The 72,089-nt window shown below is 43.5% G+C and overlaps 2 protein-coding genes across 4 annotated transcripts; both read left to right on the top strand.

Annotated features, from left to right (window-relative positions):
• Window positions 1-29,990: 29,990 nt before the first annotated feature.
• cld5 (Claudin-5) lies at window positions 29,991-31,690 on the top strand. The gene is given in 3 exon segments (NM_001146383.1): window positions 29,991-30,366; window positions 30,675-30,702; window positions 30,754-31,690. Coding segments are annotated over 3 exon segments (318 nt in total). The 5' UTR covers window positions 29,991-30,189; the 3' UTR covers window positions 30,867-31,690.
• A 23,251-nt stretch (window positions 31,691-54,941) lies between these two features.
• Window positions 54,942-59,483, top strand: jelt (Jeltraxin). Of its 3 annotated transcripts, none has more exons than XM_045688812.1 (4): window positions 54,942-55,181; window positions 55,408-55,626; window positions 55,923-56,923; window positions 58,536-59,483. In XM_045688812.1, exons 2-4 carry the CDS (start codon window positions 55,530-55,532, stop codon window positions 58,866-58,868), a joined length of 1,431 nt encoding a protein of 476 aa, XP_045544768.1. In that variant the 5' UTR covers window positions 54,942-55,181; window positions 55,408-55,529; the 3' UTR covers window positions 58,869-59,483.
• The last annotated feature ends 12,606 nt before the right edge of the window (window positions 59,484-72,089 follow it).

Here is a 72,089-nt window from a genome sequence, read left to right as displayed (position 1 = left end):
AATTAGGGTTAGGGTCAGGAGCTAGGATTAGTTTTAGGGTTAGGATTAGGAGCTAGGGTTAGGGTTAAGGTTATGTTTTCTGGTTAGGGTTAAGGTACGGGTTAGGGGTTAAGGGAAAATAGGATTTTGAATGGGACTGGATTGTGTCCCCCCACAAGGTTAGTTGTACACTGTGTGTGTGTGTGTGTGTGTGTGTGTGTGTGTGTGTGTGTGTGTGTGTGTGTGTGTGTGTGTGTGTGTGTGTGTGTGTGTGTGTGTGTGTGTGTGTGTGTTGTGTGTCGTGTGTGTGCTTTTGTGTGTGTGATATGATAAGATAAGACAATTCTGTGGTGCCCAGCGTCCTAATTGGGGTCACGGAGTGGAAATGGTCTTTGCTTTTTTCTTTAGTGCCCCAATTGGCTGCTGCTTCCGCCTGCTGCTGCGATAAGACATCATAACAAAAGATAAGTGGCACCATGCAGGCGTAACGTGATCATTCATAACAGGGCAAGGTAATACTTTCTTCAAAGATGCCATAGAGGATGAGATGTTCCTCTCTTTCCCATATTAAAGAGAACGCTTATTTAATATATTTTCGGATGTGGCAATACCATTTCGATTGTAGCCTAATTAAGACATGACTTATGTGGGTAGACAATTACATTTCAACAGCACTTTCTCATAACACAGACAGGCCGTACTCATATGGGCCGAAAGGTCCGTTTTAAAACGGTTATAACGGTCGCTCGGGTCTCAGTTCTTGATTGATTGGCGATCAGCTGGAGATATGTGGTACCTGATCTGGCTCTGGATACTATTTGACAGGTAGGCTACAGTAGATGGGGCTGTATCTTTACTATGGAAGAGCTGAGAGAGAGAGAGAGAGAGAGAGAGAGAGAGAGAGAGAGAGAGAGAGAGAGAGAGAGAGAGAGAGTGAGAGAGAGAGAGAGAGAGAGAGAGAGAGAGCATTTAACACAGTGTGTTTGGTGCTACACAATGGTGCTTACAATGAAAAGCTCTTTGAGACCTAGTGAATGTAGGTTAGGCCATTACTGTTGTTCTAGTTGTGACACAGAAAGGAAGTGTTTTGACAGTTACTCAGAGTTGGCCTCTCAGAAATGCCCCTACTCTCCCCCTGGGAACGGATAGAAATGTTTTCAACAATAACATCAAAGGGACTTTGCCTTAGAACTGTACCGATAAGCTACATAGAACTCGCTCTCTCTCTCTCACACACACACACACACACACACACACACACACACACACACACACACACACACACGTTTGTTTTACTATCCTTGTGGGGACCAAATAATTGATTCCCATTCAAAATCCAATTTTCCCTAAACCTAACCCTATCTCTTAACCTTAACCCAAAAAAACTGAAACTAACTCTAACTCATAACCCTTAAGTTAACCGCTAACCCTAATTGTAACCCTAAACCCAGGGTTTCCCAAACTCTGTCCTTGGGACCCCAAGGGGTGCACGTTTTTGGTTTTGCCCCATCACTACACAACTAATCGTCAAGCTTTGATCATTTGAATCAGGTGTGTAGTGTTTCGGCTGGCCTTCGTCAGAAAGTACACATGTATGATAATACAATGTCCTCTTTTGAACAGCTTTTTCCAATCAACCCTGATTTGAAGAGGGAGTGGTTACAGAATTCATTAGACAACACCAAGTAAGCAATACTATACACGTTGAACAGTGAAATACTTTAGATATGTTATCAAAAATTCAAATCTAGACTAGAAGCATCAGAACCCCTTGAAAGGTAGTTCTAATCTAGAATATGACTGGGCAAAGTGTTAAGAATAGGAGAGCCATCTATTTTATAGTACACTAGAGCACAGCAAAAATGGACCACAACAGTCTAAAGATAGCTGAGGGCAATAGAGCAATATGTCCACTAGATGACAGCAAAGGGACCTCTCACGACCCTACAGAAAAGGTGAGAAATCCATATCTTCATTTCAACCAGGGTACTTAGTGTTCTGTAGTTTGTAAATCCCAAAACTTTCCCTTTGGTTTAACTGTTTAAGACGGTCCCCTTTTCTAATTGAGGCCGGAACATGATCAATACCCATAGCTTGTAGGGAGGCAGGGTCGCCATGGTGTAAAGACTTGTAGTGCCTTGCCATAGGGTAGTCTTCATTTCCTGTCTGTATGGCGTACTTGTGTTCCGCTAAGCAGTCATGAAGGCGTCTCTTTGTCCGTCCAATGTAGAACGTCTTACACTTGGACATTCCAATCTGTAGATGACATGAATGGTTTTGCAGTTAATGAAATGCTTGACCATTTTAGAAGCTGTGTCAGCAAATTTGTTTTTCTGTGCAATATTTCTGCAGTGGTTGCACTGGTTGCATTTAAACAAGCCCCTGGGTTTGTGGTCTAGCGTCACCAGGAAGATAGCTGTGGACTAATTTGTCATTTAGTGTCGGACATCTCTAATAAGCTTATGACTGGTGGCTCTGGGAAGACTTTGTGTAGTAGCGTATCACTTTGGATGATTCCCAATTCTTTCAGTGTTTCTTTTCATTTTCTCTTCTTCAGATCAAATTTTATTGGTCACATACACATGGTTAGCAGATGTTAACACGAGTGTAGCGAAATGCTTGTGCTTCTAGTTCCGACCGTGCAGTAATATCTAACAAGTAATCTAACAATCCACAACAACTACCTTATACACACAAGTGTAAAGGAATTAATAACAATATGTACATATAAATATATGGGTGAGCGATGGCCGAACGGCATAGGCAAGATGCAGTAGATGGTATAGAGTACAGTATATACATATGAGATGAGTAATGTAGGGTATGTAAACATTATATAAAGTGCCATTGTTTAAAGTGACTAGTGATACATTTATTACATCCAATTTTTAATTATTAAGTGGCTAGAGATTTGAGTCAGTATGTTGGCAGCAGCCACTCAATGTTAGTGATGGCTGTTTAACAGTCTGATGGTCTTGAGATAGAAGCTGTTTTTCAGTCTCTCGGTCCCAGCATTGATGCACCTGTACTGACCTCGCCTTCTGGATGATAGCGGGGAGAACAGGCAGTGGCTCGGGTGGTTGTTGTCCTTGATCATCTTTTTGGCCTTCCTGTGACATCGGGTGGTGTAGGTGTCCTGGAGGGCAGGTAGTTTGCCCCCGGTGAGGCATTGTGCAGACCTCACTACCCTCTGGAGAGCCTTACGGTTGTGGGTGGAGCAGTTGTGGTACCAGGCGGTGATACAGCCCGACAGGATGCTCTCGATTGTGCATCTGTTAAGGTTTGTGAGTGTTTTTGGTGACAAGCCAAATTTCTTCAGCCTCCTGAGGTTGAAGAGGTGCTGTTGTGCCTTCTTCACCACGCTGTCTGTGTGGGTGGACTATTTCAGTTTGTCCGTGATGGTACGCCGAGGAACTTAAAACTTTCCACCTTCTCCACTACTGTCCCGTCGATGTAGATAGGGGGGTGCTCCCTCTGTTGTTTCCTGCAGTCCACGATCATCTCCTTTGTTTTGTTGACATTAGGTGAGAGGTTATTTTCCTGACACCACACTCCGAGGAACCTCACCTCCTCCCTGTAGGCCATCTCGTCGTTGTTGGTAATCAAGCATACCACTGTAGTGTCGTCTGCAAACTTGATTATTGAGTTGGAGGCGTGCATGGCCACGCCGTCGTTGGTGAACAGGGAGTACAGGAGAGGGCTGAGAACGCACCCTTGTGGGGGTGGGTTAGGGCAGTGTGATTGCGATTGCGTCGTCTGTGGACCTATTGAGGCGGTAAGCAAATTGGAGTGGGTCTAGGGTGTCAGGTAGGGTGGAGGTGATATGATCCTTGACTAGTCTCTCAAAGCACTTCAAGATGACAGAAGTGAGTGCTATGGGACCATAGTCATTTAGCTCAGTTACCTTAGCTTTCTTGAGAACAGGAACAACGGTGGCCCTATTGAAGCATGTGGGAACAGCAGACTGGGATAGGGATTGATTGAATATGTCCATAAACACACCAGCCAGCTGGTCTGCGCATGCTCTGAGGACGCGGCTAGGGATGCAGTCTGGGCCGGCAGCCTTGCGAGGGTTAACACGTTTAAATGTTTTACTCACGTTGGCTGCGGTGAAGGAGAGCCCTCAGGTTTTGGTAGCGGGCCATGACGGTGGCACTGTATTGTTCTCAAAGCGAGCAAGGAAGTTGTTTAGTTTGTCTGGGAGCAAGACATCGGGGTCCGCAATGGGGCTGGTTTTCTTTTTGTAGTCCGTGATTGACTGTAGACCCTGCCACATATCTCTCGTGTCTGAGCCGTTGAATTGTTACTCTACTTGCGGAGGAAATAGCTACACTGTTTGTATTCAGTCATGTTTCCGGTCTCCTTGCCCTGATTAAAAGCAGTGGTTTGCGCTTTCAGTTTTCTGCGAATGCTGCCATCAATCCACAGTTTCTGGTTGGGGAAGGTTTTAATAGTTGCTGTGAGTACAACATCACCGATGCACTTGCTAATAAACTCACTCACCAAATCAGCGTATACATCAATGTTGTTGTCTGATGCTATCCGGAACATATCCCAGTTCACGTGATCGAAGCAATCTTGAAGCGTGGAATCAGATTGGTCAGACCAGTGTTGAACAGACCTGAGCACGGGCGTTTCCTGTTTTAGTTTCTGTCTATAGCCTGGGAGCAACAAAATGGAGTCGTGGTCAGATTTGCCAAAAGGAGGGCGAGGGAGGGCTTTGTATGCGTCGCGGAAGTTAGAGTAACAATGATCCCGAATTTTGCCAGCCCGGGTCGCGCATTTGATATGCTGATAAAATTTAGGGAGACTTGTTTTCAGATTAGCCTTGTTAAAATCCCCAGCTACAATAAATGCAACTTCAGGATATGTGGTTTCCAGTTTACATAGAGTCAAATGAAGTTCTTTCAGGGCCATCGAGGTGTCTGCTTGGGGGGATATACACGACTGTGATTATAATCGAAGAGAATTTTCTTGGTAGATAATGCGGTCGGCATTTGATTGTAAGGAATTCTAGGTCAGGTGAACAAAAGGACTTGAGTTCCTGTATGTTGATATGATCACACCACGACTCGTTAATCATAAGGCATACCGCCCTTCTTCTTACCAGAGAGATGTTTGTTTCTGTCGTCGCGATGCGTGAAGAAACCAGGTGACTGTACCAACTCTGATAACGTATCCGAAGTGAGCCATGTTTCCGTGAAACAGAGAATATTACAATCTCTGATGTCTCTCTGGAAGGTAACCCTTGCTCGGATTTCGTCTACCTTGTTGTCAAGAGACTGGACATTGGCGAGTAGTATACTCGGGAGCGGTGGGCGATGTGCCCGTCTACGGAGCCTGACCAGAAGACCGCTCCGTCTGCCCCTTCTTCGACGCCATTGTTTTGGGTCACCTGCTGGGATCCGATCCATTGTCCTGGGTGGTGGACCCAACAAAGGATCCGCTTTGGGAAAGTCATATTCCTGGTCGTAATGTTGGTAAGTTGACATTGCTCTTATATCTAATAGTTCCTCCCTGCTGAATGTAACAAGACTTAAGATTTCCTGGGGTAACAGTGTAAGAAATAATGCATAAAAAAAACAAAATACTGCATAGTTTCCTAAGAACGCGAAGCGAGGCGGCCATCTCTGTTGGCGCCGGATGTAGTGCTGTATTCATTTTTTAAATATATTTTGGGTATTTAACCCCCTTTTCCCCCCCCAATTTCGATCTTGTCTCATTGCTGCAACTCCCCAACGGGCTCGGGAGGCGAAGATCGAGTCATTTCGGGCCAAACCGCACTTCTTAACACCCTCCGGCTTCACCCGGAAGCCAGCCGCACCAATGTGTTGGAGGAAACACTGTTCATCTTGATACAATAGTAGCTAAGATGGGGAGAAGTATGTCCATATAAAGCACTGCTCTGTCTTCTTAACAACACTATCAACAAGGCAGATCCTGCAGGCCCTAGTTTTGTCGCATCTTGACTGCTGTTCAGTCGTGTAGTCAGGTGCCACAAAAAAGGACTTTTGCAATTGGAATTGGCTCAGAACAGGGCACACGCCTGGCCCTTGTATGTACACAGAGAGCTAATATTAATAATATGCATGTCAATTTCTCCTGGCTCAAAGAGGAGGAGAGATTGACTTCATCACTACTTGTATTTATGACAGGTATTGACATGTTGAATACACCGAGCTATCTGTCTAAACTACTGGCACACTGCTCGGACACCCAAGACATGCCACAAGAGGTTTCTTCATGGTCCCTAAGTTCAGAACAGACTATGGGAGGCGCACAGTACTACATAGAGCCATGACTACGTGGAACTATATTCCACATCAAGTTACTGCAATCAGTAAAATTAGATTTAAAAAAACACAGATCAAAACATCTTATGAAACAGCGGGGACTGTGAATCAACACAAACAGGCACAGACACATGCACACACACACACACACACACACACACAATAACATACACACTATACACACATATACACATGGATTTAGTACTGTATAAACTTCCTCAATTTTGCTGGACCTCATGAACAGAAATCTGTGAATGTATTGTAATGTTTTAAAAATGTTATAAACTGCCTTAATTTTGCTGGACACCAGGAAGAGTAGCTGCTGTCTTGGCAGCAGCTAATGGGGATCCATAATAAATACAAATACAATACCTGACGACCGGGGTCAGCCTGCATGCGCCCGGCCCACCACAAGGAGTTGCTAGAGCGCAATATGCCAAGTAAAGCCCCCCCGGCCAAACCTTCCCTAACCCGGACGACGCTGGGCCAATTGTGCGCCACCCTATGTGACTCCCAATCACGCCCGGTTGTGATACAGCCCGGGATCGAACCCGGGTCTGTAGTGACGCCTCTAGCACTGTGATGCAGTGCCTTAGACCGCTGCGCCACTCAGGAGGCCCAGTGTTGTTTTTTGTAACAAAGTACACTCTCTCTGGTGCATCACAAGTGTTCCGGCCCTTATACCTGCATCTTTCAGGACCTGAGCTCTGTAACCCCGATTCAAGAAGTGATTCTCCAATTCAGCAGATTTGACACTGTAGTCTGTTCCCTGATCACAAATTCTGCGGACTCTTTGGAATTGGCCATATGGAATGTTCTCTTTTAGCCTTTTGGGGTGGAAGCTGTCTGCCCTCAGAATGGTATTCCCATCTGTAGGCTTCCTAAAGATTGATGTGTCCAAATGACCTTGCTCATTTTTACTGATTTCAAGGTCCAAAAAATGAATGTTATCCTTGCTGTTCTCCATAGTTAGATTGATGTTAGGGTTAATGCTGTTAAGGTATTGGTGGAAGGAAATAAGTTAATCTTCTGAGCCAGACCAGAACAGGAAAACATCATCAATATAGCATCCCCACCATATAATCCGGTCAAATAACTTGTTTTTAGAAGGATCCAAAATTAAGTCATTTTCCCATTTACCTAAGTACAAACCAGCATATGAAGGGCTATAGCAAGCTCCCATGGCACATTCTTTGACTTGTTTAAAAATGCGGTCCTGAAAGACAAATACAGTGGCAAGAAAAAGTATGTGAACCCTTAGGAATTACCTGGATTTCTGCATAAATTGGTCATAAAATTTGATCTGATCTTCATCTAAGTCACAACAATAGACAAACACAGTCTGCTAAAACTAATAACACACAAACAATTATACATTTTCATGTCTTCATTGAACACACCGTGTAAACATCCACAGTGCAGGGTGGAAAAAAGTATGTGAATCTTTGGATTTAATAACTGGTTGACCCTCCTTTGGCAGCAATAACCTTAACCAAATGTTTTCTTTAGTTGCGTATCAGACCTGCACAATAGTCAGGAGGAATTTTGGACCATTCCTCTTTACAAAACTGTTTCAGTTCAGCAATATTCTTGGGATGTCTGGTGTGAACCGCTCTCGAGGTCATGCCACAGCATCTCAATCGGGTTGAGGTCAGGACTTTGACTGGGCCACTCCAGAATGCGTATTTTCTTCTGTTGAAGCCATTCTGTTGTTGATTTACTTCTGTGTTTTGGGTTGTTGTCCTGTTGCATCACCCAACTTCTGTTGAGCTTCAGCTGGTGGACAGATAGCCTTCTACATTCTCCTGCAAAATGTTTTGATAAACATGGGAATTCATTTTTCTGTCAATGATAGCAAGCTGTCCAGGCCCTGAGGCAGCAAAGCAGCCCCAAACCATGATGGTCCATCCACTATATTTTACAGTTGGGATGAGGTTTTGATTGATGTCTCGCAAGGCTGCCGGCCCAGACGGCATCCCTAGCCGCGTCCTCAGAGCATGCGCAGACCAGCTGGCTGGTGTGTTTACGGACATATTCAATCAATCTCTATCCCAGTCTGTTGGTCCCACATGCTTCATGAGGGCCTACCGTTGTTCCTGTTCCCAAGAAAGCTAAGGTAACTGAGCTAAACGACTATCGCCCCATAGCACTCACTTCCGTCATCATGACGTGTTTTGAGAGACTAGTCAAGGATCATATCACCTCCACCCTACCTGACACCCTAGACCCACTCCAATTTGATTACCGCCCCAATAGGTCCACAGACGACACAATCGCAATCACACTGCACACTGCCCTAACCCATCTGGACAAGAGGAATACCTATGTAAGAATGCTGTTCATCGACTACAGCTCAGCATTTAACACCATAGTACACTCCAAACTCATCATTAAGCTCGAGACCCTGGGTCTCGACCCCGCCCTGTGCAACTGGGTCTTGGACTTTCTGACGGGCCGCCCCAAACAAACTGAAATGGTCCACCCACACAGACAACGTGGTGAAGAAGGCGCAACAGCACCTCTTCAACCTCAGGAGGCTGAAGAAATTTGGCTTGTCACCAAAAACACTCACAAACTTTTACAGATGCACAATCGAGAGCATCCTGTCGGGCTGTATCACCGCCTGGTACCACAACTGCTCCGCCCACAACCATAAGGCTCTCCAGAGGGTAGTGAGGTCTGCTCAATGCCTCACCGGGGGCAAACTACCTGCCCTCCAGGACACCTACACCACCCGATGTCACAGGAAGGCCAAAAAGATTATCAAGGACAACAACCACTTGAGCCACTGCCTGTTCACCCCACTATCATCCAGAAGGCGAGGTCAGTACAGGTGCATCAAAGCTGGGACCGAGAGACTGAAAAACAGCTTCTATCTCAAGGCCATCAGACTGTTAAACAGCCATCACTAACATTGAGTGGCTGCTGCCAACATACTGACTCAAATCTCTAGCCACTTAATAATTAAAAATTGGATGTAATACATGTATCACTAGTCACTTTAAACAATGCCACTTGATATAATGTTTACATACCCTACATTACTCATCTCATATGTATATACTGTACTCTATACCATCTACTGCATCTTGCCTATGCCGTTCGGCCATCGCTCATCCATATATTCATATGTACATATTCTTATTCATTCCTTTACACTTGTGTGTATAAGGTAGTTGTGAAATTGTTAGATTACTTGTTAGATATTACTGCATGGTCGGAAGTAGAAGCACAAGCATTTCGCTACACTCGCATTAAACATCTGCTAACCATGTGTATGTGACCAATAAAATTTGATTTGATTTGATGTTGGTGTGCTGTGCATTTTTTTTCTAGACATAGTGTTGTGTGTTCCTTCCAAACAACACAACTTTAGTTTCATCTGTTCACAGAATATTTTGCCAGTAGCGCTGTGGAACATCCAGGTGCTCTTTTGCGAACTTCAGACGTGCAGCAATGTTTTTTTTGGACAGCAGTGGCTTCTTCCGTGGTGTCCTCCCATGAACACCATTCTTGTTTAGTGTTTTACGTATCATAGACTCGTCAACAGAGATGTTAGCATGTTCCTGAGATTTTTGTAAGTCTTTAGCTGACACTTTAGGATTTTTCTTAACCTCATTGAGCATTCTGCACTGTGCTCTTGCAGTCATCTTTGCAGGATGGCCACTCCTAGGCAAAGTAGCAACAGTGCTGAACTTTCTCCATTTATAGACAGTTTGTCTTACCGTGGACTGATGAACATAAAGGCTTTTAGAGATACTTTTTTAACCCTTTCCAGCTTTATGCAAGTCAACAATTCTTAATCTTAGGTCTTCTGAGATCTCTTTTGTTTGAGGCATGGTTCACAGCAGGCAACTCTTCATGTGCATAGCAATCTCGTCTCATTAATTGGACTCCAGGTTAGCTGACACCTGACTCCAATTAGCTTTTGGAGAAGTCATTAGCCTAGAGGTTCCCATACTTTTTCTTGCAAATGTATGTTATTATTAGGAGTCCATTTAGTCAGTGAAACAATACATTCTGTGGGAGGCATCTCAGTCTCAGACCGGGTACTCAAGAAATGGTGCATAGCTGCCAATCCTTGTTCAAATCAAATCAAATCAAATTGTATTTGTCACATGCTCCGAATACAACAGGTGTAGACATTACTGTGAAATGCTTACTTACAAGCCCTTAACCAACAATGCAGTTTTAAGATAAATACGTGTTAAGAAAAAAAAAAAAAATAATGAAAGAGTATCAGTAAAATAACAATAGCGAGGCTATATACAGGGGTTACCAATACAGAGTCAATGTACGTGGGCACCGGTTAGTTGAGGTAATTGAAGTAATATGTACATGTAGGTAGAGTTAGTGACTATGCATAGATAATAAACAGAGTATAGCAGCAGTGTGAAACGGGGGGGGGCGGGCAATGAAAATAGTCTGGGTAGCCATTTGATTAGCTATTCAAGAGTCGTATGGCTTTGAGGGTAGAAGCTGTCGAGAAGCCTTTCGGACCTAGACTTGGTGCTCCGATACTGCTTGCCATGTGGTAGCAGAGAGAACAGTCTATGACTAGGGTGGCTGGAGTCTTTGACCATTTTTAGGGCCTTCCTCTGACATCACCTGGTATAGAGGTCCTGGATGAAAGGAAGCTTGGCCCCAGTGATGTACTGGGCCATTCGCACTACCCTCTGTACTGCCTTGCGGTCAAAGGCCGAGCAGTTGCCATACCAGTCAGTGATGCAACCAGTCAGGATTCTCCTGCTGCAGAACTTTTTGAGGATCTGAGGACCCATGCCAAATCTTTTCAGTTTCCTGATGGGGAATAGGTATTGTCGTGCCCTCTTCACGACTGTCTTGGTATGCTTGGACCATGATAGTGTGTTGGTGATGTGGACACCAAGGAACTTGAAGCTCTCAACCTGCTCGACTACAGCCACATGGATGAGAATGGGGGCATGCTCTGTCCTCCTTTTCCTGTCATCCAAAATCATCTCCTTTGTCTTAATCACATTGAGAGAGAGGTTGTTGTCCTGGCACCACACGGCCAGGTCTCTGACCTCCTCCCTATTTGCTGTCTCATCGTTGTCGGTGATCAGGCCTACCACTGTTGTGTCATCAGCAAACTTAATGATGGTGTTGGAGTCGTGCCTGACCATGCAGTCATGAGTGAACAGGGAGTACAGGAGGGGCCTGAGCACGCACCCCTGAGGATCCCCACGTTGAGGATCAGCGTGGCGGATGTGTTGTTACCTACCCTTAGCACCTGGGGGCTGCTCGTCAGGAAGTCCAAGATCCAGTTGCAGATGGAGGTGTTTAGTCCCAGGGTCCTTAGCTTAGTGATGAGCTTTGAGGGCACTATGGTATTGAACGCTGAGCTGTAGTCAATGAATAGCATTCTCACATAGGTGTTCCTTTTGTCCAGTTGTGAAAGGGCAGTGTGGAGTGCAACAGAGATTGCATCATCTGTGGATCTGTTGATGCGTATGCAAATTGGAGTGGGTCTAGGGTTTCTGGGATAATGGTGTTGATGTGAGCCATGACCAGCCTTTCAAAGCATTTCATGGCTACAGACGTGAGTGCTATGGGTCAGTAGTCAATTATGCAGGTTACCTTAGTGTTCTTGGGCACAGGGACTATGGTGATCTGCTTGAAACATGTTGGTATTACAGACTCAGACAGGGAGAGGTTGAAAATGTCAGTGAAGACACTTGCCAGTTGGTCAGCACATGCTTGGAGTACATGTCCTGGTTGACCTTTTTAAAGGTCTTACTCTCATCGGTTATGGAGAGCGTGATCACACGGTTGTCCGGAACAGCTGATGCTCTCATGCATGTTTCAGTGTTACTTGCCTCGAAGCGAGCATAGAAGTAATTAAGCTCATCTGGTAGGCTTGTGTCACTGGGCAGCTTGCGGCTGTGCTTCCCTTTGTCATCTGTAATAGTTTGTAACCCTGCCACATCCGACGAGCATCAGAGCCAGTTTAGTACGATTCAATCTTAGTCCTGTATTGATGCTTTGCCTGTTTGATGGTTCATCGGAGAGCATAGTAGGATTTCTTGTAAACTTCCGGGTTAGAGTCCCGCTCCTTGAAAGCGGCAGCTCTAACCTTTAGCTCAGTGCGGTTGTTGCCTGTAATCCATGGCTTCTGGTTGGGGTATGTATGTACAGTCACTGTGGGGATGACGTCATCGATGCACTTATTGATGAAGCCAGTGACTGATATGGTGTACTCCTCGATGCCATCGGAAGTATCCCGGAACATCTTCCAGTCTGTGCTAGAAAAACTGTCCTGTAGCTTAGCATCTGCTTCATCTGAACGCTTATTAATTGACTGAGTCACTGGTGATTCCTGCTTTAGTTTTTGCTTGTAAGCAGGAATCAGGAGGATAGTATTATGGTCAGATTTTCCACATGGAGGGCGAGGGAGATCTTTGTATGCGTCTCTGTGTGTGGAGTAAAGAGTTGTCTAGAGTTGTTTTTCCTTTTGTTCATGTTCATTGGTGGTGTATAGAGGTCACATCCATGGTGACTAAAAAGGAAGCTGTACCTATATAGTGTCACGTCCTGACCAGCAGAGGGTGTAATTGTGTTAGTTTTGGTCAGGATGTGGCAGGGGGTTTTGTGTGTGTGAATGGTTGTGTTGGTGATTGGGACTCCCAATTGAAGGCAGGTGTGTTGAGTTGCCTTTGATTGGGAGTCCTATATAGGAGTGTGTGTTTTTCTTTGGGGTTGTGGGTAGTTGTTTGTGAGCACTGCGTTTGTGAGCCTGCTACACTGTTGCCGTCGTGAGTATTTGTTTATTGTTTTGCCTGTGGATGCTTTACTTAAGTTTATTAAAAGAAACTATGAGTATCCACATTCCCGCTGTGCCTTGGTCCATTCTTGACGACGGTTGTTACAGAACTACCCACCACAAAAGGACCAAGCAGCGGAAGCGGAAGGAGCCACAGGAGTACAACTTGATGGACCAATGGACATGGGAGCAAATCCTGGACGGAGAGGGACCATGGACTCAGGCTGGGGATTATCGCCCTCCGCAGTGGGAGATTGAAGCGGCGAGAGCGGAGAGGCGATTCTATAAGAAGAGAGAGCGCAACGAACAAGTGGAGGCAGCCATGAGAGCGGAGGCAGCAGGTAAAGGGAGTGAACGTTATGCTGGAACACGGCTGGTGAGGAAGCCGGAGAGGCACCCCCAATAATTTTTTTGGGGGGGGCACACGGGTAGTTTGGCTAGGCCAAGGAGGAGCCGTAAGCCAGCTACCCGTGATTACATGGAGGAGCGTATGAGGTGGAGGGCGCCATGTTTCGCTGAGGTGCGCACTATCTTGCCTATACGTACGCACAGCCCAGTCCGCCCTGTACCAGCGCCCCGCAAGTGCCAGGGCGAGGTGAGCATCGAGCCGGAAGGGGTGATGCCAACCCTGCACTCAAGACTGCCAGTGCGCCTCTACAGTCCGGTGTTTCCCGCTATACGCACTAGCATGGAGGTGCGTGTCTCCAGGCTGGCACGTCCAGTACCAGTCCCACGCATCAGGCGTCTAGTGCGTCAGCCCAGCCTCGCCACTCAGGAGTCGCCAGAGCTGTCCGCCAGTCAAGAAGCGCCAGAGCTGCCCGCCAGTCAAGAGTCACCAGAGCTGCCCGCCAGTCAAGAGTCACCAGAGCTGCCCGCCAGTCAAGAGTCACCAGAGCTGCCCGCCAGTCAAGAGTCACCAGAGCTGCCCGCCAGTCAAGAGTCGCCAGAGCCGCCCGCCAGTCAAAAGTCGCCAGAGCCGCCCGCCAGTCAAGAGCCGCCAGAGCGGCCCGACTGCCCGGAGCAGCCAGAGTGGCCCGGCTGCCCGGAGCTGCCAGAGTGGCCCGACTGCCCGGAGCTGCCAGAGTGGCCCGACTGCCCGGAGCTGCCAGAGTGGCGCGACTGCCCGGATCTGCCAGGGTGCCCCGCTTGTCCTCCGGTCCAGCCCGAGTGGCCCGCCTGTCCTCCGGTCCAGCCCGAGTGGCCCGCCTGTCCTCCGGCCCAGCCCGAGTGGCCCGCCTGTCCTCTGGCCCAGCCCAAGTGGCCCGCCTGTCCTCCGGCCCAGCCCGAGTGGCCCGCCTGTCCTCCGGCCCAGCCCAAGTGGCCCGAGTGGCCCGCCTGTCCTCCGGTCCAGCCCGAGTGGCCCGAGTGGCCCGCCTGTCCTCCGGCCCAGCCCGAGTGGCCCGACTGTCCTCCGGCCCAGCCCGAGTGGCACGCCTGTCTTCCGGCCCAACCAGAGTGGTCCGTCTGCCAGGGTCAGCCCGAGTGGCCCGTCTGCCCGGCGCAGCTATCGGCGCCACCAAAGTGGGCGACGCCGAAGGTGGAGCGAGGTCCACGTCCTGCACCTGAGCCACCTCCAGGATAGGTGGGTTGGGGAGGGAGGGTGTAGCACAGTGCCGTCGGTGACGGCAGCCACCCTCCCTTCCCTCCCTTATTGTTTAGGGGGATATTTTTTTGTTTTGGGGGTTTGTTTTTTCTTTTAGGTGCATTCCGGGGTCTGCACCTTGAGGGGGGGGGGGGTACTGTCACGTCCTGACCAGCAGAGGGTGTAATTGTGTTAGTTTTGGTCAGGATGTGGCAGGGGGTTTTGTGTGTGTGAATGGCTGTGTTGGTGATTGGGACTCCCAATTGAAGGCAGGTGTGTTGAGTTGCCTTTGATTGGGAGTCCTATATAGGAGTGTGTGTTTTTCTTTGGGGTTGTGGGTAGTTGTTTGTGAGCACTGCGTTTGTGAGCCTGCTACACTGTTGCCGTCGTGAGTATTTGTTTATTGTTTTGCCTGTGGATGCTTTACTTAAGTTTATTAAAAGAAACTATGAGTATCCACATTCCCGCTGCGCCTTGGTCCATTCTTGACGACGGTTGTTACATATAGTTAAATTCCTTAATTTTGTTCAAATTGTCTCCATTTGAACTTCCATTCATTTTTTTCAACTGGTACCAGGGGACCTTCAGGCGAGTCTTGTGAGGCCTGTGGGCATCCTAGAGCAAAACAACGGACATGTACGTGTCCATGAGTCTCACCTTTCCACAGAGGGGTATTAGTGTGTAGCCCAAACTGTTTGGGTGCTACAGACAGAAGTTGGCAGATCGGCTGTACCGACTTCAGATGAGTTCCAAGACGCTTGTTGGGGTTGTAGAACTTTCCATAATAGTTTTTAGGCCAAACAGTTCGGACGTTACAGACGATTTCGTAAGAAGACCGATTTTCGGGATGTATCATGATCTGACAAATACCGCTCTAGCTCTGCCACCTTTCACCGCAGATGCGGAAGTGCGATATTGGCAGATGGGGGGGTTAAACTAAAATCCAATGACATGGTGAATTTTGTTGTTGATTTCACATTAGTTGACAACTCAACCAAATGTGAATCAAAACTAGACGTTGAACTGATTGATGTCTGTGCCTTTTCTGACATGGTGTGAGATCCTGCCTACACACTACTGCTACTGCTACTACTACTACTACTACTACTACTACTACTATTTCTGCTACTATTACTACCAAGAAGCCTTGGTACCACAAACTCTATGGCTGGCACTTCTTTTTCTTGTTGTGGTTTTACTGGTATAAAGTCTGTGGAGGTCATAGCTCAGTGGTCACTAACAAAGACATATAGAAACACAGCAGTGGCAAGCAGACCCCAACTCATGTGAGGTTGACAAATAGCTGAGAATCAGAATCAGGGAAACGTTCATTGCATTTCAACAATGCTGACAGAAGTCTTGGTGGTCCTGTGTGGCTCAGTTGGTAAGAGCACGGGGCTACCAATGCTGGGGCTGTGCGTTTGAGTCCCCCTGAAGCCATTCAAAATGTACGCACTCACTGTACTGTGAGCTGATTAGGATAAAAGTGTTTGTTTAATGGTATATATTTATACTACATTGGTTATTGCACAATTCAACAATGGTTATAGGAATGAGCAGCAGGGGAGCAGTGATGGGGACTCAGGGTGCTAAAGTATAACTTCCTGTGGTCACAAACAGGTTACAGGGTGGGGGTGGTCAGACACAATGAAGCACACACATACACACAAATACACAAGACATGGGTGCTTAGAGCGTTCCCTCCAATGTTGCCCTTTACTCTCTGAGATGGGTCCCTGGATCTCACTCAGCCCCTCTCAAAACCCAAAACAACTCAGAGGGAATGAAAAGTAGCCTACAGTTTTATGGTGTTATTTAACATTTATTCACACTTTAGGGAAGAGTGGGGTAGGTTGAGCCAAAGGGGTAAGTTGATCCACCCTTGTTTATAGGAAACCATACACAAGAGCCTGGCACCCCTGTCTGGATGTATTAACTACCCCACTGTGTCTGTGAGTACCTGTGTGTATGCATGCGTGCGTAAGTGCGGCACTGGTCAAAAGTAGTGCCTCATATAAGGAATTGGGTGCCATTTGGGCGCAGGCTATGTATGGATGAGTTTGTGCTACAGTTGGAGTGGGGTAAGTTGAGCCACCTTTGATTCTAGGAAACCATACACAAAATATATAATTTGACCAAATATTTAGCAGGAGGTCATCATTGAATGGAGTCTGTGAAGGAAGAACCCACAAGGAAAAAAGTGGTAAGCAAGTTAGGTCCAAAAAACAGTTTTTCACAAAGTCGAATTAATATATTGTGTTAGAGGTTTCATGATGCTTGTATCTAAACCAAAGTAGATCATTTTAAGTTTGTTCTATACATCAGTTGGGGTCTCTATAAGCTTCAATATGAGGTCCTTAACCTAGCATAAAAGTGCCTCCTTGTAGCTATGTGGGCTAAAATAGTTATAATTTTTGCCTTGGGGTAAATTGAGACAATGGCCATGAGGTAAATACAGCCAATGGTTGAGCCAATGGTAAGTTGAGCAAATTGAAGTGCTTTCTTCCCAGGTGTAGTGCAAGACATTATCACTGGGATATGAGGTTACAACAGGGCCTGGCCTATGTTAAAGATGTTGAAAAAAGTACAAAGTGTTTGTATGGTGTTAAGCCTGTGTTAAAATATGCTTAAAATGATTAAAAGACAAAACAGAGATTGTGATTGTGTTGGATTGTGTTTGGGAAATAAAGATAGACATGGTTTCAAAAAGCTAGTGGTAATATTTCATTCGGTACAGAAATTTGTAGGAGACTGACCTCTACAGGATCGGTGGGTCCCCCACGGGACGGTTGAGCTAATGTAGGCTAATGCGATTAGCATGAGGTCCTAAGTAACAAGAACATTTCCCAGGACATAGACATATCTGATATTGGCAGAAAGCTTACATTCTTGTTCATCTAACTGCACTGTCCAATTTACAGTAGCTATTACAGTGAAAGAATAACATGCTATTGTTTGAGGAGAGTGCACAGTTATGAACTTGAAAAGTTATTAATAAACCAATTAGGCACATTTGGGCAGTCTTGATACAACATTTTGAACAGAAATGCAATGGTTCATTTGATCAGTCTAAAACTTTGCACATACACTGCTGCCATCTAGTGGCCTACATCTAAATTTCCCCTGGGCTGGAATAATACTTTATGGCCTTTCTCTTGCATTTCAAAGATGATGGTACAAAAAAATACAAAAAAACATGTTTTTTTCTTTGGATTATCTTTTACCAGATCTAATGTGTTATATTCTCCTACATTCCTTTCACATTTCCACAAACCTCAAAGTGTTTCCTTTCAAATGGTATCAAGAATATGCATATCCTCGCTTCAGGTCCTAAGATAGATTTGGGTATGTCATTTTAGGTGAAAATAGGAAACAAGGGGTGGGTCTTTAAGATTAACTCTGACCAGCAGCACAATTTACCCCATACCCAGGGTAAGTTGTGACAAGAGACCACTTTTTTGAGACAAGCTAGGTTTTCAAAACTGTAATGTTGACATGAATTCTCATTATTTCCAGAGATACAAAACATCCTGAAATATATTTCGATATCTTTGTTAGAAAGAATACTATATTTCCCTTGACATAGTGATGCTGAATGTAAAAAATTGCTAAACTTACCCCACTGTCCGCTACTTACTGTTTGTGATGGGATATGACATGTAGGTCAAAGCAAATGTGGTCTCCTTTCCCCTATCTTTAATATTCCTCCTACCAGACCTCACGTTCCATATTCTATGTTCTTTATTCCATTAGTAGGCTGATAATGAGCAGGTACAAGAAATTACATCACTGCCATAGAGGAAGTGTGGTGGTCTGCCAGTAGCAACAGGGTTATTTTTGTTTGTTCAATTTAATGTGAGGATACTGTACTACCTACTATAATCTTCCTCTGTTTTATTTTAGCTGAAGTACACTCTTAGAAAAAAAGGTGCTATCTGGAACCTAAAACGGTTATTCGGCTATCCCACGTAGGAGAACCCTTTGAAGAACCCTTTTTGGTTTTAGGTATAACCCTTTTGGGTTCCATGTAGAACCCTCTGTGTAGACCAAAAAGTGTTGTACCTGGAACCAAAAAGTGTCATCCTATGGGGACAGCCGAAGAACCATTTTGGAGCCCTTTTTTCTAACAGTGTAAGATTGTCGTCACTTTCCCCAATGACATCACATTTACATTTGAGTCATTTAGCAGGTGCACTTATCACTAATAGAGTGAATTATAGGATCAATTAGGGTGAAGAGCTTTGCTCTAGGGCACGTCGTACATTTTTGTTCACCTAGTCAGGTCTGGGATTTTGAACCAGCGACCTTTCAGTTACTGGCCCAACGCTCTTAACCACCACTTGCCTCCCAACTTCCCTAAGAAACATGGAACCTGATATTTTGTGATGCGTATGATATTTTTGGTGTTCAATTGGTCACGTAAAGTGTTATTGTACAGAAGGTCCCTGGTTCCAGCATTGGTCGGGACAGAGACAGAACCTACTCTGTTACACAACACATAGCCTACTCACATGCATGTGTGCGTTATACTCACGTCTGTGTAGTGTATACACTTATGTACAGTAAGTGTGGGTGAACATTCTCTTAGTGTTTCCTCCGTACAGACTGAGCTATAACGCAGGGTCACACAATGACTTCAGCTGGGAAATGGGTTACCTCAGGAAAGCCAGTTTTCTAGCCCACACACGCATACAGTAGCTCAACAAATACAGTATGTATTTTCCCATTCGCGCCCCACTGCAGAGCAGCCTAACTCGCTGCAGGAAGCGTTTATGGTTCTCAAAAAGCTATTTCTCCCCAGCTGAGGAACAATTGCGGAAGACGAGGATAAAAGGGTTAGAGAGAACAAGGAGGAAAACATTACTATTATAATTTTTTGGGGTGCAGACTGATGTATAGGAAAGGGAGCATGAGCGATGGTGTGCTGGTGGTTAAATCAGACACTTAAGAGTGTTCCTGTCAGTACATTCCATTTTTTCCTCCAAATCCAGAGGATGAGAGTTACTCTGCTCCCACTGGTTAAGGATTTCTTTTTTTTACCATAACTGTTAGTTGTTTGTTTTTGAAAGATTGATGTTATTACCGGTCTGGTATGAGTAAACAAGACAGAGTAGATAAGAGGGTGAGGGTGGGACAGGGGGAGTGGGCGTGACACTCATTCGTAACTCTATCTTAATCTTCACATAGTCTTCTCAAAATGACTCATCTGATATGAGTGTTCAGAGGGTGGGGGGTACCGGAGAGAGGATAGAGGGAGGGGGGAAGAGAGAGAGAGGTAGAGAGAGAGAGAGGTAGAGAGAGAGAGAGGTAGAGAGAGAGAGAGAGAGGTAGAGAGAGAGAGAGGTAGAGAGAGAGAGAGAGAGAGGTAGAGAGAGAGAGAGAGAGAGAGAGAGAGAGAGAGAGGTGAGAGAGAGAGAGAGAGAGAGAGAGAGAGAGAGAGAGAGAGAGAGAGAGAGAGAGAGAGAGAGAGAGAGAGAGAGAGAGAGAGAGAGAGAGAGAAATGCAGCTGGGTCTGGTGACTGTGTTATCTCTCTGATTGCTCTTAATGGGGCCTGGAAACAGTGTCGTTCTGAAGAGGAAATGTGCTGATCGGCTGATAGGAAGGGGAGGAAAATGGCTCCAGAAAATCATAACAGGCCAGGAACATGAGGAGAAACAGCTAGTGGAGACCTGGGAGAGGTTGTTCAAATAATGGTGGAACCCAGCAGGAGAAGGTAGACTATCTATAGTGACTCACTGATTTTCCAGTTTGTGTAATGACTGTAACTCAGAGATGAATACACCCAAAGAAGACCATTAGGCCGGGTGGTAAGCAAAGCTATGAGCTGGATTAACGCATCCTGATGTAGCGCATCAGTGTGGGTTTACCTCATGCCTTTTTTTCTGACTGGCTATAACGTTAGGCTGAAATTCAATTCGAGGCTCGTTGCAGAGCACTTCACATGTAAAGATAATTTCAGATTGAGCCGACATCTGCAGAGTTAACCGTGAATGCGATCTCCACGAATGTGGGAACGTTGCCTTTAAAAGGCGCATTGTCAACATTTTTACATTTACATTTTAGTCATTTAGCAGACGCTCTTATCCAGAGCGACTTACAGTAGTGAATGCATACATTTCATTTCATACTTTTTTTTCCTGTGCTGGCCCCCCGTGGGAATCGAACCCACAACCCTGGCGTTGCAAACACCATGCTCTACCAACTGAGCTACAGGGAAGGCCAATCGCGCTCTACAATGCACCTTGGATGGAATCGCCGGGCTTAGTCTTACCCTTCGAGACAGGCCTGCTGCTATTAAGACAATCGTAGCCCCTAGAGGCCTTCTGGCCAATTAGGTCTTAGAGAACCACTTGGGCTAACACACGCTATCAAGATGACCGACTAAACCTTTCCATGAGATAACATCATGGTCATCAGAGTGTTTAAACGTGACGGTAAACAGACAATACACTGTAGATGTAAACAGTGACATGTCTGTCACCGCGGTGATTACCCTGACAGGAAACACACAGCATTAGTCTGATTACTGCTAGCATCTCAAGCATCATTAGCGTAGTTAGCAGCATTAGGATTGTTAGCATCATTAGTCCTTTATGGAATAACATTCAAGTAAACCGAATGTCATGAGAATGATAAAAAAAAACGTCCCGTTATTGTTCTTGGAACAATTGACATAACGTCCCATAACTAGAATAGAAATCGTCCTGAGGATGTCCCCCTGAGAGATATCGGGAACTATGAACTGTATGAGGAAAGAGAGGGGTATTTTATATGACATACAGTTCATGGTAAAAGACAGTGCAAGTTTGTGAAACATTGTGACATTGTGGGGCTGCCCAAAGTCCTTGGAATGTTCTTGTTACTCACCCAAAACCATGCTAGCCGCAACCCAATCTTTAGCAGTGACTTGAGAGGGACTGGCTACGATGTGGCCCACCATTGGGACCCAACCCACTGTTTGGGAAGCACTGGTCCAGGGTTATCTGCGGTCATACAACTGGATGCTCTGCTATGCTGAAATAGAACTACAGAGAACAAAGTGACCACTAATTCAGACATCCAAATACACATACACGCACCAAGTGTCAGACCCAACACGCACGCGTACCAAATTCTGGACGCAAAACACATACACGCCAAGAGATGTTTCAGCAGGGGCGGCAGGTAGCCTAGTGGTTAGAGCGTTGGGCCAGTAACCAAAAGGTTTCTGGATTGAATCCCCGAGCTGACGAGGTAAAAATCTGTTGTTCTGCCACTGAACAAGGCATTTGACCGACTGTTCCCTGGTAGGCTGTCATTGTAAATAAGAATTTGTTCTTAACTGACTTGCATAGTTAAATAAAATAAAAATGTAAGGTGCCAAATCCCAGATGTGTGTGTGTGTGTGTGTGATCAGAGAGAGGACATCTTAACTGCTACTCCATCCTCCTCTCTCTTAGCTGGCCCCTGCTATGTAACACCCTCCCTGACTGGAGAAGCTGTCACTCTGACCCCCTTGGTTGCTCCTGTGCTTTATTCCTCCACCCACATATACAACTTGTTGTAGCAGTTAAGATGTCCTGTCTCTGTCCTACCGTTTCCCCTGAGCTGATGGTTCTCTGGTACCAGTGATCATCCCCCTCTCCTCACTTTCCACATTACTGCTTGAAATGGCTCCAAGAGTCTTCAACAATTGAGAGGAATATAACAGTGTGTGTTTCAGTCTTTTTTAGCCCAGCCCCGGTGGATACATTTGGGATGGGCATATCACCCACTCGTTCTCCTTTGTCCTACTGCCTTTGCCCCACAACCTTCCCTCTTGTCCATCCCCCAGCTTCTCACCAGGCCTCCCAGCCTTGAGGTGTGTTTGTCTGTGCACAGCCAACGACCTTCATCCCAGGCTCTGATGTAGATTATGAGGCCCAGAAAGCTAAGTCAGAGACACCTGGTGCTCAAGCAATACACATATCGGCATGCAACACACACACACCATAGCCGAGCAGAGGAAACATCTGGCCAGGATGCTAATACAACACACACACACAACAAGCAGTGATTTCACGTCTGGGCCAGGGACCATTGTATAGATAGCTAGTGGACATCCGTGACCCACTCACCCAGTGCCTGACATCATACACTGTGTGTGTGTGTGTGTGTGTGTGTGTGTGTGTGTGTGTGTGTGTGTGTGTGTGTGTGTGTGTGTGTGTGTGTGTGTGTGTGTGTGTGTGTGTGTGTGTGTGTGTGTGTGTGAGAGAGAGAGAGAGAACTGAGAATGTGCGTGCGTGCATACTTCACTAATGACATTTCGATACGGATAAGAGCTGATTGTCATATGAATGGAATGTTGTTTGTCAGCATGTCGACAATCCCTAACGAACAAACATCTAGTGCATCTGTGAACGTTGCTCTAATACATTTAACATAAAACCCATTCACCCATCATGAAGTTGGTTATAAGCAAATATATTATTATTTCAATGAATTCTCACACAGGCATTAAGTACCCTCAACCTACAAAACATCCACGACAAAACACAAACTTCATGTCTTGTTTTGTGATTCTTTCTCCTGTTTAGGACAAAGTTGTTATCTGGGAGTCCCAGGCTTCCCTCCTCCATCCCTGTCTGTCTGTCTGTCTGTCTGTCTGTCTGTCTGTCTGTCTGTCTGTCTGTCTGTCTGTCTGTCTGTCTGTCTGTCTGTCTGTCTGTCTGTCTGTCTGTCTGTCTGTCTGTCTGTCTGTCTGTCTGTCTGTCTGTCTGTCTGTCTGTCTGTCTGTCTGTCTGTCTGTCTGTCTGTCTGTGTGACTGTGTGTGTGTTTTTTGGTCACAGTGCCACTGTGGAGGCATTGGTGTGGTTAAGAGTATTTAGTTTTGCCACATGTTAATTTAGAAATTAGGCGTGGTCCACATCGTTATCAACATGCATCACTTCTCTCAGCAGTAAACACTGTGGGCCCACGTTACCCATCACACACACACACACACACACACACACACACACACACACACACACACACACACACACACACACACACACACACACACACACACACACACACACACACACACACACACAGAGTGATGAGTGTGCATCTACTCACAATGTGTAAGGACACACACAAAAATAGTGAGTCAGTGTGATTGTTACTTAGACTAACCAGTCACTTACTGTAAGTTTAGTGAGACCAGACAATTATAAAAGAACATTGAGAGAACGTTTGTCAACCCTGTAGGAACACAATAGTGAGAAACAACAGAGCCCTATGGAGAGTATTCCGGCTACCTCTGTCTGTCTGTCTGGCCTGTCTGACTGATGTGAGTGACAACCTCCATTAGTGCAGTGGTGTAAAGTACTTAAGTAAAAATACTTTAAAGTACTACTTAAGTCGTTTTTTGGGGTATCTGTACTTTATTTTACTATTTATATTTTTGCCAACTTTTACTTTTACTTCACTTCATTCCTAAAGAAAATAATGTACTTTTTACCCTATACATGTTCCCTGACACCCAAAGGTACTCGTTACATTTAAAAATGAAAATGGTCCAATTCACTTATGAAAATAACATCCCTGGTCATCCCTACTGCCTCTGATCTAGCGGACTCACTAAACACAAATGCTTCGTTTGTAAATTATGTCTGAGTGTTGGAGTGTGCTCTGGTAATCCGTCAATAAAAAAAAAAAACACGAAAATTGTGCCATCTGGCTTGCTGAATATAAGGAATTTTAAATGGTTTATACTTTTACTTTTGATACTTTATGCATTTTAGCAATTCCATATACTTTTGATACTTAAGTATATTTAAAACCAAATACATTTAGACTTTTACTCAAGTAGTCTTTTACTGGGTGACTTTCACTTTTACTTGAGTCATTTTCTATTACGGTATGTTTACTTTTATTCAAGTATGACAATTTAGTACTTTTTCCACCACTGCATTAGTGCAACAGATAGCATTTCAGGGAGATCGTTCAAGAGTGACGTCGAAATTGGACATCTACCCATGCCCTGAGGATGTTGGGAAATGCCTTCAAACCGGCCACTAGGGGCAACAGTGAGCGCTATTACCATCAAGTAGCCTTCGGTTTTACTAGGTGGTGTGGATCCTATGACTGTGGATCCTATGACTGTGGATCAGAAGGTTGTGTGTTCAATCCCAGTTGTAGACACGGTTTTTTAAATCCATTTTTTAACCCTATCCTAAACGTTAACCCCTACCTTAACCATTTGGAGTGAGTGCCTAAACTTAACCCTTAACTTCGAAAATTGACATTTGGAGAAATGGAACAATAAAGAGCCGCAGGATGAATGTTACAGAGAAGCAGGAGCAACAAAAACACTTTGAAATTTGACGTTTGGAGAAGGTGGATAGACGTCTAATTCTGCAGTGAGACTGTGAGAGCTTGTTGTTCTCCACTAAGTCAACAGCTAGATCGCCTCCAGGCAAACCAGATACAGTGCCTTCAGAAAGTACTCATACCCCTTGACTTACGTTATTCCAAATGTTGTTATGTTACAGCATGAATTCAAAATGGATAACATTGATTTCCTTTCTCACCCATCTATACAAAATACCTCATAATGACAAAGTGAAAACAGGTTTTTAGAAATGTTTGCAAATACATTGAAAATGAAATGCAGAAAAATACAATTTACATAAATATTCACAGCCCTGAATCAATAAACGTTAGAATCTCCTTTGGCAGCGATTACAGCTGTGAGTCTTTCTGGGTAAGTCTCTAAGAGCTTTGTACACCTGGATTGTACAATATTTGTACATTATTCTTTAAAAAAAATATTCTAGCTCTGTCAAGTTGGTTGTTGATCATTGCTAGACAGCCATTTTCAAGTCTTGCCATAGATTTTCAAGCCGCTTTAAGTCAAAACTGTAACTAAGCCTCTCAGCAACATTCAATGTCATCTTGGTAAACAACTCCAGTGTATATTTGGCCTTGTGTTTAAGGTTACTGTCCTGCTGAAATGTGAATTTGTCTCCCAGTGTTTGTTGGAAAGCAGACTGAACCAGATTTTCCTTTAGGATTTTGCCTGTGCTTAGCTTCATTCCATTTATTTTTATACAAGAAAACTCCCTAGGCCTCGCCGATGACAAGCATATCCATAACATGATGCAGCCACCACCATGCTTGAAAATATGAAGAATGTTACTCATGATGTGTTACTGTATGTTGTATTTGCTGTATTTGCCCCAAACATACGCTTTGTATTCAGAACATAAAATGTATTTCTTCGCCACATTTTTTGCAGTTTTACTTTAATGCTTTATTGCAAACAGGATGCATGTTTTGGAATATTTTTTATTCTGGACAGGCTTTCTTCTTTTCACTCTGTCAAGGTAAAGCCACGCCTTATCTCAACTCACTGGTCACCATAGCAGCACCCACCTGTAGCACGCGCTCCAGCAGGTATATTTCACTGGTCACCCCCAAAGCCAATTCCTCCTTTGGCTGCCTTTCCTTACAGTTCTCTGCTGCCAATGACTGGAACGAATTGCAAAAATCACTGAAGCTGGAGACCCATATCTCCCTCACTAACTTTAAGCACCAGCTGTCAGAGCAGCTCACAGATGACTGCACCTGTACATAGCCCATCTGTAAATAGCCCATCCAACTAGCTCATCCCCATACTGTTATTTTTTTTGCTCCTTTGTACGACAGTATCTCTACTTGCACATTCATCTTCTGCACATCTATCACTCCATTGTTTAATTGCTCAATTGTAATTATTTTGCCACTATGGCCTATTTACTGCCTTACCTTATTTGCACACACTGTATATAGACTTGTTCTCTATAGTGTTATTGACTGTATGTTTGTTTGTTCCATGTGTAACAACTGTGTTGTTGTTTGTGTCGCACTGCTTTGCTTTATCTTGGCCAGTTCGCAGTTATAAATGAGAACTTGTTCTCAACTAGCCTACCTGGTTAAATAAAGGTAAAATAAAATACATTAAAAAAAAATTAGGTTAGCATTGTGGAGTAACTATAATGTTGTTGATCCATCCTCAGTTTTCTCCTATCACAGCCATGAAACTCTGTAACCGTTTTTTATGGTGAAATCCCTGAGCGGTTTCCTTCCTCTCCGGCAACTGAGTTAGGAATAATGCATGTATCTTTGTACTGATTGGGTGTATTGATACACCATACAAAGTGTCATTAATAACTTCAAAGGGATATTCAATGCCTGCTTTTTTTATTTTTACACTTCTACCAACAGCTACCTTTCTTTGTGAGGCATTGGAAAATCTCCATGGTCTTTGAGGTTGAATTTTTGTTTGAAATTCACTGCTCGACCGAGGGACCTTACAGACGATTGTTTGTGTGGGGTACAGAAATTAGGTAGTCATTCAAAAATCATGTTTAACACTACTATTGCACAAAGAGTCTTATGTGAATTGTTAATCCATTTTTACTCCTGAATTTATTTAGGCTTGCCATAACAAAGAGGTGGAATACTTATTGACCAAGGCATTATAGCTTTTAAATTTGATTAATTAGTAAAAATGTCAGAAATCATAATTACACTGTGACATTATAGGGTATTCTATGTAGGCCAGTGACACAAAAATTCAGGCTGTAACACAACAAAATGTGGAAAAAGTCAAGGGGTGTGAATACTATCGAGGCACTGTATACAGATATATCACAGATTCAAAACTCTTGTGGTCTCTCCATTGTCTTTCCATTGTTTGCATTAATCCTTACCGTCATTCCTTTGCCATCCCTCCAACCATCCACACCCTTCCATCACTCTTTCCATCCTTCTCTCTCTTAGCAGCTGTGTTCAGCGATAGTTTAGAGAATGACACAGCGGACAACACTTCCTGTTTATGTATTTCCCAGAATGCCATGTGGCGGGCAAGAGGTCTCGGGAAAGACGGAGAGGACACAAACAGGGAAAGGAAAGAGAAACAGACTTTGTCCGACATTGGCTTGTGGGGAACACACACAAACACACACACACACACACACACACACACACACACACACACACACACACACACACACACACACACACACACACACACACTTAAGTGATACTAGTTTTTTTCACTCGTTTTTCTCAGAGGGGAAGCCGAGGCAGGGCCTGGCTGGGCAGAGGTCCTGCCAGATTAAACACTGACCCACCCATTCAGGCTGCCTTACAGTAAGTTTGGACACATCTACTCATTCCAGGGATTTTCTTTATTTTCACTATTTTCTACATTGTAGAATAATAGCGAAGACATCAAAATGATGAAATAACAGATATGGAATCATGTAGTAACCAAAAAGGTGTTAAACAAAGTATATTTTATATTTGAGATTGTTCAAGTAGCCACCTCTTGGCATGCTCTCAACCAGCTTCATGAGGTAGTCTCCTGGAATGCATTTCAATTAACAGGTGTGCCTTGTTAAAAGTTAATTTGTGGAATTTCTTTCCTTCTTAATGCGTTTGAGCCAATCAGTTGTGTTGTGACAAGGTAGGGAAGGTATACAGAAGATAGCCCTATTTGGTAAAAGACCAAGTCCATATTATGGCAAGAACAGCTCAAATAAGCAAAGAGAAATGACAGTCGATCATTACTTGAAGACATGAAGGTCAGTCAAACCTGAAAATTTAAAGAACTTTAAAAGTTTAAGTGCAGTCGCAAAAACCATCAAGCGCTATGATGAAACTGGCTCTCATGAGGACCGCCACAGGAAAGGAATACCCAGAGTTACCTCTGCTGCAGAGGATAAGTTCCTTAGAGTTACCAGCCTCAGAAATTGTAGCCCAAATAAATGCTTCACAGAGTTCAAGTAACAGACACATCTCAACATAAACTGTTCGGAGGAGACTGCGTGAATCAGGCGAATTCATGGTCGAATTGATGCAAATAAACTACTGAAGGACACCAATAATAAGAAGAGACTTGCTTGGGCCAAGAAACACGAGCAATGGACATTAGACCGAGGAAAAATCTGTCCTTTGGTCTGATGAGTCCAAATTTGAGATTTTTGGTTCCAACCACCATGTCTTTGTGAGATGCAGAGTAGGTGAACGGATGATCTCTGCATGTATGGTTCCTGCCGTCAAGCATGGAGGAGGTGTGATGGTGTGGGGGTGCTTTGCTGGTGACATTGTCAGTGATTTATTTATAATTGAAGGCACACTTAACCAGCTTGGTTACCACAACATTCTGCACCGATACGCCATCCCATCTGGTTTGCGCTTAGTGGGACCATCATTTGTTTTTCAACAGGACAATGACCCAACACACCTCCAGGCTGTGTAAGGGCTATTTGACCAAGAAGGCGAGTGATAGAGTGCTGCATCAGATGACCTGGCCTCCACAGTCACCCAACCTCAACCCAATTGAGATGGTTTGGGATGAGTTGGACAGCAGAGTGAAGGAAAAGCAGCCAACAAGTGCTCAGCATATGTGGGAACTCCTTCACCACTGTTGGAAAAGCATCCCAGGTGAAACTGGTTGAGTAAATGCCAAGCGTGTGCAAAGCTGTCATCAAGGCAAAGTTTGGCTACTTTGACTAATCTAAAATATAACATATTTTTTGATTTGTTTAAAACTTTTTTGGTTACTATATGATTCCATATGTGTTATTTCACAGTTTTGATGTCTTCACTATCATTCAACAATGTTGAAAATGTCAAAGAGCCAGACAGCAAGGTTTATTCAAATCATTGTTGAAAACCAAATGTTTGTCTTAAAGAAAGGGGAAATAATGTCTAGATGCTTTTTTACATTGGAGATACATTTTTCGAATTGCCTGGCTCTGGTTGGGCTGATGAGACAGAACAGAACAGCCCTTAGTCATGGTATATTGGCCATATTCCACACCCCCTCAGGCCTTATTGTCTAAATCGACAAAGACTGGAACGCGGTTTAAACCTATCCACATCCAGGATTAGACCCACCCGTTGTATAAATACACACACGCTATGGTTTGCATATACTGTATAACAACAAATGAAATCTGTTTTCTCCTAATCAAAATGATGTCTATTATCATAAATAGTTGATCATGTCTGTTTCTGGTCTTCTGACCTCACATCATTGTTATTTTTTCTTTCTTCCTCAGAATCAATTCCAGGAAGACAGTTAACCTGCACATTTGTTGTGTTCCTTTTTCTGTTACTGCCATGCACACTCTCTCTCTATCTCTCTCTCTCTCTCTCTCTCTCTCTCTCCTCATGAAATTCTTTTGTCTCTCCGCATCCGAATTCTGCCTCATCATTGGCTGATGCGGAGATGCGCTTGTCGCTGGTTGGCTCAAAGTTTATCCGCTTTGTTTTGACATATGTGTGTAACTGTAGCTCTGGACATTAGCATGCGAATAACGGTCCCATAAATGACAAACCCTGCACCCCCTTCTGACAGAGTGGATTCAGACCAGCCAGAGAGCCTATATACCTTATTAAACAGGTTCTTCTCCTAGCCTCTCTTTGATCATCTATTACAAGCCTAACATTTCTAGAGCGAATAGGAGAAAGAGATTATTTTGATATTCGAGTGGATATTAAATTACATTTGTATTCACTCTCCTCTTTCTGTTTTAAAGAAGAAAAAGGCTCACCATGCTCTCTGCATGTCTGGAGTTCCTTGGGATGGGGTTGTGCCTACTGGGCTCGCTCCTGGTCATGGTCGCGTGCGGGCTGCCCATGTGGAAGGTGACGGCGTTCATCGATATGAATATCGTGGTAGCGCAGACCATCTGGGACGGGCTCTGGATGTCGTGCGTGGTGCAGAGCACGGGCCAGATGCAGTGCAAAATGCACGACTCGATGCTTGCGCTCAGCCAGGACCTGCAGACGGCGCGCGCCCTCACGGTGATATCGGCGGTGCTGGGGGTGGCGGGGCTGGTGGTGACCATCGCTGGAGCACAGTGCACCAACTGCATCAAGACCGAATCGGTGAAAGCCAAAGTGGTGAACGCAGGTGGGGTGGTCTACATCATCAGTGGTCTATTGGTGCTGGTTCCCCTCTGTTGGATGGCCAATAACATCATAGTAGACTTCTACAACCCAGATGTGTCCTCGTCCAAGAAGAGGGAGATAGGAGCGGCCATCTACATTGGCTGGGCGGCCACAGCCCTGCTCCTTCTGGGGGGAACCCTGCTGTGCTGCTCCTGTCCCCAGGGGGCCAAGGGGGCCTACCCCAACAAATATGCCCCCACCAAGACCATCTCGGCCAATGGAGACTTCGACAAGAAACATTATGTGTAGGTGAGGAGAGGAGAGATTTACGCACATGAAAACTTGGCACGGGAGCTGGACGGACAAGTTGTCTACTTAGCCTACTGTTTGATGCCCATTGCGTATGTTATCTTTATTGTGTTTCCCTAGAACGGAGGCTTCGATGAGGGACATTATGTGTAGGCGAGATGATGTCAGGATACGTTTTTTTTCCTTTGCTTTGATTGTCATGGCGACTTCACCAAAATGTCCAACTTTTTTTCTGTGTTGTAGGCTACAACTTTGTTTAGGGGTCTGGCCATGGGTTCATTGGTCTGATGATCAGAAAAGGAAAAATTCAATTTTTTGCCAAAGGAATGGAACCCTATGCGCGCCGAGATTGTAGCTCAAGACTGACCAAGAAATTGAAACAGTTGTTGTGTAGTCTATCTATTGTGTACCATTTTTTTAAGACTTAAATCTTGTATTTGCACATGATTATTTTAAAATGTTAATGTTCATGTGGTTATCGTTTGACACTAGTCTATTGTCTCGCCAGAGTTGGCTGTCACGGTCTGTGTGCTCTGTGAATAAAGCCCATTGTTCTCCACTGGCTTTACTGTGTCTGCTTGGAAGTTTTAAATAACCACATAATGTACATGTTTGCAGAGACCGGTAATCGTTAACATGTTTAGATTCCCACACTGGACTCCTCCTTTGTAACACAGTGAATGCTACTCAGACAAATGTTCACTCATATGATGATCAAAGGAGCTTATTTGCATTTGAATGCTGTTGTATTTTATTGCATGGCTGAGTGTGTATCTATCTTTTGTCCTAGCCCTCCTTATAGTACTGGGCAATTGTTGTTTTATAATAAAAAAGAAAGTCCCAATTCACAATCTCCCTTGTGTTTCTGTGTAGTAGTATTATTGTGCATTAGGCTACTTTTATTATAATAATTATAATTATAATAGCATAATATGTGAACATCTTTATCAAGTAAAGTTCACAATACAGTTTCAGTTGCATTTGTGAAGTTTCTCTACATTGACCTTTTACCACACACCACACACACACACACATACCAAAGCCTTACACAAACATAGAGGGACTGTGTGTAATCCCAACCACAGCCAACTTAGCACACACCAGCTAGCACCTTCTGGTTCACAATGACATAAACAAGCACTGATGGATGAATGTGACTCAAAGTGACTGAATGTAAAAACACAAACTAATAACAGAGCAGTTCACAAACAATTATTACGCTTTGGCCCAAAAATGTGTCATATTTATTTGGAGAGCAGTGGGTGTGAGTCTAACAGAAAGGGAGAACTACAGTAGGCCTACAGTACTGTTCTCTGAACACAGAACAGGAAATCTCAAATGACACTGTGCGGGTTTTCACTCTTCCCTTGTAATTGATTAGGAACTCCCCCTCTCCTGGTTGTCTAGGTGTTAATTGAACACAAATTGAAAGCAAACAATAAAAACCATTAGACATTCTACCCTCCGGGAATTGAGTTTGACACCCCCTGGTATAGTGGCTAGGGGGTATTAGCTAGGAAGGTAGGGGCAGAGGATGGATTTGGGATTGGGTGTGTGCCTCTACTGAAGCTGCCTGTGCCTTGCGTCCTCTTCGGAAGGTCAGAGGTTAGGGTGGTGTCTTATCTGATGTCGTTTCCAGTCGCTATCTTGGGAGAACCACTTCCTGAACTCAGAGATGGCACCAGAGAAGAAGGCTGACGTTTTACGTGTCCCTAACTGATTGTGTTTTTGTTCGTTTCTTTGCATTGTTTGTAACTTCTTTTTTTACTTATTTTGTACATAATGTTGCTGCTACCGTCTCTTATGACCGAAAAGAGCTTCTGGACATCATAACTGCGATTACTCACCATGAACTGGCAGAATCCTTTTTTTCCTTTAACGAGTCCAACGAGCCCGACGTGAACGACATACTGCTTTCCAGGGAACAGGCCCAGATCCCCGTCATTTGCGTGAAGAGAAGGTCGGAGAAAAAGGGGCCAGGGGGCGGGCTGCCTTCTGAGAATTCGTAGGCAATCGAATAAACCCCCACTGCCTTCCATTCTGCTAGCAAACGTGCTATCTTTGGAAAATAAAATCGCTGACCTACGCGGAAGATTAAACTACCAAATGGGACATTCAAAACTGCAATATCTTATACTTCACGGAGTCCTGGCTGAACGATGACATTATCAACATACAGCTGGCTGTTTATACGCTGTATTGAAAGGATAGAACAGCGGCATCTGGTAACACAAGGGGCGGCGGACTATGTATTTTTGTAAGTAACAGCTGGTACTCTGGACCACCTTTACTCGACACACAGAGAAGCATACAAAGCTCTCCCTCGCCCTCCATTTGGCAAATCTGACCATAATTCTATCCTCCTAATTCCTGCTTACAAGCAAAATTAAAGCAGGAAGCACCAGTGACTCGATCAATAAAAAAGTGGTCAGATGAAGCAGATGCTAAGCTACAGGACTGTTTTGCTAGCACAGATTCCATCGATGGCATGGAGGAGTACATCACATCAGTCATTGACTTCATCAATAAGTGTATTGATGATGTCGTCCACACAGTGACAGTACGTACATACCCCAACCAGAAGCCATGGATTACAGGCAATATCCAAACTGAGCTAAAGGCTAGAGCTGCCGCTTTCAAGGAGCAGGTTTCTAACCCGGAAGCTTATAAGAAATCCCGTTATTCCATCCGACGAACCATCAAACAGGCAAAGCGCCAATACAGGACTAAGATCGAATTGTACTACACCGGCTCTGACACTTGATGGATGTGGCAGGGCTTGCAAACAACTACAGACTACAAAAGGAAGCACAGCCGAGAGCTGCCCAGTGGCACAAGCCTACCAGGCGCACTAAACTACTTCCATGCTCGCTTTGAGGCAAATAACACTGAAACATGCATGAGAGCACCAGCTGTTCCGGACGACTGTGTGATCACGCTCTCCGAAGCCGATGTGATTAAGACCTTTAACTCTATTCACAAGGCCGCAGGGCCAGACGGATTACCAGGATGTGTACTCCGAGCATGCGCTGACCAACTGGCAAGTGTCTTCACTGACATTTTCAAACTCTCCCTGTCTGAGTCTGTAATACCAACATGTTTTAACCTCTCTAGGGTAGGTGGCACCAAATCGTCCCACCTACGCAACAGCCAGTCTAATCCCGTGGCGCGATATTCAAATACCTTAAAAATGCTATTACTTCAATTTCTCAAACATATAACTATTTTACACCATTTTAAAGACAAGACTCTCCTTTATCTAACCACACTGTCCGATTTCAAAAAAGCTTTACAACGAAAGCAAAACATTAGATTATGTCAGCAGAGTACCCAGCCAGAAATAATCAGACACCCATTTTTCAAGCTAGCATATAATGTCACATAAACCCAAACCACAGCTAAATGCAGCACTAACCTTTGATGATCTTCATCAGATGACACGCCTAGGACATTATGTTATACAATACATGCATGTTTTGTTCAATCAAGTTCATATTTATATAAAAAAACAGCTTTTTACATTAGCATGTGACGTTCAGAACTAGCAAACTTCCGGGGAATTTACAAAACATTTACTAAATTACTCACGATAAACGTTCACAAAAAGCATAACAATTATTTTAAGAATTATAGATACAGAACTCCTCTATGCACTCGATATGTCCGATTTTAAAATAGCTTTTTGGTGAAAGCACATTTTGCAATATTCTCAGTACATAGCCCAGCCATCACGGGCTAGCTATTTAGACACCCAGCAAGTTTAGCCTTCACCAAAATCAGATTTACTATAACAAAAATGTTATTACCTTTGCTGTTCTTCGTCAGAATGCACTCCCAGGACTTCTACTTCAATAACAAATGTTGGTTTGGTCCCAAATAATCCATCGTTATATCCAAACAGCGGCGTTTTTTTCGTGCGTTCTAGACACTATCCGAAATGGTAAATCAGGGTTACGAGCATGGCGTATTTCGTGACAAAAAAATTCTAAATATTCCATTACCGTACTTCGAAGCATGTCAACCGCTGTTTAAAATAAATTTTTATGCAATTTATCTCGTAAAAAAGCGATAATATTCCGACCGGGAATCTGCGTTTCGGTAAATAGAGGGAAAAAAAGAAAGACGGGGGCGACCAGTGCACACGCCTAAGCCCACAAGGCGATAATGTGTTTCAGCCTGGGGCTGGAATGACGACCTTCAGCTTTTTCCCAGGCTCTGAGAGCCTATGGGAGCCGGGGGAAGTGTCACGTCACCGCAGAGATCCTTTGTTTTGGAAAGAGATGTCAAAGAAAGCCAATAAATGGTCAGACAGGCCACTTCCTGTAAAGGAATCTCTCAGGTTTTTGCCTGCCATATGAGTTCTGTTATACTCACAGACACCATTCAAACAGTTTTAGAAACTGTAGGGTGTTTTCTATCCATATCTAATAAGTATATGCATATTCTAGTTACTGGGTAGGAGTAGTAACCAGATTAAATCGGGTACGTTTTTTATCCGGCGGTGTAAATACTGCCCCCTAGCCCTAAGAGGTTAAGCAGACCACCATAGTGCCTGTGCCCAAGAACATGAAGGTAACCTGCTTAAATGACTACAGACCCGTGGCACTCACGTCTGTAGCCATGAAGTGCTTTGAAGGGCTGGTCATGGCTCACATCAACACCATTATCCCAGAAACCCTAGACCCACTCCAAATTTGCATACCGCCCCAACAGATCCATAGATGATGCAATCTCTGATGCACTCCACACTGCCCTTTCCCACCTGTACAAAAGGAACACCTATGTGAGAATTCTATTCAGTGACTACAGCTCAGCGTTCAACACCATAGTGCCCTCAAAGCTCATCAATAAGCTAAGGACCCTGGGACTAAACACCTCCCTCTGCAACTGGATCATGAACATCCTGACGTGCCGCCCCCAGGTGGTAAGGGTATGAAACAAAACATCTGCCATGCTGATCCTCAACACAGGGGCCCCTCAGGGGTTCATGCTCAGTCCCCTCCTGTACTCCTTGTTCACTCATGACTGCACAGTCAGGCACGACTCCAACACCATCATTAAGTTTGCAGATCACCGACAACGATGTGACAGCATATAGGGAGGAGGTCAGAGACCTGGTCGTGTGGTGCCAGGACAACAACCTCTCCCTCAACGTGATCAAGACAAAGGAGCTGATTGTGGACTACATGAAAAAGAGGTTCCGAGCACACCCCCATTCTCATCAACGGGGCTGTAGTGGAGCAGGTTGAGAGTTTCAAGTTCCTTGGTGTCCACATCACCAACAAACTGACATGGTCCAAGCACACCACGGCAGTCGTGAAGAGGGCACGACAAGACATATTCCCCCTCAGGGGACTGAAAATATTTGGCATGGGTCCTCAGATCCTCAAAAGGTTATACAGCTGCACCATCGAGAGCATCCTGACTGGTTGCATCACTGCCTGGTATGGCAACTGCTCGGCCTCTGACCTCAAGGCAGTACAGAGGGTAGTGTGTATGGCCCAGTACATCACCAGGGCCAAGCTTCCTGCCATCCAGGACCTCTATACCAGCGGTGTCAGAGGAAGGCCCTAAAAATTGTCAAAGACTCCAGCCACCCTAGTCATAGACTGTTCTCTCTGCAACTGCACAGCAAGCAGTACCAGAGCACCAAGTCTAGGTCCAAGAGGCTTCTAAACAGCTTCTACCCTCAAGCCATAAGACTCCTGAACATGTAATCTAATGTCTACCCAGACTATTTGCATTGTCCCCCCCCCTGCCCCCCCTTTTACACCGCTGCTGGTCTCTGTTGTTATCATCTATGCATAGTCACTTTAATAACTCTACCTACATGTACATATTACCTCAATTACCTCGACTAACCGGTGCCCCCACACATTGACTCTGTGCCGGTACCCCCCTGTATACAGTCGTGGCCAAAAGTTTTGAGACTGACACAAATATACATTTTCACAATGTCTGCTGCCTCAGTTTGTATGATGGCAATTTGCATATGCTCCAGAATGTTATGAAGAGTGATCAGACGAATTGCAATTAATTGCAAAGTCCCTCTTTGCCATTCAAATGGACTGAATCCCCCAAAAACATTTCCACTGCATTTCAGCCCTGCCACAAAAGAACCAGCTGACATCATGTCAGTGATTCTCTTGTTAACCTGTTATGGACAGGGGGCAGTGTTTTCACGGCCGGATAAAAAACGTAACCGATTTAATCTGATTATTACTCCTGCCCAGAAACTAGAATATGCATATAATAATTAGCTTTGGATAGAAAACACTCCAACGTTTCTAAAACTGTTTGAATGGTGTCTGTGAGTATAATAGAACTCATTTGGCAGGCCAAAACCTGAGAAGATTCCAAACAGGAAGCACCCTCTCTGACCATTTCTTGGCCTTCTTGATCATCTCTATCCAAAACAGGGGATCTCTGCTGTAACGTGACACTTCCTACGGCTCCCATGGGCTCTCAGAAGGCGGCAAAAAGCTGAATGGTGGCTTTGCAGGCCCTGGCTGAAAAACATTAGCGCATTTAGATAGTGGTCGATCAGAGAACAGAGACTGGAGGCGCGTGCACGAGGCGACACCATGTTTTTATTCTTTCGTCTTTGAACGAAAACAACGACTCTTGGTCGGAATATTATCGCTTTTTTACGAGAAAAATAGCATAAAAATTGATTTTAAACAGCGGTTGACATGCTTCGAAGTACGGTAATGGAATATTTAGACATTTTTTGTCACGAAACGCGTCGGGCGCGTAACCCTTCGTCACCCTTGGATAGTGTCTTGAACGCACGAACAAAACGCCGCTATTTGGATATAACTATGGATTATTTTGAACCAAACCAACATTTGTTATTGAAGTAGAAGTCCTCGGAGTGCATTCTGACGAAGAACAGCAAAGGTAATCAAACTTTTCTAATAGTATATCGGAGTTTGGTGAGGGTCAAACTTGGTGGGTGTCAAAATAGCTAGCCTGTGATGGCGAGCTATCTACTCAGAATATTGCAAAATGTGCTTTCACCGAAAAGCTATTTTAAAATTGGACATATCGATTGCATAAAGGAGTCCTGTATCTATAATTCTTTAAATAATTGTTATGTTTTTTGTGAACGTTTATCGTGAGTAATTTAGTAAATTCACCGGAAGTGTTCGGTGGGAATGCTAGTTCTGAACGTCACATGCTAATGTAAAAAGCTGGTTTTTGATATAAATATGAACTTGATTGAACAAAACATGCATGTATTGTATAACATAATGTCCTAGGCGTGTCATCTGATGAAGATCATCAAAGGTTAGTGCTGCATTTAGCTGTGGTTTTGTTTTTTGTGACATTATATGCTAGCTTGAAAAATGGGTGTCTGATTATTTCTGGCTGGGTACTCTGCTCACATAATCTAATGTTTTGCTTTCGCTGTAAAGCCTTTTTGAAATTGGACAGTGTGGTTAGATAAAGGAAAGTCTTGTCTTTAAAATGGTGTAAAATAGTAATATGTTTGAAAAATTGAAGTTTGGGGATTTTTGAGGAATTTGTAATTCGCGCCACGCCTATCATTGGATATTGGAGCAGGTGTTCCGCTAGCGGAACGTCTAGATGTAAGAGGTTTTAACACAGGTGTGAGTGTTGACAAGGACAAGGCTGGAGATCACTCTGTCATGCTGATTGAGTTTGAATAACAGATTGGAATCTTCAAAAGGAGGGTGTGCTTGGTATTATTGTTCTTCCTCTGTCAGCCATATTTACCTGCAAGGAAACATGTGCCGTCATCATTGCTTTGCACAAAAAGGGCTTCACAGGCAAGGATATTGCTGCCAGTAAGATTGCACCGAAATCAACCATTTATCGGATCATCAAGAACTTCAAGGAGAGCGGTTCAATTGTTGTGAAGAAGGCTTCAGGGCGCCCAAAAAGTCCAGCAAGCACCAGGACCATCTCCTAAAGTTGATTCAGCTGGGATCAGGACTCCACCAGTACAGAGCTTGCTCAGGAATGGCAGCAGGCAGGTGTGAGTGCATCTGCATGCACAGTGAGGCGAAGACTTTTGGAGGATGGCCTGTTGTCAAGAAGGGCAGCAAAGAAACCACTTCTCTCCAGGAAAAACATCAGGGACAGACTGATATTCGGCAAAAGGTACAGGGATTGGACTGCTGAGGACTGGGGCAAAGTCATTTTCTCTGATGAATCCCCTTTCCGATTGTTTGGGGCATCCGGAAAAAAGCTTGTCCGGAGAAGACCAGGTGAGCGCTATGTCATGCCAACAGTAAAGCATCCTGAGACCATTCATGTGTGGGGTTGCTTCTCAGCCAAGGGAGTGGGCTCACTCACAATTTTGCCTAAGAACACAGCCATGAATAACTTCTTATGGGCAGCTACCGTCCCACCTCGACAACATCTGGTGAAATTGCAGAGCCAAAATTCAAAATACAGAAATACTCATAATAAACATTCATAAAACATACAAGTGTTATACATCGGCTTAAAGATTATCTTCTTGTTAATCCAGCCGCTGTGTCAGATTTTAAAAAGGCTTTACGGCGAAAGCATACCATTCGATTATCTGAGGACAGCGCCCCGCTTACAAAAGCATACAAACATTTTCCAGCCAAGTAGATTAGTCACGAAAGTCAGAAATAGCGATAAAATGAATCACTTACCTTTGATGATCTCCATATGGTTGCACTCACAAGACTCCATGTTACACAATAAATGTTTGTTTTGTTCAATAAAGTCTCTCTTTATATCCAAAAAAAGCAGACGAATATATCCAAATAGTACCGGTAAAGTATGTCGAAACATGTCAAATGACGTTTTTTATTCATCCTCAGGTTGTCTATTGTCTCTATAATCGTTAATATTTCAACCGGACAGTAGCGTATTCAATACAAAGGGAAAAGAATGGTGGGTGTGCTCCCGGTCATGCACAAAAAAAGCTCTTGTTCATTCGACCGACCACTCAGAAAATGTTGTCATTCTTACTAATTTTTCAGAATAAAAGCCTGAAACAATGTCTGTTGACATCTAGTGGAAGCTTTAGGAACTGCAATCTAGGTCCCATCCATTTATATGGTGGATAGGCTTCAATGGAAAAACACTCAATTCAAAAGAATGCCACTTCCTGGATGGATTTTCCTCAGGTTGTCGCCTGCCAAATCAGTTCTGTTATACTCACAGACATTATTTTAACAGTTTGGAAACTTTAAAGTGTTTTCTATCCAATTCTACCATGCATATGCATATCCTAGCTTCTGGGCCTGAGTAACAGGCAGTTTACATTGGGCACCTCATTCATCCAATATTCAAAATACTACCCCCTACCCAAGAGAGGATAAAGAATGGTACCAACACATCCTCCGAGAGCAACTTCTCCCAACCATCCAGGAACAATTTGGTGACGAACAATGCCTTTTCCAGCATGATGGAGCACCTTGCCAGAAGGCAAAAGTGATAACTAAGTGGCTCGGGGAACAAAATATCGATATTTTGTGTCCATGTCCAGGAAACTCCCCAGACCTTAATCCAATTGAGAACTTGTGGTCAATCCTTAAGAGGCGGGTGGACAAACAAAAACCCACAAATTCTGACGAACTCCAAGCATTGATTATGCAAGAATGGGCTGCCATCAGTCAGGATGTGGCCCAGAAGTTAATTAACAATATGCCAGGGCGGATTGCAGAGGTCTTGAAAAAGAAGGGTCAACACTGCAAATATTGACTCTTTGCTTCAACTTCATGTAATTGTCAATAAAAGCCTTTGACACTTATGAAATGCTTATAATTTTACTTCAGTATTCCATAGTAACATCTGACAAAAATATCTAAAGACACTGAAGCAGCAAACTTTGTGAAAATTAATATTTGTGTCATTCTCAAAACTTTTGCCCACGACTGTATAGTCTCGCTGTTGTTATTTCACTGCTACTTTTAAATTACCTGTTGCTTTTATTTCTTATTCATATTTTTTTTTTAAACTGCATTGTTGGTTAGGGGCTCGTAAGTAAGCATTTCGCTGTTGTATTCGGCGCATGTGACTAATACAATTTGATTTGATTTGAGTAAATGTAGTGTTTCTCGCCAGTGTGAATACTCATGTGTATTATCAGAGCATTTCGTCAGAAACAGCGTTTCCCACAGCAGGGGCACTTAGAAGGTCTCTCTCCTGTGTGAACCATCTGGTGTCTCATCACGCTGGGCTAAGGTCTTCCCACACTCTGAGCAGCTGTATGGTTTTCTCCTGTGTAAGATCACTGGTGTGCCTTAATAACTTTTCATGTTCAAAACTGTGCACTCTCCTCAAACAATAGCATGGTATTCTTACACTGTAATAGCTACTGTAAATTGGACAGTGCAGTTAGATTACCAAGAATTTAAGCTTTCTGCCAATATCAGATATGTCTATATCCTGGGAAATTTTCTTGTTACTTACAACCTCATGCTAATCGCATTAACCTATGTTAGCTCAAATGGTATTTTGTCTGAGAACTACTTCCCACAGTCAGAGCAATTGTGAGGTAGCTCTCAACAGTTACCTGTAGACGTGTGTAAGAGCCATTTTTGTGTAGAAAATGTATTATTACTATGGAAAATATGTAGTTTTGACAGACCTACTCATTCAAGGGTTTTTCTTTATTTTCACTATTTTCTACATTGTAGAATAAGACATCAAAACTATGAAATAACACATGTGACCCAATTCAGGAAACTAGGCATATGTCGCAAGTCATGTCTTTACAGGAGAGCCGTTTGGACATAAAACAATTTTTGCGGGCAGAAATGCCTTCTCGAACATGTGAACTTTCATGTGCCTTAATAACAAACTTGTATGCCATCTGTAAATATGAATAAAATTGTTAAATTGCCAGCCTTGTTGGTTAGCCACAGAAAAAGCCAGCAACCTACCAACTAGCCATGACTGGCTCAGATAATGAGTGGGCTGGACAGAGATGAGCTCGGATTGGTCTGCCATATTGAAGGCTTCTGTTTATTTGAGCTTGTCAGTCTGTGTTGATAATCCTGTCGAATGCGGCTTTTTAAAAATGTATTGTGTAGTGGAGCTGCATACGAGTTTCTCTCCACCTTCTGGAGGATCAAGTTTTGAAATCAGTGGAATTAGAGTATGATAGCTAAAGAGATGGAGAAGACACCTGTCTCCGGATTACATCTTCAAACTAAGGGCAACTGTGGCATGGCTTTCCTGACAGGGAGACACATCCATGCACGATGATGTATACAGGTAAGATAGTCTAGCATTAGCTAGCTACATTTTCAGATATTACATGTTTCTAATTTTGACAGAAAGGGGTTTAGTTTCAAGCTACAGTGTACTGTTAGCTAGCTAGCTAATGTTAGCTGTATGGCTCCCTAGCTAATGTTATTAGTCATATCCCGGAGCTGTTTGCTTTTCTAGTTAGAGCCTAATGTTAGCTAGCTAACATTGAACCTAGTTGGTTAGCTCTGTGGCATTGTTGGCACTGTTCATTGTTGTTTAAGTAGCTAACTGGCTGGTTCGTAAGTTAGCTGGCTGGCTCGTTAGCTAATATTATGTGACGTGTGTACAACACCTGTTGAATATGGCCGGTGTCAGTAAACGTCTGCAAAAAAAAGCGTAATGAAATTGTTCCAGCAGTGCTGGTTAGGCTGTTTTCATGTTATGCATAAACAAATCCTCGGCCAGAGCGTCAAGTGTGCACTCCGAGAGCAAAACGAGATGGTTGGGGCTAAAGCTTAAGAGGGTGTGAATGATGCTGAATGGTGTAGACAAAGAAGAGCTCTTCACTAGTTACCAAAACATTCCAAGGTGATTTTCTCAAAAGTGAGTTTACAAGTTGATCAACTTTCAAAGCAGAATGACTTCCCATTATTCCTCAAATGCAGTGTATGATATACCATTTTGTAGCTCTGAGTCTCTACTTTTATCCAATGTAAAAAAAAAAACACAATTTCAAAATGTTCTACATAAGACCGAGTCCAGGTGGTGAGTCACATATGGAATCAACTTGGCACACCCTGATCTGTTTCACCTGTCCTTGTGCTTGCCTCCACCCCCTCCAGGTGTCACCCATCTTCCCCCATTATCCCCTGTGTATTTATACCTGTGTTTTCTGTCTGTCTGTGCCAGTTCATCTTGTTTGCCAAGTCAACCAGCGGTTTTCTCTTAGCTCCTGTTTTTCCCAGTCTCTGTTTTTCTTGTCCTCCTGGTTCCTACCCTTGCCTGTCCTGAGCCCACGTGCCTGACCATTCTGCCTGTCCCTGATCTCGAGCCTGCCTGACGCCCTGTACCATTTTGGACTCTGATCTGGTTATGAACTCTTGCCTGTCCCCGACCTGCCTTTTGCCTACCCCTTGGACTATAATAAATATCAGAGCTCAAACCATCTGCCTCCCGTGTCTGCATCTGGGTCTCGCCTTGTGTCGTTATACAACTACAGAATGCTGTGGTAGCCATGCTGGTCAAGTCTGCCTTGAATTCTAAATAAATCACAGCAAAGCACCCCCACACCATCACACCTACTCCTCCATGATTCACAGTGGGAACAGCACATGCGGGGATCTTCTGTTCATCTACTCTGCATCTCACAAAGACACGGCATTTGGAACCAAAACTCTCACATTTGGACTCATCAGACCAAAGGACAGATTTCCACTGGTAGTCCATTGCTCATGTTTCTTGGCCCAAGCAAGTCTCTTCTTATTATTGGTGTCCTTTAGTAGTGGTTTCTTTGCCGAAATTCGACCATGAAGGCCTGATTCACGCAGTCTCCTCTGAACAGTTGATGTTAAGATGTGTCTGTTACTTGAACTCTGTGAAGCATTTATTTGAGCTGCAATCTGAGGCTGGTAACTCTAATGAACTTATCCTCTGCAGCAGAGGTAACTTCTTGACATTTTACGGATTGACTCACCTTCATGCCATAAAGTAATGATGGACTGTCCTTTCTCTTTGCTTCTTTGAGCTGTTCTTGCCATAAATAAGGCTATCTTCTGTATACCACACCTACATTGTCACAACACAACTGATTGGTTCAAACGCATTAAGAAGGAAAGAAATTCCACAAATTAACATTTAACAAGGCACACCTTATAATTGAAATGCTTTTCAGGTGACTTCCTCATGAAGCTGGTCCCGTGTGGCTCAGTTGGTAGAGCATGGTGTTTGCAACGTCAGGGTTGTGGGTTCAATTCCCACGGGGGACCAGTACAGAGAAAGAAATGTATGCATTCACTACTGTAAGTCGCTCTGGATAAGAGCGTTTGCTAAATTACTAAAATGTAAAAATGAAGCTGGTTGAAAGAATGCCAAGAGTGTGCAAAGCTATCATCAAGGCAAAGGGTGGCTACTTTGAACAATATAAATGTATATATTTTTTTGGTTACTACATTACTCAGTATGTGTTATTTTCATACTTGTGATGTCTTCACTTTTGTTCTACAATGTAGCAAATAGTAAAAATAAAGAAAAACCCCGGAATGAGTAGGTGTCTCCAAACTTTTGCATGGTACTGTATATTGAAAGCCTTTACAGTTTGGTATTGTGACACCGGTGTGGTTTACCTTTAGAGTAGCATAAATGTGTATGTGTAGACACGCACGGAATCCAATTCTGACCAAAATCTGCAGAATTTCAAATTGAATGCATATGATTCTGAAACTAAAAATAAGCTGCCAGCTGACAGCAAAGTTAAATAAAATGTACTTGTTGAATTTAAGTTTTTCCTCTATTCATTTATGTATTTCAATCACCGAAATGCGTAGTCAGAGGTGTAGCTCACTCTCCCCACCGTAGCCCCTTCCCTTTGTCGGTGACAGCTGCATGGTGCAGACAGCTCTTTGAATGATTGACAGCTGTCTGAGGAGAGAAGTATCTAACAAAAAATGCGCAGATTTACAGCAGAGGAGCTGAGAAGTTAACACTTGGCAACCAGAATAACAGCCAGGGACAGGGCCAGGGAGTTTCCAGCTGAACTTTACATGGATGGAGGAGTACTTTTCTGCTAAGTCTGTCAGCATTCAATCGGCTGCGAACGTCTGGGAACACATACGTCATCAGAGTGCGCAGCTGAACACTGTATGTTTGTTATTTTTTACTAAAACATAACCCATCTTTGTTAAATATAAATTCCAGACTCGTTTTTGCATGGATTCCGTGAGGCGGTTAACTTTTAACGGCTAGGGCCGCTATTTCTTGTCCCGGAATCCCACTTAACTGACAGGTTGAAGCCTGCTTGACAGAGCCACTAACCTAGCTAAACTGCTAGCCATCAAGCTAACACAGTTAGTCCCAGATGAGTTATGCAATGGAGCCCACTTTGTCTGGAGAAGTAAATGAATGGTTCCAGTGCTGTAGGAGCTGTATCTACTACGCTTTGTTTCAGGACAAACTGGATCACTCAGAGTTCCAATGCTACAATTGTTTGCTTGCCGAGGATTATTGTCTTGAGGTGGCTTCCTTGATCACGCAGGTCGCCAACCAATCTAAGAAACTGGAGAAACCGCAGAGTTGAATGTTTACCTTTTCTACGCCGGTGGCTGGACGTTTGTTTGTCGTTTGTTTGCTGGACGTTTGCTTGTCGTTTGTCATTATCAGACTGGCCAGTGTTAACCGGAGTTTGTTTCGCCAGGGGAGCCATCTCCTAACTCTCCTCCCCCATCTGATAGCGGAGTTGAAGGAGCATAGCAAGAGGAGCATGGTTGCACATCACGAGCCGTGGATGTCACAGCGGCCTTCCGCAAAGGAGTCTACACTCCCAACGAGAGGCCCTGAGTGGATACAAACAACAAATAGTTTTTCCGCCCTGGAACCTGATCTTCCTGCACCTTTGATGCTGGGTGTACCTGTCTCTGGCCGCTGTGCCTACTCCTACTCCTTCCCCTATGATTTCCAAGTCAACGTCGGCAACCTTCCATCCCTGGATCGAGCGGGGCTTCTCCATCTGTCGGAGGCCTGCACCAGGGAGCTAAGGACTCAACTTATCCTGCCGCTCGCACATCCTTAAAGGGTTCTGCGAAGCGTGGGCGTGGGAGAGGGAGGATTTCCTCGTCCTTCTCTCCAGCTGTGATTTTAGTTAGCTCCATGATAAGAAATGTGACTGTTCCAGGTGCAAAAACAATGTCCTATCCCAGAGCTCAAGTAAATTACATTAATAAGCTGCTCCCGAATGTACTACATCAGGACATGGAAATTGATTCTATCATAGTCCATGTGGGTTTTAATGACATTATGAAGGGCAGCTCTGAACAGCTGGATTTTAAAGAGCCGATTGACTCTCTGCTAGACACTAACGAAAGACCCATCATATCTGGCCCTGTGCCCTCTCTGAATTGCAGCATTGAACACTTTAGCAGGATTATTTCTCTTCACAACTGGCTACATGGTTATTGCAGCTCAATGGGTGTAACTTTTGTTGACAATTCCGATACCTTTGGAAACAAAGCACGTTTTATAAGATGGATGGGATCCACCCAAATCATTTGGCTTCCTGGATTCTTTCACAGCATTATAAGGCTGCGTTGAGACAATGACTTATCAATGACCCAAGCCCAGCTCAGTTAATCCCTACCATTGTGTCGCTGAGTTGTCATAATGCTTTAGCAAATATACATCATACCAGGGGCATTGGTAGACACAATGTAAGTAACCTAATTTAGGTCATTGATTGCCTTTGCTGATCCTCCAGCTATTGTATGCAGCAATGATGTGCCTATGAACCAGATTTATGCTGTTAGCACTGAGGCGGTGTACCCTAGTTTGAAGTCCACTGTGTGCAGCTCACCCTGCACTAACATAAATAACATGAGCATGTCTACTTCTGCTAAGCTTCACAGTAAAGCAATGAAAACAAGAAAGCATCCCAGAAAAGTGCACAAAATAGCCCATGTTAACATATGTAGCTTAAGAAACAAGGTTCATGAAATTAATAACTTGCTAGTAACAGATTTCACTAATATCTCTGAAACTCACTTAGATAATATTTTTGATGATGCAGTGGTAGCAATACAAGGTTATAACATTTACAGAAAAGACAGTAATGCAATGGTGGAGGTGTTGCTGTTTATATTCAGAGCCATATTCCTGTAAAGCTTAGAGAGGATCTAATGTTAAATACTGTTGAAGTAATACAGCTACAGGTTCATCTGCCTCACCTAAAGCCCATTCTTGTGGGAAGCTGCTATAGACCACCAAGTGCTAACAGTCAGTATCTGGATAACATGTGTGAAATGTGATATCAACAGAGAGGTATGTTTTCTTGGTGATTTAAATATCGACTGACTTTCATCAAGCTGCCCACTCAAGAAAAAGCTTCAAACTGTAACCAGTGCCTGCAACCTGGTTCAGTTTATTAATCAACCCACCAGGGTAGTTACAAACGGCACAGGAATGAAATCCTCAACATGTATTGATCACATCTTTACCTAATGCTGCAGAAATTTGCTTGAAAACAGTATCCAGATCCATCGGATGTAGTGGTCACATTATAGTCCCCATATCTTGGAAAACCAAAGTTCCAAAGGCTGGGCCTAATATAGTGTATAAGAGGTCATACAATAAGTTTTGTATGGATTTCTATGTTGTTGATGTAAAGAATATTTTTTAGTCCGTGTTGTGTGATGAGGAGCAAACATATGATGCTCTTGACACATTTATGATATTGCTTATCCCACTTACTAGTTAATACACCCATTAAGAAAATGACTGTAAAAACTGTTAAATCCCAGTGGACTAATGAGGAATTTAACCTGTTGGGGGTAGGGGGCAGTATTGACACGGCCGGATAAAAAACGTACCCGATTTAATCTGGTTACTACTCCTGCCCAGTAACTAGAATATGCATATAATTATTGGCTTTGGATAGAAAACACCCTAAAGTTTCTAAAACTGTTTGAATGGTGTCTGTGAGTATAACAGAACTCATATGGCAGGCAAAAACCTGAGAAGATTCCTTACAGGAAGTGCCCTCTCTGACAAGATCTTGTTCTTCTTGTCTCTGTTTATTGAAGACTGAGGATCTTTGCTGTAACGTGACACTTTCTACGGCTCCCATAGGCTCTCAGAGCCCGGGAAAAAGCTGAATGATATCGAGGCAGCCCCAGGCTGAAACACATTTGCGCGTTTGGCAAGTGGCCGATCAGAGGACAATGGGCTTAGGCGCGTGCACGAGTCGACCCCGTGCTTTATTTTCTTTCGTCTTTTTACCTAAACGCAGATTCCCGGTCGGAATATTATCGCTTTTTTACGAGAAAAATGGCATAAAAATTGATTTTAAACAGCGGTTGACATGCTTCGAAGTACGGTAATGGAATATTTAGACATTTTTTGTCACGAAATGCGCCGTGCTCGTCACCCTTCTTTACCATTCGGATAGTGTCTTGAACGCACGAACAAAATGCCGCTGTTTGGATATAACAATGGATTATTTGGAACCAAACCAACATTTGTTATTGAAGTAGAAGTCCTGGGAGTGCATTCTGACGAAGAACAGCAAAGGTAATAACATTTTTCTTATAGTAAATCTGACTTTGGTGAGTGCTAAACTTGCTGGGTGTCTAAATAGCTAGCCCTGTGATGCCGGGCTATCTACTTAGAATATTGCAAAATGTGCTTTCACCGAAAAGCTATTTTAAAATCGGACATATCGAGTGCATAGAGGAGTTCTGTATCTATAATTCTTAAAATAATTGTTATACTTTTTGTGAACGTTTATCGCCAAATATTTTCAGTCCCCTGAGGGGGAATAGGTCTTGTCGTGCCCTCTTCACGACTGCCGTGGTGTGCTTGGACCATGTCAGTTTGTTGGTGATGTGGACACCAAGGAACTTGAAACTCTCAACCTGCTCCACTACAGCCCCGTTGATGAGAATGGGGGTGTGCTCGGAACCTCTTTTTCATGTAGTCCACAATCAGCTCCTTTGTCTTGATCACGTTGAGGGAGAGGTTGTTGTCCTGGCACCACACGACCAGGTCTCTGACCTCCTCCCTATATGCTGTCACATCGTTGTCGGTGATCTGCAAACTTAATGATGGTGTTGGAGTCGTGCCTGACTGTGCAGTCATGAGTGAACAAGGAGTACAGGAGGGGACTGAGCATGAACCCCTGAGGGGCCCCTGTGTTGAGGATCAGCATGGCAGATGTTTTGTTTCATACCCTTACCACCTGGGGGCGGCACGTCAGGATGTTCATGATCCAGTTGCAGAGGGAGGTGTTTAGTCCCAGGGTCCTTAGCTTATTGATGAGCTTTGAGGGCACTATGGTGTTGAACGCTGAGCTGTAGTCACTGAATAGAATTCTCACATAGGTGTTCCTTTTGTACAGGTGGGAAAGGGCAGTGTGGAGTGCATCAGAGATTGCATCATCTATGGATCTGTTGGGGCGGTATGCAAATTTGGAGTGGGTCTAGGGTTTCTGGGATAATGGTGTTGATGTGAGCCATGACCAGCCCTTCAAAGCACTTCATGGCTACAGACGTGAGTGCCACGGGTCTGTAGTCATTTAAGCAGGTTACCTTCATGTTCTTGGGCACAGGCACTATGGTGGTCTGCTTAACCTCTTAGGGCTAGGGGGCAGTATTTACACCGCCGGATAAAAAACGTACCCGATTTAATCTGGTTACTACTCCTACCCAGTAACTAGAATATGCATATACTTATTAGATATGGATAGAAAACACCCTAAAGTTTCTAAAACTGTTTGAATGGTGTCTGTGAGTATAACAGAACTCATATGGCAGGCAAAAACCTGAGAGATTCCTTTACAGGAAGTGGCCTGTCTGACCATTTATTGGCTTTCTTTGACATCTCTTTCCAAAACAAAGGATCTCTGCGGTGACGTGACACTTCCCCCGGCTCCCATAGGCTCTCAGAGCCTGGGAAAAAGCTGAAGGTCGTCATTCCAGCCCCAGGCTGAAACACATTATCGCCTTGTGGGCTTAGGCGTGTGCACTGGTCGCCCCCGTCTTTCTTTTTTTCCCTCTATTTACCGAAACGCAGATTCCCGGTCGGAATATTATCGCTTTTTTACGAGATAAATTGCATAAAAATTTATTTTAAACAGCGGTTGACATGCTTCGAAGTACGGTAATGGAATATTTAGAATTTTTTTGTCACGAAATACGCCATGCTCGTAACCCTGATTTACCATTTCGGATAGTGTCTTGAACGCACGAAAAAAACGCCGCTGTTTGGATATAACGATGGATTATTTGGGACCAAACCAACATTTGTTATTGAAGTAGAAGTCCTGGGAGTGCATTCTGACGAAGAACAGCAAAGGTAATAACATTTTTCTTATAGTAAATCTGACTTTGGTGAGTGCTAAACTTGCTGGGTGTCTAAATAGCTAGCCCTGTGATGCCGGGCTATCTACTTAGAATATTGCAAAATGTGCTTTCACCGAAAAGCTATTTTAAAATCGGACATATCGAGTGCATAGAGGAGTTCTGTATCTATAATTCTTAAAATAATTGTTATACTTTTTGTGAACGTTTATCGTGAGTAATTTAGTAAATGTTTTGTAAATTCACCGGAAGTTTGCGGGGGGTATGCTAGTTCTGAACGTCACATGCTAATGTAAAAAGCTGGTTTTTGATATAAATATGAACTTGATTGAACAAAACATGCATGTATTGTATAACATAATGTCCTAGGTGTGCCATCTGATGAAGATCATCAAAGGTTAGTGCTGCATTTAGCTGTCTTCTGGGTTTTTGTGACATTATATGCTAGCTTGAAAAATGGGTGTCTGATTATTTCTGGCTGGGTACTCTGCTGACATAATCTAATGTTTTGCTTTCGTTGTAAAGCCTTTTTGAAATCGGACAGTGTGGTTAGATTAACGAGAGTCTTGTCTTTAAAATGGTGTAAAATAGTCATATGTTTGAGAAATTGAAGTAATAGCATTTCTAAGGTATTTGAATAACGCGCCACAGGATTCCACTGGCTGTTATGTAGGTGGGACGATTTTGTCCCGCCGACCCTAGAGAGGTTAATAATTGTCCGGTTGAGAGGGATGAGGCAAAAGGAATGGCAAATAAGTCTGGCTGCACAACGGATTGGCAAAAGTACTGCATATTGAGAAATCATGTGACTAAACTGAATAAAAATAAGAAACTACACTACGAAACAAAGATAAATGACAAAGGATGATAGAAAAATGCTTTGGAGCACCTTAAATGAAATTTTGGGAAAAAAGCAAACTCAGCTCCATCATTCACTGAATCAGATGGCTCATTCATCACAAAATCGACTGATATTGCCAACTACTTTTAAAAAAATGTATTGGCAAGATTAGCAAATGTAGGCATGACATGCCAACAACAAACACTTACACTACACATCCAAGTATATCTGACGAAATTATGAAAGACAATCATTTTAATTTTGAATTGTGTAAAGTGAGTGTGGAACAGGTGAAAAAATGATTGTCGTCTGTCAACAATGACAAGCCACCGGGGTCTGACAACTTATAGCGGATGATATTGCCACTTCTGTTTGCCATATCTTCAATTTGACCCTTGTGTGGTGTTTGGGTCTGTGGGACCAATTTTCAATGTTTACTAAAAGAAAAATTATACAAATCATTATTTTCCTTGGCTCATTTTCTGTGAAGAACATGTAAAAGAACACATTTTCATTGAGTGCACCCCCCACACATTTATATTACATGTGGTGTTCGGGTCCACTGGACCCGAGGGTAATAAAAGTGTGGAAAGTATGTGTGTAAGTGAAAACCACAGGTGCAGCAGCAGTTGCTCCCGTCTGTAGAGTGAACACAAGAGTTCCTAAATCCTCCAACAATGTCTTCAGCCGCGCCTCATGGCGACCAATCACTGTTCCATGGTGAGTGAGCCGACCGTAAATGGTGGAGCTCGGAGTGTCCCTCGGACGATGGAGAAATCTCTGCTGGGTGACATTAGTGCTAGTACAAACTCGGACCCAGGCGCAGAGAAACACAGCAGGCAGAGGTAAGGGTAAATCCAGAATATTTACTTAAGGTCTCCATAGCAAAACAACAACGCAAGGGCACACGAGAACACTGACCAAAACATGAGACCTGAGCAACTGGCCCAGTCCACAGAGGAACCTAAATAGTCATCCAGCAGGTGATCCCAATAAGCCCAATCAGGGTCACCTGGATACTAGAAGTAACCCAAGGGTGCTCTCCAGTGGCAACCTCAGGTAGTACACTCAAGGGAGAAAACCTGACCTGTGACACAATGATGGGATAACTGAATTGCTATTGCCCAAATGAAGACGACACAAATGTAATTAACAACCTTATACCAAATCTGACTTAAAAAACTAACTTTTTATTGTAAACTTTTCTTTAATTAACCTCTATGGGCTAGGTGGGACGCTTGCGTCCCACCTACTCAACAGCCAGTGTAATCCCGTGGCGCGATATTCAAATACCTCAAAAATGCAAAAACTTCAATTTTTCAAACATATGACTATTTTACACCATTTTAAAGACAAGACTCTCGTTAATCTAACCACACTGTCTGATTTCAAAAAGGCTTTACAACGAAAGCAAAACATTAGATTATGTCAGCAGAAGAAAAAAAATTCTAAATATTCCATTACCGTACTTCGAAGCATGTCAACCGCTGTTTAAAATCAATTTTTATGCCATTTTTCTCGTAAAAAAGCGATAATATTCCGACCGGGAAATCGTTTTTTATTACAAAGAGAGTGAAAGTAAAAGCATGCTATCCACTCATGCACGAGCCTCAGTCTAATGGCCCTCTGATAGAGCACTTGCCAAACGCGCTAATGTGTTTCAGCCTGGGGATGGAATTACATCGTTCAGCTTTTTCCCGCCTTCTGAGAGCCCATGGGAGCCGTAGGAAGTGTCACGTCATGCCAGAGATCCCCTGTATTTGTTAGAGATGATCAAGAAATGGTCAGACAGGCCACTTCCTGTAAGGAATCTTCTCAGGTTTTGGCCTGCCAAATGAGTTCTGTTATACTCACAGACACCATTCAAACAGTTTTAGAAACTTTAGGGTGTTTTCTATCCAAAGCCAATAATTATATGCATATTCTAGTTACTGGGCAGGAGTAGTAACCAGATTAAATCGGGTACGTTTTTTATCCGGCCGTGCAAATACTTTCCCCTAGCCATAACAGGTTAACGTTGTACCTTAATGTAAATTCCTAGAATATCTACATGTACATACTACCTCAATCAGCCTGACTAACCAGTGTCTGTATGTTGCCTCGCTACTTTTATAGCCTCGCTACTGTATCTAGCCTCGCTACTGTTATTTTTCACTGTCTTTTTAACTGTTGTTTTTATTTCTTTACTTACCTATTGTTCACCTAATACCTTTTTTGCACTATTGGTTAGAGCCTGAAAGTAAGCATTTCACTGTAAGGTCTACATCTGTTGTATTCGGCGCACGTGACAAATAAACGTTGATTTGATTTGATCATAGCCCATTGTCCTTCACTTTAAAGCTCAAACCTCCTATGCCAATAACATTGACATGGCGATTCAACACCATGTTACTTGGAGATAAGGAGTTTACCTCATATCTCAATACACATATATACATTGTTTTGGGGAATAAATGTAGATAATGAGGTATGCCCAACTGTTGTCTGGGAAGCTCTTAAAGCATATATGAGAGGTTGTATCCTGTTTTACTCTTCACATGAGAAAAAGAAGATACTAGAACAGAAAATCCATGATTTTAGAAATAAAGCACAGTTTAGACAGTGGAAAACTTTGAAGCTTGAATATAACACAATAAAAACCTGTTCTGCAGAGATTGTAGTCCTGAAATCCAAACAACAATAGATTGAGCAGGGTGAAAGGGAGGGGGAAATGTTTGCTTGGCAAATCAAGAAGGAGGAGGAGGAATGTACCATCCATGGCATTAAAATCCCAGAAGGTAGCATAACAATGGATTCTTCTGAAATTAACTCAGTCTTTAAAACATTTTATCACAATCTGTATCAATCCCAAAAACAAAATGTATGAATATTGATAGAAACATTTCCCTACGTGAGCTTATGCTCACAGCAGCTCTAGAGAAAAGTGACGACCTCTTTCACAATGCTAGAATCACCCTGTTTTAAAAGAAAGATACGGATCCATTGTTATGCGGATCCTTCCACCCAGTATCACTTTTGAATGTGGATTACAAAATCATTGCTAAGGTATTGGCCTTTCACATAGAAATAGTAATACATAAGTTGATTTACTTAGATAAAACAGGGTTCATACAGAATATGATGTCTTCAGATAATCTCCGAGAATTTTTTTAATATAATCCATCATACCAGGAACTTGAACCTTCCAAAAGTGGCATTATCATTAGATGCTGAAAAATCTTTTGATCAGGTGGAATAGGCATATTTGGTGGCTGTCTTAAAAAAAGTTTGGTCTTGGTGTGGTATTTATTTCCTGGATTGAGCTATTGTATAAAACCCCTAAAGCAGCTATAAGAACAAATAGACAAATCTCTGATCCATTTAAGTTATCCTGAGGGACAAGACAGGGATGCCCTCTGTCCAGTTATTTATTTGCTTTAGCCACAGAACCCCTAGCATCATAAATTAGAACTCATGGCTCAATCCAGGGAATAGAGCTTGATGGAGAACAACATGTGATATTGTTGTATGCATGATGACATTTTACTGTATTTACATTTGTTGGACAAATGGTGCTGTATTTGGATTCAAATAGGATTGTGAGAAAACTTAAATAATGCCCATTTCTATTATTAAGTAGATTTCAGTGGAAATATGGAATGAAAATGATGCACTTTCAGATCAAAAAGAAAAGAGAACACACACACACACACACACACACACACACACACACACACACACACACACACACACACACACACACACACAAACACAAACACAAACACAGAAATGGAATCATGGCCTCAGAGGGAAATGTCTGTTGGTTGTCTCTGCTGGGAGACTGGAGCTGACTAAACAAACAATACGCATTAAACACACATACTAAGACACATACCATACACACTGTAATCCATAATATCTGTTATCATCATCAGGATCAGCAGCATCATTAGGCCACCAGGGTCAGGCAGACTGGCCATGGCCTAATTTGGATTATGGGCCAGTCACAGAGTCAATGGAGCACACACATAGCCATTGTACACACACACATGCACACAGAAATGAATACACACACCCAAACCGGAATATACAGAAAGGAACACACACAAGATCAACGTCTGCTCCAGTGACCCAGTCACAGGGATGAGGAAGGCATTATTGTGCCTGGTCTCCTGAATGAGCCCTGATACAGTCTGTCAGAGCCAACAGGCTTATCAGGCCTTGGAGAAGCAGACGATTACTGGGATATACAACAAATTGAGGTGAGGTAAGTGAAACAACAACATATTAAGCTCATTGCAAGTAAACCCTTCAAAAATAGCTGGCCTAGCTGGCCTATACCTGTTACTTTCTTTTCAGAATCTTGGTGATTTGTCTGTAAGGCCTATTAGGCTATTGTCTTCATTGCTGTATGATTGTAGGCTACTGCGACCAGTCTAAAAAAAACTATAGTCAAGTTTCTTCACAAACATGTGACATTTTTTGCAGAAGCGAAACTCTTTAGTAAGTGGGAAGCGAAACCCATAGCCACATGTTGATTGGGGCCGCTCAAACTCAGGATCTTACTTCACTTAAACGCCTCACACTGCCAAAGCGTCTGACTCGAGAAGATGGAGATGATTCCCGTGCTGTTCAACGCTCTCGCACTGCTGTTGGTGTTGGGACGAACTGGGGCAAGAACATCATCGCCCAGTACAACCCCTTCAGGTACCGTTTTTCAAATACACAAATACTCACACAGGTACTACTGTAGTGATCCTCTATATGAGGCACGTTACAATTCCTACCAAGTGGGTCAATGCTATTGGCACGATGTGTAGGCTGTTTGCCTTTCACGCCAGCGACCTGGGTTCGCTTCGCTGCCCCACCGTTTGCTACACTGCATTTGATCTGGGTTCTTTGAAGTGTACAGCAACAAATCACTTTTTACAGATAATATTTGATTGAATGATTGGTTGATTGCTGATGGAGGGATTCATTAGTGATTGATTCTCTGCCCCCAGGCCCAGGCCCGTCCACCTCAGACCTGCGTGGTCAGATGTTTACAGTGTCATATTCGTATAGCACAGGATTCACCATGTACACAGACGCAATCTTTCCCTCTCCTTCCCCCACCATCTACCCTTCTCCTTCCACCTCTCCTTCCTCCTCCTCTTCCTCCTCCTCTGCCTACTCTTCTCCCTACCCCTCTCCTTCCTCCTCCTCTCCCTACTCCTCTTCCTCCCCCACCACCTACCCTTCTCCTTCTTCTTCCACTTCTTTTCCCTTCTCCTCTGCCTATTCCTCTCCCTACCCCTCTCCTCCTTCCACCTCTCCTTCCTCCTCCTCTGCCTTTTCCTCTACCTACCCCTCTTCTTCCACTTCTCCTTACTCCTCCTCTTCCTCCCCCACTACCTCCCCCTCTCCTTCTTCCACCTCTCCTTCTCCCTCCTCCTCTCCCTCGCCCTCCCCCACCACCTACCCCTCTCTTTCTCCTTCCACCTCTCCTTCTCCCTCCTCTCCCTACTCTTCTCCTTCCACCTCTCCTTCTCCTTCCACCTCTCCTTCTCCCTTCTCTCCCTCCTCTTCTCCTTCCACCTCTCCTTCTCCTTCCACCTCTCCTTCTCCCTCCTCTCCCTACTTTTCTCCCTCCTCCTCCCCCTCCCCCTACCCCTCTCATTCTCCTTCCACCTCTCCTTCTCCATCCTCTCCCTACACCACCCCCTCTCCCTCTCTCTCTGCTCTGACTGTGTGTCTGCGTTACATGGCCGAGGAGGGAAAAGACTTGACTCTCTTCAGCCTCACTCAGGGAAACTACTGGAACCTGTTACTGGAAAGGAACAGTGGGATGGACCGCCTCTCCATCCATTCCTCCTCTCAGTCCTTCCGCTCCTATAGGCTGCTGTGGTCCATCACAGAGCCACGCCCCTGGACCAGCCTGTGCGTTACATGGGAGAAAAAGACAGGCGTGGCCCAGGTGTGGAGGGGCGGGACTGTCAGTATCAGGAAGAGGGTGTTTGGCCAGGTAAGAGGAAATACATTGGGGAAGATGAGGGAGAGGGGAGGGGGGAGGGGGAGACATGTTGAGAGGGTGGCAGAATAGGTGAGAGAGAGGGTTATATACAGTGAGCTCCAAAAGCATTGGGACAGTGACACGTTTTTGTTGTTTTGGCTCTGTACTCCAGCACTTTGGATTTGATATGATACAAAACGGCAAATGCATCACAAGCTTGATGTAGTCAGTGGGTGCTATGAATATGGGACCAAATACTGACATTTTTAGTACTTTAATACACATATGCTTAAGTAAATTTGTCCCAATACTTTTGGTCCCCTAAAATGGGGGGACTATGTACAAAAAGTTCTGTAATTTCTAAACTTTTCACCCGATATGGATGAAAACACCTTCAACTTAATGCTGACAGCCTACACTCTCATGGTCATGTATCATTTCAAATCCAAAGTGCTGGTGTACAGAGCCAAAACAACAAAAAAATGGTCACTGTCCCAATAGTTTTAGAGCTCACTGTAAGTGCACCACCGCTGACCCCGAGCCTCTCAACATCTGTCTTGAGGTAGTTTCGATATCTCTCAAAAAAGATACTGAACTGTCTAATGAAGTAATTCAGGATAATGTATATGAGTGTGTGCCTTTATTATATAGAGTGCCTTCTGAAAGTATTCAAACCCATTTACTTTTCCACATTTTGTTGTGTTACAGCCTGAACTTAAAATGTATTAAATTTAGATTTTTTTAGGTGACTGGCCTACATACAATACCCCATAATGTCAAAGTGAAGTTATGTTTTTTTTTTCCTTTTTACAAATGATTAAAAATGAAAATCTGAAATGTCTTGTGTCAATGGGTATTCAACCGCTTAGTTAAGGCAAGCCTAAATACTGTAAGTTCAGGAGTAAAAATGTGCTTAACAAGCCACAAAAATACGTAGCATGGACTCACTCTGTGTTTAAGAATAGTGTTGGAATCGGAATGGAGGTAAGCGCAGGCAAAATCCTAGAGGAAAACCTGGTACAGTCTGCTTTCCATCAGACACTGGGAGATGAATTCACATTTCAGCAGGACAATAACCTAAAACATCTACACTGGAGTTACTTACCAAGAAGACAGTGTATTTTCCTGAGTGGCCGAATTACAGTTTTTACTTAAATCTACTTCAAAATCTATGGCAAGACCTGAAAATGGTTGTCTAGCAATGATCAACCAATCAACCAATTTGACAGAGATTGAAGAATTTTGAAAAGTATAATTGGCAAATGTTGCACATTCCAGGTGTGGAAAGCGCTTAGAGACTTACCAAAGAGACTCGCAGCTGTAATCACTGCCAAAGGTGCTTGTACAAAGTATTAATTCAGGGTGTGAATATTTATGCAAATTAGATATTTCTGTATTTATTTTTCTATAAATTTGGAAACATTTGTAATAACTTGTTTTCTTTTCACTTTGTCATTAGGGGGTATTGTGTGCAGATGGGTGAGACAAATATATATTTAATAAATGTTTTATTCAGGCTGTAACACAACAAAATGTGGAAAAAGTCAAGGGGTATAAAGGCACTGTATTATCATGTTTTCTAATTAAATGCTGTGTGTTTATCTGTGTGTGTATGCATGTGTAGGTGACCAATGAGCCTCCTGTCTTGAAAGTGTATAAGTTTGAGGGGCAAGTAACTGATGTGGAAGTGTGGGACAGAGTCCTCTCCCCAAGCTGGATAATATCCTACATGTCTAGGCACTCCTACTGGTCCTACACCCCTGGTAATGTGCTGACCTGGTCCAAGGCCATCTACTCCACCAATGGTGAGGTTCTCCTGGAGACAAACACCTACAACTCTGACCATCAGCCTATCAGAGGCCAGCGCCAGCCCCCAAGACCAATGACAAGGAAGAAAATGAGGAAATTTGAATGGAAGAGAGAGAGGGCAGAGCAGATAGCGAGAACACGGCCATAGGGGAGAGTAGTGATTGCCACTAACCCTTACTTTAGATTAGAAGATGTACAGTATGTCCCATCTTCATGTATGACCCAGCGATGCTCCTTACTTGTGAATCACTCTGGATGAATGTCTGCTCAAATTCTGATTCTGTGATTTACCATGTCTGCCCTGATGGTCCCCAGGGTCAAATGAAGTCCTACTCTGGCTGATGATCAGGTCGTTTGCCCCTTGCGTCTTCCATGTCTGTCAGCTAAGTATCTCCACTAGCCAAGTGTGGATGTGAGCTCACCTAGCTAGCTATGATAGTGCTACCCATTAGAGCTGTGGCACCACCTCCTCCCTGACGGAGAACACATCACACTTTAGGCTCAGCACATAACCTGCCGGGGAAATCCAACCAGACAGGGAAATGAAAACCAATGAATACAGCAGTTCTCAGGCAGGCTAGAAGCACAATATTGTTACTGTTGCATCACATTGGATGACCACAAGTAACTTAAGTTACATACTGCAGCTTTAAATGATTGTTAAAGGATTTTGTTTATTGTTAAATCCTTTGAATGATTTAGATGATTTAAAAGATTGTTAAAATGAAGCATGTGGCAAATTAAAAGTCATTGGTGAGAAACATTTGTGTGTTATATTTATTGGAATAGGCTTAACCTTGGTCTATGAAACTTGCCTTTTGATAAGGTTAATACTAAAACTACTCCTTAGATTTTGTGCACCAGCAGTTGTTTACAAATATGCATAGGCCACCGCCCTTTGACTTACCAGAGGCCACTGTTCTATCCTGCCGAAAAAGTTTGAAACCCATATTACAGTTTTTAATGTCCCGTTGGTAGGATATATGTGCCCGTTGTTCGTCTATTTTATTATCAATTGATTGTACGTTGGCTAATAGGACAATGGTAAAGGTAGATTACCCTCTCGGCGACTAATCCTTACAAGGCACCCGGACCGTCATCCATGATACCTCCGTCTTTTCCTCCTGCGAATGATGGGGATGAGGGCCGTGTCGGGTATCTGGAGTAAATCCTTCCCATCCGACTCGTTGAAGAAGAATTCCTCCAGTACGGGGTGAGTAATCGTTGTACGTGGAGAGTAATCGCTGCCCTGATTTCAAGAAGCTCTTTTCGGTCATTAGGCACGGTGGCAGAAACATTAGGTACAAAATAAGATACAAATAACGCGAAAAAACATACACAATAGCACAATTGGTTACAGGATCGTAAAACGGCAGCCATTTCCTTTGGCGCCATTATTTCAGTATTTCCTGAAGTAATTCAGCATAATTTAGACAATGAGTGTGTGCGTTTGTCATATATTATTCTAATGATTGTATTTGTGTGTGTGTGTAGGTGATCAGTGCACCTCTTGTCTTGCACATATATCAGTTTGAGGGCCAGGTAACTGGAAGTGAGGGACAGAGTCCTCTCCTCGAGCTTGATACTGGACTGCATGTCTGGGTGGTATTACAACCGAAGCTTCTACCACTACACCCCTGGTAACTTGCTGACCTGGTCCAAGGCCATCTACTCCACCACTGGAGACGTCCTCCTGGAGGGAAACGCATACAACTCTGACCATGAGCCTATCAGAGGCCAGCACCAACCCCCAGGATCAATGAGAGGGAAGAGAAAGAGGAAGTTTTTGATGGGAGAGCGCAGAGAGATTTCCACTAAATCTTAATTTAGATTAGAAGATGCCTATAGAAAGTCTACACTCCCTTTAACTTTTCATATTTAGTTGTGTCAAGTGCATGCATTTAAATTAGGATTTTTCCACTTATCTACACACCACACTCTACACTTTTAAGATTATTTTTTTATTGTGAAAAAAAAGTATATATTGAAAATACTAAAAACTGAAATATCATAATTGGATAAGTCTTCACCCCCCTGAGTTAATACTTGGTGGAAGCACCTTTGGCAGTAATTACAGCAATGAGTCTGTTGGGATAGGCTTCTACCAACTTTGCCAATCTACATTTGGCAATATTTGACCATTCTTCTTCACAAAACTGTTTAAGCTCTGTCAAGTTCCTTAGGGACCATTGATGGACAGCAATCTTCAAGTCATGCCACACATTTTCAATTGGATTTAGGTTGAGGCTCTGACTGGGCCACTCAAGGACATTTACCTTTTTATTCCTTAGCCACTCCACTGTAGCTTTGGCTGTGCTTCGGGTTGATGTCATGCTGAAAGGTGAACTTCCGTCCCATTTTCAGCTTTTCTGTACATTGCTCCATTCAATCTCGATAAGTGCAGATGAGAAACATTCCCATAACATGATGCTGCCACCACCATGCTTCACATTAGGGATGGTGTTCTTTGGGTGATGTGCCATGTTGGGTTTGTGCCCAATGTAACGCTTTACATTTAGGCCAAAAAGCTCCACTTTGGTTTCGTCAGACCACAAAACTTTTTTTCACATGGTTACAGAATCTCCCTAGTATTTTTGTTGCATACATCAAACGGGATTCAAGGTGGCTTTTCTTGAGTGATGGCTTCCTTCTTGCCACCCTTCCATACATGCCAGATTTGTGGAGTGCTATTGTTGTCACATGCACACTTTGACCAGTCTTGGCCATTAAAGCCTGTAGCTCTTTCAAAGTTGCCATTGGACTCTTGGTAGCCTCTCTGATCAGTCTCCTACTTGCTCTGTCATCCAGTTTGGAGGGACCAGCCTGATCTAGACATGGTCTTGGTGGTGCCATACACCTTCAACCTCTTAATAATTGTCTTGACTGTGCTCCAAGGGATGATCAAGGCCTTTGAAATATTTGTATATCCATCCGGTGATTTGTGCCTTTCCACAACTTTGTCCTGGAGTTCTTTTTAAAGTGTTGGTGCTCATGGTTAAATGTCTGCTTTGCAATTCACTACCCAGCAGAGCGAACCAACAGGAACTGCTGAATTTATCCTGAAATCATGTGAATCACTACAATTTAACACAGATGGAGGCCAATTAACTTGGTGTGTGATTTTGAAGGTGATTGGGTACACCTGAGCTAATTTAGGATTGCTATTACAAGGGGTGTGGACACTTATCCAACCAAGCTATTTCCGTTTTTTCCGTATTGTATGTCATACTGATATGCAGCTAGTATTAACGCCCACCTCTGGAGTCTGGCTGCTGCTAGAGCTGGAACTCTTGTTTTTGGTCCTAGTATTTTCACAAGCCGCTGGTGGTCTGTCAGCAATGAAAACTTACAACCATAAGGGTCCCGTGTGGCTCAGTTGGTAGAGCATGGTGTTTGCAACGCCAGGGTTGTGGGTTCGATTCCCACGGGGGACCATTACGGGAATAAATGAATGAAATGTATGCACTCACTACTGTGTAAGTCGCTCTGGATAAGAGCATCTGCTAAATGACTTAAATGTAAAAATATGTAGTCATGGCATTTCATTACCCCAAATATGATCCCTAAGGCCTCCTTCCCTATTTGGGCATACTTGTATGTGGGTTGAGTTATTTGAATTAACTAATGAGGTTTCCATTCTTGCATTGAAGTGATTGGATTACGAGATGCAAGGGTGGTAAAAGTTCAATTATGTATTAGAGAGTTGGGCTGAAGACACTGTAGAGAGTAGTCAACTGTAATGTGTTACGGAGAACATTAAATCAATCTGTTCCGTTTATTATAAGTGTACTTCGGAGTCTTCAGTAAAAGAACCAAAACATTTTAACAGTTAACGCAATAATTTTTGTGAACAATTCAAAAATCTGCATTCTGATTGGCACACACACACACACATTCATACATAACACACACACACACGCAGGATTACACAATTGTCTTGTCTGAACACCGCTTATGGTACAGGGGAGTCAAGGGCTCACTCCTCCACAACCTCCTCTGCAACCCTCTCTGCAACCTGTATAATAAAGAGTTCTCAATGAGTTAAATACTACTATCCGAGGGGATCTTGGAGGGTTTGGGTTTCACAAAATTGTGATCATGAAAAAGGAAACTATGACATATATTTTATATCACTATCATGCACACGCACCCTCACACATAAGGATGGCTCTGTTGCGGAAAGACTGATACATGTTTGATAGTGTCTTGATGCTGTATTGTTTGTCCTTCATGTTCTAATACTTTAATGTTACCCCTTCCTTGTGTTTTTTGTAATAAATAATAAAAAATAATAAATAAAAAAAATGTTTTTAAATCCCATTACCATTAACACAACCGAATAACAACAATTATGATAACTTTTGTCTATTCCAATACTAGTTTGATAGCTAACGTTAACACTTGCTTAATTTGTAGCCAAATGGCTAGCTATCTAACGTTAACTAGCTAGCTACCATTAGCTACAACATTAGCTAACTAGCTGGTCAGCTAGGACTATCCAAACTAACATTAACGTTAGCTAGACAACTGACGCCATTTATGTAGCTAGCAGTATGTAGCTAACCTTACTTGTGCTTTCTAACATTAGTATAGTAGTTAGTTAGCTACAGTCAGTGACAATAGTCAATAGTAATAAGATAATTAATTACATTCGTCCTTCTTGCATTGGTTAGGTAACGTTAGTGGCAGCTCACGCTTGCTGTTAGCTAGCTGGGATAACCTAGCTAGCTAGCTAAAACAAACATTTTTTTTACAAATACATAATACACACCCTAATAATAAACTCAGCTAAAAAATAAACAACCCTTTTTCAGGACCTTTTCAGGACCAAATAACTTCACAGATATTCATTGTAAAGGGTTTAATCACTGTTTCCCATGCTTAAACAATTAATGAACATGCACCTGTAGAACGGTTGTTAAGACACTAACAGCTTACAGATGGTAGTCAATTAAGGTCACACTTATGAAAATTTAGGACACTAAAGAGGCCTGTCTACTGACTCTGAAAAACAACAAAAGAAAGATGCCCAGGTTCCCTGCTCATCTGTATGAACGTGCCTTAGGCATGCTGCAAGGAGGCATGAGGACTACAGATGTGGCCAGGGCAATACATTGCAATGTCCATACTGTGAGACGCCTAAGACAGCGCTACAGGGAGACAGGACGGACAACTGATCGTCCTCGCAGTGGCAGACCACATGTAAAATCACCTGCACAGGATCAGTACATCCGAACATCACACCTGCGGGACAGGTACAGGATGGCAACAACAACTGCCCGAGTTACACCAGGAATGCACAATCCCTCCATCAGTGCTCAGACTGTCCACAATAGGCTGAAAGAGGCTGGACTGAGGGCTTGTAGGCCTGTTGTAAGGCAGGTCCTCACCAGACATCACCGGCAACAACATCACCTATGGGCACAAACCCACCGTCGCTGGACCAGACAGGACTGGCAAAAAGTGCTCTTCACTGACGAGTCGCTGTTTTGTCTCACCAGGGGTGATGGTCGGATTCGTGTTTATCGTCAAAGGAATGAGCGTTACACCAAGGCCTGTACTCTGGAGTGGGATCGATTTGGAGGTGGAGAATCCGTCATGGTCTGGGGCGGTGTGTCACAGCATCATCGGACTGAGCTTGTTGTCATTGCAGGCAATCTCAACGCTGTGCGTTATAGGGAAGACATCCTCCTCCCTCATGTGGTACCCTTCCTGTAGGCTCATCCTGACATGATCCTCCAGCATGACAATTCCACCAGCAATACTGCTCGTTCTGTGCGTGATTTCCTGCAAGACAGGAATGTCAGTGTTCTGCCATGACTAGTGAAGAGCCCGGATCTCAATCCCATTGAGCACGTCAGGGACCTGTTGGATCGGAGGGTGAGGGCTAGGGCCATTCCCCCCAGAAATGTCCGGGAACTTGCAGGTGCCTTGGTGGAAGAGTGGGGTAACATCTCACAGCAAGAACTGACAAATCTGGTGCAGTCCATGAGGATGAGATGCACTGCAGTACTTAATGCAGCTGGTGGCCACACCAGATACTGACTGTTACTTTTGATTTTGACCCCCCTTTGTTCAGGGACACATTATTCCATTTCTGTTAGTCACATGTCTGTGGAACTTGTTCAGTTCATGTCTCAGTTGTTGAATCTTGTTATGTTCATATAAATATTTGCACATGTTAAGTTTGCTGAAAATAAATGCAGTTGACAGTGAGAGGACGCTTATTTTTTTGCTGAGTTTAAGTTTTAGAGAGATTCTTTTGACAAATTTGGGGAAACGTTCAACAAAACTTTCAACGAGCTAGTAAACCGACAGTCGAATAGTTCTGGGCCTTGACAGTGTTTGCGTGCTTTCTTTGATACAGGTAGTTTTGCGCGCTTGATCGTAGTCCAGTCTCCCCATTTATTGATGGACATTTCTCCCTCTAACAAGCAAAGGGATAGGGAACCCAATCATCTCTGATAAAAACAATTTCCAGACTGTCTTTATTTTAAACAATTGGATATGTCTCATCATGATGTGATTGAGATTTGTATGTTAATTAAAAAAGTGTAGATGTGTGAGTGAAATGTGCAACTGGTGGGATTTGAACACTGTCCTCCCACTAATCCAAAGATTAGAAGTGGAATTGCATTTTTATGAGATGCCATGTGGATGGATGATCCAAAACATTGCACAATTATAGGCATAAGCTTCAGGGTGTTTTCCACAATATTGAATAACTTTGTTACAAATCCATGAAGGGAATGAACAAATGCACACTTCAGGAGAAAGGACAGATGAATGAGACAAAGGCAGAGGCATTTTGGAGTCGACCCGGACTCATGACTATCAAATGTCATTAAGTTTTTTTTAAGTCCCAGGGTTAGAATGCTGTAGCTGATGTACTTTGTGATCTTGTATATGCTGCCACTAATTATTTCTCTCTCTCTCGTAACTATTACCTAAGGGACAGAGATGTGCTCGGGCCAACCCTGTTGTCTGATTCACCAATGCCCTCCCTTCCTGTGACCTGACTTTAACTGTATCCGCACAGCATCTCCTGACCTGTCGGCACCATCGAGAGCATCTTGACTGGCTGCATCACCGCTTGGTATGGCAACTGCTCACATCTGACCACAAGGCGCTACAGAGGGTAGTGAGTACGGCCCAGTGCATCACTTGGGCTGAGCTCCCTGTCATCCAAGACCTCTATACCAGGCGGTGTCAGAGGAGGCCCTAAAAATTGTTAAAGGCTCCAGCCACCCAAGTCACAGTCTGTTCTCTCTGCTACAACAAGCAGTACCCCAAAGCCATAAGACTGCTGAACAATTAATAAAACGGCTACCCAGACTTTCTGCTTTTCACCCTTACCTAAATGTGCATAATACTTTAAATCACCTAGCCGAACCTACATGTACATATTACCTCAATCGATCAACCCAATTACCTCATACCCAGTACCGGTACTCCTTGTATATAGCTTCGTTATTGTTATGTTAACTATTTTATTTTTGTAATCTATTGTTAACTTTCTTACTTTTTAAAAACGTTGTTGGGAAAGGGCTCATAAGTTAGCATTTCACGGTAAACTCTAGACACTTGTTGTATTCGGCACGTGACAAATACATTTGATTTGTATTAAAAAAAAACGTAAGTGAAGTTGCCGTGCTTCTATAGTAACAACAAACATAAGGGAATTATAGAGACAGGATTGTAGGAAAAAAAATAAGCAACAGAAATAAGCAACAGAAAAGATAATCTGTCTATGACAGGCCCATCCCTCAGCTGTTTTTGTTTGTGTTTTATAACGCACCATGGCCGTTAGAAGGGTGTGTGCCTATAGTCTGAAATTTCCAGGGGGGAACTGTCAGATATACCATGGCTTTCAGCCAATCATCATTCAGGGCTCAAACCACCTAGTTTAAAATACAACAATATATGTCTGCGTGCTCCAGTGACCCAGTCACATGGATTGGGAGGGCATTATGGCGGCTGTTCTCCTGAAGTAGTCTTGTTTTTGCAAATTTATTACAAATAAAAAAATATATATATACATTTACATAAGTATTCAGACCCTTTGCTCAGTACTTTGTTGAAGCACCTTTGGCAGTGATTACAGCCTTGAGTGTTCTTGGTTATGACGCTACAAGCTTGGTATGCCTGTATTTGGGGAGTTTCTCCCATTCTTCTCTGCAGATCCTCTCAAACTCTGTCAGGTTGGATGGGGAGTGTCGCTGCACAGCTATTTTCAAGTCTCCAGAGATGTTAGATCGGGTTCAAGTCCAGGCTCTGGCTGGGCCACTCAAGGACATTCAGAAACTTGTCCCAAAGTCACTCCTGCGTTGTCTTGGCTGTGTGCTTAGGGTCATTGTCCTGTTGGAAGGTGAACCTTCGCCCCAGTCTGAGGTCCTGAGCACTCTGTAGCAGGTTTTCATCAAGGATCTCTCTGTACTTTGCTCCGTTCATCCATCCCTCAACCCTGACTAGTCTCCCAGTCCCTGCCGCAGAAAAACATCCCCACAGCATGATGCTGCCACCACCATGCTTCACCGTAGGGATGGTGCCAGGTTTCCTCCAGATGTGACGCTTGGCATTCAGGCCAAGAATCTTGTTTGTCATGGTCTGAGAGACCTTTAGGTGCCTTTTGGCAAACTCCAAGCAGGCTGTCATGTACCTTTTACTGAGAAGTGGCTTCCGTCTTGTCACTCTACCATAAAGGCCTGATTGGTGGAATGCTGTAGAGATGGTTGTCCTTCTGAAAGGTTCTCCCATCTCCACAGAGGAACTCTGGGTTCTTGGTCACCATTGGGTTCTTGGTCACCTCCCTGACCAAGGCCCCCGATTGCTCATTTTGCAATTATAGACAAGTACACAGTCTGGTTTGATCTTTCTCACTCCCTGTGGCTCTCTTTTCTCCTGTAGCTCCAAAGCATAGCTATTGGTCTCCTCCACTATGTCTCCCACCAGCTCCCCTGATAGAAACAGCTTGAAGCACTCTGAATCAGAGGGAGATGGCAAGGGGCTTTGCACTCCAGACTGGGACTCATCAAAGCAAACAGCAGGGCCAGGAGGGGTGAAATGGCTGGAGGCCTTCCAGCTACCACAGACCTCCTGTATTTCACACCACTGTTGGTGTGCCTCCATCACCACCAGCATCTTCAGAGGGGCCTAGGACTTTGTCTGTGGGCAAGGGGTCCTCAGCTTATTAAGGGTTCTCAATGGCCACAAGATTGGGGGGCAGTTCCTCACTGTCACTGTCACTGTCAGAATCGGATTCCTCACTGTCATACTCAGAATCATTGTCAGAATTTACAGAAATCTCCAGAATTTCTGCATTTGTGAGTTGTCTCATTTTGAAAGACATTGCTAATGTTACAACTTAGCCCACTAGCTAAGCTACATACATAAACAACAACACTGAATGGCTCCAAGTGAGTGTCAGGGGTGACGTGGTTGGCTGCCGGTGATACTGGTGATTTGTCTCCACAGGTGGATTGTTTACATGGCAGGTTAGGATAATTAACGTGGAAGGTTAGGAGAACTAACACAGCAGGTTAGGTGAATTAAAGTAGGGAGGTTAAGAGAATAAGGTTAAGTTTAGGAAAAGGGTTAGGGTTAGGCTTAGCTACAATGCTACAGTTGTCAACAACTGTTATCCCCGACGCAACCACTAGATAAAACTGTTATAGGTCTAGCTACTCCATGTTGTCACAACAGTAAAAATGTAAACAAACTATCTGTGGCGACAAATGATCAGTATCAGTATCAATGATCAGTATCATAACACCGGCATGGGCTACTTGTATCAATAAATCACTATCAGAGAATGGTTTGTATGGTATTCATTTCTTTATTTACTGTTAATTTGTTTTCAAGTACTGGTAGGAAATCATGCATTCCAATTATTGCATAGAATGTAATGGACACAACTTATGTGTGTAAAATACTTTTTGGAAGGTTGTACTGATTATGATGAGCAAATGTTTTTGTTTTTTTTACCTTTATTTAACTAGGCAAGTAAGTTAAGAACAAATTCTTATTTACAATGAAGGCCTACACCGGCCAAACCCTAACCCGGACGACACTGGGCCAATTGTGCGCCACCATATGGGACTCCCAATTACGGCCAGTTGTGATACAGCCTTGAATCCAACCAGGGTCTGTAGTGGCACCTCTAGCACTAAGATGGCCAAGTGTTTCCTGTCTCTCTGTGCCAGTTCAACCAGCGGTTTTCCTTGCTCCTATTTTTCCCAGTCTCTGTTTGTTTCTAGTCCTCCTGGTTTCTACCCTTGCCTTGCCTGTCCTGACTCTGAACCTGCCTGCCTGACCACTCTGCCTGTTCTGACTACCAGCCTGCCTATCCCCTTGTACTGTTTTGGACTCGGGTCTGGTTTCTGACCCCTGTCTGGCCTGACCTCGAGACTGCCTATCGTCTGTGTCTGTTTGGACTCTGACCTGGTTTATGAACTCTCGCCTGTCCCCGACCTGCCTTTGCCTACTCCCTTTGTTATAATAAATATCAGAGCTCTACCATCTGCCTCCTGTGTCTGCATTTGGGTCTCGCCTTGTGCCCTTATATACATATCTGGACTCAATATAACTTCCTATCTTGAATGTGCTGAGAAAACACAGATATGGTATGTATACAGTCAGTATTTGTCAACATGAAGAGAGAAAATAGGATGTCACATATCTCAGGATATCATATGAGTCCATATCCGGCCATAGGAAATATCTATGTGTGATATTCGGAGAAATCCCAATATCATATAGTAATCCCAATATCATATCATATAGTATAATATCATAAGTCGGAAGTTTACATACTTAGGTTGGAGTCATTAAAACTCGTTTTTCAACCACTCCAGACATTTCTTGTTAACAAACAATTTTTGTCAAGTCGGTTAAGACATCTACTTTGTGCATGACAAGTCATTTTTCAAAACATTCTTTACAGACAGATTAGTTCACTTATAACTCACTGTATCAGAATTCCAGTGGGTCAGAAGTTTACATATACTAAGTTGACTATGCCTTTAAACAGCATGGAAAATTCCAGAAAATTATGTCATGGCTTTAGAAGCTTCTGATAGGCTAATAGACATAATTTGAGTCAATTGGAGGTGTACCTGTGGATGTATTTCAAGGCCTACCTTCAAACTCAGTGCCTCTTTGCTTGACATCATGGGAAAATCAAAAGAAATCAGCCAAGACCTCAGCAAATTTTTTGGAGACCTCCACAAGCCTGGTTCATCCTTGGGAGCAATTTCCAAACGCCTGAAGGTACCACAAGGAAGGCTTTCGATACTGTTAACCATGAGATTCTCATCACAAAATTGTCCAAGTTCAACTTTTCCCCCGATGCCTTGAGATGGATGAAATCATACCTTGAAGGCAGAACTCAGTGTGTCAGAGTGAGCAATGAGCTGTCGCCCACTCTTAGCTATGATGTGGGCGTGCCCCAAGGGTCAATACTGGGGCCCCTCCTGTTCAGCTTGTACATTAATGATCTGCCTTCCGTCTGCACTGGGTCTGAAGTTCAAATGTATGCAGATGATACAGTGATATATGTGCATGCAAAGAGCAAACAACAAGCTGCACAAGAACTCACTACTGTAATGGTCCAGGTTACAAAGTGGCTCAGTAACTCGTGTTTGCATCTCAATGTGAAAAAAACAGTTTGCATGTTCTTCACAAAGAGGGCAACAGATGCTACTGAGCCAGATGTCTATGTGTCAGGGGAGAAGCTCCAGGTGGTATCTGATTTTAAGTACCTTGGAATCATACTTGATTCCAACCTCTCTTTAAAAAGCATGTGAAAAAGGTAATTCAAATAACCAAATTCAACCTAGCTAATTTCCGATTTATACGAAATTGTTTGACCACAGAGGTAGCAAAACTGTATTTCAAATCGATGATACTCCCCCACTTAACATACTGCTTGACTAGTTGGACCCAAGCTTGCTATACAACATTAAAACCTATTCAGTCTGTCTACAAACAGGCTCTCAAAGTGCTCGATAGAAAGCCCAATAGCCATCATCACTGTTACATCCTCAGAAAGCATGAGCTCCTGAGTTGGGAAAATCTTGTGCAATACACCGACGCATGTCTTGTATTCAAGATCCTAAATGGCCTAGCTCCCCCTCCACTCAGTATTTTTGTAAAACAGAAAACCCAAACATATGGCAGCAGATCCACGAGGTCTGCCATGAGAGGTGACTGTATAGTTCCCTTAAGGAAAAGCACCTTTAGTAAATCTGCTTTCTCTGTGAGAGCTTCCCATGTCTGGAATACACTGCCATCAGACACACATAACTGCACCACATATCACACTTTCACAAAATGCATGAAGACATGGCTAAAGGTCAATCAGACTTGTGAACATAATCCCTAGCTGTGTATTGCCGCTTTCCATGTTGTCTGTTGTCTGTAGCTTGTGAGGTGTGGAAACACTTTGTTGTTTTTATGGATTTTGTCTTGTTGCTTTTTGTTCTATGTTGCTCTGTCTGTATGCTACATCTTGCTTGTCCTATGTTGCTCTGTCTGTATGCTATGTCTTGCTTGTCCTATGTTACTCTGCGTGTGCTCACTGTTCAATGATTGTCTATATTGTAATTGTTTTTAATAACCTGCCCAGGGACTGCGGTTGAAAATTAGCCGGCTGGCTAAAACTGGCACTTTTACTGAAACGTTGATTAATGTGCACTGTCCCTGTAAAAATAAAATAAACTCAAACATTCATCTGTACAAACAATAGTACGCAAGTATAAACACCATGGGACCATGCAGCCGCCATACCGCTCAGGAAGGAGACGCGTTCTGTCTCCTAGAGATGAACATACTTTGGTGTGAAAAGTGCAAATCAATCCCAGAACAGCAAAGGACCTTGTGATGATGCTGGAGGAAACCGGTACAAAAGTATCTATATCAACAGTAAAACAAGTCCTATATCGACATAACCTGAAAGGCCGCACAGCAAGGAAGAAGCCACTGCCAAAAAAACGCCATAAAAAAGACAGACTACGGTTTGCAACTGCACATGGGGACAAAGATCGTACTTTTTGGAGAAATGTCCTCTGGTCTGATGAAACAAAAATAGAATTGTTTGGCCATAATGACCATCGTTATGTTTGGAGGAAAAAGGGGGAAGCTTGAAAGCCGAAGAACACCATCCCAACCATGAAGCACGGGGGTGGCAGCATCACGTTGTGGGGGTGCTTTGCTGCAGGAGGTACTGGTGCACTTCACAAAATAGATGGCATCATGAGAAGGGAAATTATGTGGATATATTGAAGCAACATCTCAAGACATCAGTCAGGAAGTTAAAGCTTGGTCGCAAATGGGTCTTCCAAATGGACAATGACCCCAAGCATACTTCCAA

This window comes from Salmo salar, chromosome ssa11, assembly GCF_905237065.1.
Source record: "Salmo salar chromosome ssa11, Ssal_v3.1, whole genome shotgun sequence".
Classification (NCBI taxonomy): Eukaryota; Metazoa; Chordata; class Actinopteri; order Salmoniformes; family Salmonidae; genus Salmo; species Salmo salar.
This window is presented reverse-complemented; position numbering and strand designations above follow the sequence as displayed.

Coding starts and splice junctions, on each gene's coding strand:
- jelt (XM_045688812.1), top strand. CDS start 55,530: ATGGAGATGATTCCCGTGCTGTTCAACGCTCTCGCACTGCTGTTGGTG. Junction 55,627..55,922: donor GCCCAGTACAACCCCTTCAG/GTACCGTTTTTC, acceptor CTCTGCCCCCAG/GCCCAGGCCCGTCCACCTCA. Junction 56,924..58,535: donor GGAAGAGGGTGTTTGGCCAG/GTAAGAGGAAAT, acceptor ATGCATGTGTAG/GTGACCAATGAGCCTCCTGT.